General features: G+C 36.5%; 1 protein-coding gene across 2 annotated transcripts; it reads left to right on the forward strand.

The window, feature by feature from the left end:
- The first annotated feature begins 13,237 nt into the window (after window positions 1-13,237).
- Window positions 13,238-43,877, forward strand: FBXO9 (F-box protein 9). Of its 2 annotated transcripts, XR_012478579.1 has the most exons (14): window positions 13,238-13,469; window positions 19,080-19,166; window positions 20,255-20,413; window positions 21,577-21,634; window positions 28,469-28,568; window positions 33,889-34,019; window positions 34,930-35,044; window positions 36,444-36,562; window positions 36,799-36,889; window positions 37,834-37,929; window positions 38,067-38,160; window positions 41,461-41,612; window positions 42,284-42,379; window positions 43,273-43,362. XR_012478579.1 is itself a non-coding variant. In XM_074237204.1 (13 exons), the coding sequence occupies exons 1-13, from the start codon at window positions 13,467-13,469 to the stop codon at window positions 43,379-43,381; spliced, it is 1,314 nt and encodes a 437-aa protein (XP_074093305.1). In that variant the 5' UTR covers window positions 13,239-13,466; the 3' UTR covers window positions 43,382-43,877. The 2 variants fall into 2 exon arrangements, 1 of the variants encoding a protein (XP_074093305.1); XM_074237204.1 differs by lacking the exon at window positions 42,284-42,379 and having other exon boundaries at window positions 13,239-13,469; window positions 43,273-43,877.
- The last annotated feature ends 28,212 nt before the right edge of the window (window positions 43,878-72,089 follow it).

Below are 72,089 nucleotides of genomic sequence, written 5' to 3' on the forward strand. Positions count from 1 at the left end.
GAGGACTAGTACCTTGGTATGAGGACTGCTGAGTTCTTTTCAGGGCTGCTTTCCACCTTTGATGTCCACCTGAGCCAAGTAACTCTCAACTGTGGCTCCAAGAAGCTGTAGCATGCACAGCAACCACACCCTGGTAAACCCTCTCTGCAGGTGGGCTAAATCAGGGACAGAGTCTGAAACTCATTGGTGAATAGTGGGGGTGTTTACCCCAAGCATGCAAAGTCTTCTACTGGTGGAATGGGTAGAGGAAAACAATTTGCTCCAATGGCCATGGAACCAGCTGAGGCAGGTGTTGTGGATGCTTAGAGTTTTTTAAGACACCAAAGATATCAGTCATCCACTGCATCTAGAGCCATCACTTTTTGTCTTGACTGTCTTACTATCCTGGATCATGATTACTTTGGAACAGAAAGTGAGGCAGATGACATTGTTTAGCTCTAATTCACTTAAATCCAATTTATACATGCAATAAAAGGCATCACTTATAACCTTCTTCAAAGTCCCATGGGGATAAGCAAGTGATGAAGCACAGGTGTGAATATACTGGGAGCTGCAGTCACAAGCCTGCACACAGGTAGCCCAGGCCATAGGGTTGTTTCCCCACTAGAAACATCAGTGAGATTCAGCAGCTGCAGATGACTGAGCAGCTCTTTTAAGGTTCACACCAGTTATAGCCTGAAAAGATGCCCTAAAAATTGTTTGTTACTCCACCCTGGTCTGATTCCTGCAGCAGGTGGGGATCCCACCATGTGGTCAAGAGACAAAAAAAAGTCTACAAAAACTTCTTCAAAGAAGATTCCACTTACCATAGGTGCATGGAATGTGGATGTACACACTTACATACAACACAAGATCCAATAGATCTGAAAAACAAACAGCTCTTGTTGCAAGAGAACTCAGCAGGTATGATAGCCAAATAGCAGTCCTGAGTGAAGCAAGGCTGGCAAATGAAGGCCAGTTTACTGAAGTCAGAGTTGTATACATGTTTTTCTGGAGTGGTTGCAGGGAACGAAGTGAAGCTGGGATACGTTTTGCAATCAAAACTAATCTAGTCAACATTCTTGAATACCTACCAAAAATAGGCTCATGACAATGAGATTGCCACTTCCAGGAAAACGCCAAGCTACGATCATCAGTGCCTATGTTCCCACCATGACGAACACTCATGAAATTAAGGAAAAATTTAATGAATCCCTGGAGACTGTTATCATCAATGTACCAAAAGAGGACAAGTGTATAATTCTGGGTGACTTGGATGCTGGTGTAGACTCAGAATACCAGACATGGCAGGGAGTCCTTGGGAGGAATGGAGTTGGAAACAGTAATAGCAATGGTCACCTACTACTGAAGACTTGTGCATCTCATGACCTCATCACAAAAACTGTCTTCTGCTTACCTAAATGCAACACTTCCTAGATGTACCCTTATGGCAAACATTGGCATCTAATAGACTATGTGATTGTAGGGAAAAGAGACAGATAGGATGTGAGTATAACAAAGGCAATGTTTGGTGCAGAGTGCTGGAGTGATCACAGACTCATCATCTCTCTAAGCTAAATCTTCACATTTAACCAAAGTGGCATCCCCAAAGCAAAATGAATATTAGAAGAATTAATGTCACAAGATTTGAGTGTCTCTCTGAGTGGGAACAGTTTGTTGCTAACTTCAAGGGAAAACTGAGCCAACACACAGTTGGCCACAGTGGAGCAGAAAAAGAGTGGGCAGCTTTCAGAGAGCTGGTGTATAACACTGCCTTTGCTCATCTGGCAAACACCAAGAACATTCACAAACACCAAGACTGGTTTGATGAAAATGAGGAGGAAATGCAGAAACTGCTAAATGAAAAAACAAGAACTCCACAGGGTTTACCAGCAGGATAGTTCATCCATTTCTAAGAAGGCAGCATTTAATTCCATCAAAAGTAAAGTAGAAGTGAAACTTAGAGAGATGCAGGACTTTTGCTTCAGTAAGAAGACAGATGAAATTCAATTTTATGCTGACAGTAATATACCAAACTGCTTTTATGATGCCCTGAGGGCTATTTATGGGCCAAAGACATATGATGCATCTCAACTATTCAGTGCTGATGCATCCACATTGATTAATGATAGGGACATGATCCTGGAGAGATGGGTTGAACACTTCCATAGTGTTTTTAACAGACTATCACCAATAAATGTAGAAGCCATTGACCATTTACCTCAAATTAAAGTCAATCAGTCCCTAGCTGAAGTTCCAACTAAAGAAAAGGTTTTTGAATGTGATTAGTCTCTTTTCAAGTAGCAAAGCACCTGGCGCTGAGATCCATTGCTCATCCAAAAACTGACTGAAATTTTCCAGGTTATGTGGCATGAAGAGCTTATTCCCCAAGAATTCATGGTTGCCTCCATTGTCCATCTCTATAAAGGTAAAGGGAATAGATTGTCCTGTGACAATCACAGGGGTATTTCTCTTTTAGTCATTGCTGGGAAGATTCTTGCCAGAGTCAGTATATAACATTTGTAGAGCTGACCAAGGTCTTCAATAGCATCAGTTGTGAGGGTTTGTGAAAAATTATGTCAAAATTTGGTTGCCAAAGGAAGTTCATCAGTCTCATTTTGGTCTGATAAGCCACAGTTGGACACACTGTAATTTGTCTCAAACATAACAATGTCATTTTGGTCTTCTTTGATGATGAAGGACAATAACCATCAAAGTGTATGTTTTATTTATACAAGGGTACTATAATTTATTTATCTATTTATTTATTTTTTTATTAAAGATATTTGAGTTTTACAATTTCCCCCCAGTCTTACTTTCCTCCCCCACCCCACCCCCACAGAAAGCAATCTGTTAGTCTTTACTTTGTTTCCATGTTGTACATTAAAAGGATACTATAGTTTAAAATAATCTAAACTATCCATTTTACAATTCAATAATGCTCTCATTTTAAAATATGGTTTAAGGTCTGATATTACTAGATCTGACCCAAATGGACATTGGTACTAATTTTTTTTTTTAACTCAGTAAGATAACTTTTTAGTGATGGCATTTTTTGGGGGGATGGCATTACATAAAAAAATCAGGTAAAATTGTCATTTTTTTATCATATTGGCTTACCTATAAATACTACTTCAATTATTTAGATCTTGGCTTATTTGTATAAAATATGTTCATATATTTTTTAGTTATAAACATAAAATTATATTATTTAAAAATATAAACATACAAAATTATGTTTGTTTTAGCAATTCTGTCAGGTATTTATACTGATATATCTATGAAACAATAGACAGTATTGTCTAAAACAATACTGAATAGTATGGTTGACATATAGTGTAGTTTCCCTATTTTTCTCTTTTGATTAAATCTATTTTAGCTTAAGTCTTGTTCTGAGATCATGATTACTACCTCTGCTTTTACATAACAAATTCTACTCCTTAGTTTTCTATTTTTGTGTGTATCTCTCATTTTTATAGTTTTCCTGAAAGCAATATATTGTTGAATTCAAATTTTTAATCTGCTGTCAGTTTCTACCATATAAATTCTTCCCACCCACATTCCAAATAATTATCTTTCCTTACTGTCCTCACCTATTCCTATCACTCCTCTGCTTTACTTCTATGCACCACCTTATCCTCCTATCCCTTAAACTCTCCATCCTTCCTCATCTTCTCCCTCCACTTTGTCCCCTACTTTCTTTAGAAGACTTTTATATGTACATATGCATATATGTTGTTCCCTCTTTAACCCATTCCCAATGAGTAAGGTTCTTCTCTATTGGCTTCATTTGTGTGAGATAATTGCTCTGTTTTATCTCTCCCTAAACTAGAATATACCCCATTGTACTCAGCTCAGTTCAAGTCTTTCTTTCACACTACTCAAATAAAAATCAATCATAAAAAAACTGATATTCTCATGTATAAAAAAGTAAACAGTTTGACCGTTTTGTGTCCCTTCTAATTGGTCCTTAATGTTTACTTTATATTTCTCTTGAATGAATGAAAATAGTCATTTTTAAAAAATAATGATTGAAGGAAATGCCAAATTTAAGTTAGGTAGGGGATAATGAAAATATGTATTTTTTCTCATCCATTCATGGAATCATTGAAATCTATCTGAAGAGAAGGTTCTTCATGGGTTCCATGTTAAGAACCCTGGGTTATGGAAGATCAGACAAAAAAAGGGGACAAGAAGAGAAGAGATAATGGGGAAGATCATTTTGCCTTGAAGATTTGTCAGCTAACAAGACTGATTTTCTTTATATAATTCTTAGACTGCAATCTGTTTAAAAAACAAACAAGCAACTTCATTTGAAAATTGAGGGTGGGGGGGCAGCTAGGTGGCGCAGTGGATAGAGAACTGGCCCTGGAGTCAGGAGTACCTGAGTTCAAATCTGACTTCAGACACTTAATAATTACCTAGCTGTGTGGCCTTGGGCAAGCCACTTAACCCCATTTGCCTTGAAAAAAAAGAAAATTGAGGGTGGGTAAGAAAGAGGAAGGCTACTTCATGGTCAAAGAGAGAAAAAATTCACAAATAGAGCTTTTCTCCATTTTTCTTGATCCCAATTAACTTTTCCAACATAATTTATATAGTACATCCCAACATCCACTTTCTCATTGAGGTCTGAATAACAATTGGTGGCAAGTGTCTGTTGGGGAATCGTAATTGGTATTTCAGGAGAAGAGAAAACAGCAGTCCACAGAACCTTCTTCCTCGATCCACTTTTGCTTTGTTGAAGGGTTAGGCCTAACCAACCACATTTAGAAAAACAAAGCAGATGAAAAAATATTATAGTCCCCAGAGTATAGTTGTATCAAACATCTATTTGGATATACACTAGAGGAGAGGAACACAGGGCAGCATAGCTACACTGGAACAAACCAGCCCCAGCAATCCAGGATCAGAGAGTGGGGCAACTGGGGCAGTGGCGGGGGTGGCAATTTCCAGACCTCTCAGCCCAGAGACTTCTAAGGAAAACATGGAAGGTATGCAGGAAAAGTCTGCCACACCAGGGTAAGAGTAGACCACAGTTCAGTGTAGGCCTCAACAGGGAAAATCTGACCCCAGAGGATTAGAAGCAATCCTTCAGAGCCACGGAATCAGCAGAGGCAGCTGCTTCTGGAGCTCTTGGTCCGCAGACCATAAGATAGTCAGAAGGAGACATCTCTTTGTTATCACTGAGGCAGGAATGAGTTGTAGACCTGGGCATCACACAAGCAAAACAGACCTGACTTTTGCAGGGGAATAAAGGACCTTCCTCACACAGTTTTGAGGGCAGAAAGGAATGATTGTGGTCACCTACGGACCAGAGCACAGGCCAGGAGGGTAGGGGGAAAGCTCTTCCTAGATCATACCATCTTGGAAGATATAAAAATTTGCAGGTTTCTAGAGGTATATCTGAAAACATATGCACAAAACCCCAGAAGCTTGGGCCATCCTGGAAGCAGAGTCCTACCTTAACATAGAGATAAAATCAAGTCAATGACTGGGGAAATGAGCAAAGAACAGCAAAAAAAAAATCTGACCCAAGAAAGTTATTATGGTGATTAGAATGATCACAATACTTACTCAGAAGAAAACAAAATCAAATATCCAAAGCCTTTTAGAAAAATATGAATTAGTCTCAGGTCATGGAAGAGTTCGAAAAGGATTTTGAAGAAGGGAGGTAGAAGAAAAATTGGGAAGAGAAATGAAAGTGAGATGGGAAAATCCTGAATACTGAGTCAGCAGCTTAGAAAGGAGATACAGATAAAAAAAAAGGGGGACAAGAGGAGAAGAGATCTTAAAAGAGATCTTAAAAACCAGACTGGGTCAAATGGAAAAAAACAAAAAAAATGAGGAAAAGAATGCCTTAAAAAGCAGAAATGGAAAAGGAGATGTAAAAACTCACTGAAGAAAATAATCCCTTAAAATATAGAACTGAGGGGCCTCTAGGTTGTATAGTGGATAAAGCAACAGCCCTAGAGTCAGGAGTACCTGGGTTCAAATCCAGTCTCAGATACTTAATAATTACCTAGCTGTGTGGCCTTGGGCAAGCCACTTAACCCCACTTGCCTTACAAAAACCTAAAAAATAAAATAAAATAAAATAAAATATAGAACTGAGCAAAGAGAAACTGATGACATTGTGAGTAGTCAAGAAATAAGAAAACAGAACCAAAAAATAAGGAAAAACTAGAGGAAAATGTGAAATGTCTCATTGTAAAAACAACAGACCTGGAAAATAGATCCAGGAGAAGTAATTTAAAAATTCTTGTACTACCTGAAAGCCATGATAAAAAAAAAGGACCTAGATATTTCTTTCAAGAAATTATCAAGGAAAACTGTCTTGATATTCTAGAAGCAGAGGGTAAAATAGAAATTGAAAGAATCCACCTGAATGAGATCCTAAAATGAAAATTCCCAGGAATATTATAGCCAAGTTTCAGAGCTCCCAGATCAAGAAGAAAATATTGCAAACAGTCTGAAAGAAACAATTCAATTATCAAGGAGCTATAGCTAGGATAATACAAAATTTAGCAGCTTCTACATTAAGGGATTGTGGGACTTGGAATATGATATTCTAGAAGGCAAATGAACTTGGATTGTAACCAAGAATCAATTATTCCTCACATCAAAAGAAATCAGGGATTTTCCCATAGCCCTTTAAAAAGCCATATTTTTTAAAATTTGTCTGTTTTTTTAAAAAAGATTTTATTTTGAGTTTTACAATTTTCCCCCTAATCTTACTCCCCTCCCACCCCCCACAGAAGACAATTTGCCAGTCTTTACATTATTTCCATGGTATACATTGATCTAAATTGAATGTGATGAGAGAGAAATCATTTCCTTAAGGAAGAAACATAAAGCAAAAGAGATAGCACGATCAGACAATAAGATATCAGGTTTTTCCCCCTAAATTAAAGGTAATAGTCCTTGGTCTTTGTTGAAACTCCACAGTTCTTTCTCTGGATACAGATGGTATTCTCCATTGCAGACAGCCCCAAATTGTCCCTAATTGTTGTACTGATGGAATGAGCAAGTCCATCAAGGTTGATCATCACCCCCATGTTGCTGTTAGGATGTACAATGTTTTCCTTGTTCTGCTCATCTCACTCAGCATCAGTTCATGCAAATCCCTCCAGGCTTCCCTGAATTCCCATCCCTCCTGGTTTCTAATAGAACAATAGTGTTCCATGATATACATATACCACAGTTTGCTAAGCCATTCCCCAATTGAAGGACATTTACTTGACTTCTAATTCTTTGCCACCACAAACAGGGCTGCTATGAATATTTTGGTACAAGTGATGTTTTTACCCTTTTTCATCATCTCTTCAGGGGGTAGACCCAGTAGTGGTATTGCTGGATCAAAGGGTATGCACATTTTTGTTGCCCTTTGGGCATAGTTCCAGACTGCTCTCCAGAAAGGTTGGATGAGTTCACAGCTCCACCAACAATGTAATAGTGTCCCAGATTTCCCACAACCCTTCCAACAATGATCATTGTCCTTTCAGGTCGTATTGGCCAGTCTGAGAGGTGTGAGATGGCACCTCAGAGTTGCTTTAATTTGCATTTCTCTAATAAGTAATGATTTAGAGCAATTTTTCATATGACTATGGATTGCTTTGATCTCCTCATCTGTAAATTGTCTTTGCATATCCTTTGACCATGTGTCAATTGGGGAATGGAAAAAGCTATATTTTTAACATAGTTTCCTGTGGATGATATATGATTTTTTAAGCACAGAACATCAAAATTTGGAAGAAGTAAAATTATGGATAACCGAAAGGGTAAATGGAAAGATCATAATGGGCATAAGTGGACTGTGACATGTTATAAACCACGATTTCCATAATGACACTATTAACATAAATGACATAATTAAAGAAATGGGTGCAGAAAATGAAGGAAGTCAGTCACATATTAAGAAATAATAGACTACAGCTCCTAGGGCTGATATGTAGTGCTTTTTAGGAAGATACCTGGGTAACCTTGAAATTCTGAATAGCCTTTCTGGTACATCTTCTATGAAAAATTGAGAGACCATGGACAAGAATTTCACAGAGAGATAACACAAAAGGGGTTTGATCCCAATCACCATACCATCAAAACAGAGATTCACCAAATTATTATGCAGTGTCTCAAGAAGCATAGATCAGCAAGTTTTTATTAAGTGTTTGTTTATTTTGTGCCCAAACTGTTCTAGACAATGGGGATTCAGGAACAAAACTGAAACCATCTTGTCAAGCTCAGAGATCTAATAGGGGGAGAAAAGATACAGATATGATATTGGTAGATTCAAAATAAGTTTACAAGGTGATTTTGGTCAGAGGCAGGAAATTAAGGAGTAATTTCATGTAGACAGTAGTATTTGAGCTGAATTTTGAAGGAAAATAAGGATTCTAAGAGAGAGGGAAGGAAGAAGGAAGTGCATGGAGAGTGGGCAGCTCATGCAAATGTGTGGGGTGCTTATGTTGCGGTCTATTGGGGAAAATGTAGAGTACATGAAGCGAGTAATGTGTAATAAGGCCAGAAAGATAGATTATGAAGAGACTTGCATGCCAATTAGTTTAGATGAGTGATGGGAGGTGGTGGTGGTGATGGTGGTAAAAGTTGTTGTTCATACCTATCTGACTCCATGGACTTTTGTCCATGGGATTTTCTTGGCAAAGATAATAGAATAGTTTGCCACTCTTCTTTTTTCATTATTGCCTTCATTTTATAGATGAAAAAGGTGGGGCAGGTAGGGGTTAAGTGATTTTTCCCAAGATCATATAGCTAGTAAGTGTCTGAGGCTGGGTTTGAATTGGTGGTGGTGGCAAAAGGCAGTTACCAGAGAGTCAAAGGAGTTTATTAAGTAGAAGAGTTAACATGGTCAGAACTGTGTTTTAGGAAAATCATTTTAGTAGCTGTATGGAGAATAGATTGCAATAGGAGTGAAACCCAAGTAAGGGAAATCAATTAGGAGACCTCCAAATGGATACTATTCTGTTACATTTACTATGTGCCAGACACTGTGCTAAATAAAAGTTTACATCATAAGCAAATTGGAGGAGCAAGGAAGAAATTACCTTTCAGATACATGCATATGGGAAGAATTCATCACCAAACAAGGGCTAGAAAAAAATTAGAGAAGATAAAATAGATAATTTTGGTTAAATGAAATTTTAAAAATTACAAATGCAATGCAGCTAAAATTAGAAGGAAACAATTAAATGGAGGGGGAGGGAATCTGAGGCAAATTTCCAAAATATATAAAGATTTGAGTCAAATTTGTAGGGCTAAGAGTCATTTCTCTATTAATAAATGGTCAAAGGATATTAACAGGCAGTTCTAAAGGGAAGAGATCCAAAAGATCTATAGTCATATGAAAAAATACTCCCTATCACTATTAGAGAAATACAAATACAAGTACCTTAAATATTCTACCTCACAAACATCAGATAGACATAGATATCAAAAAAAAAAGAAAAATGACAAATGTTGGATGTGGGGAAAACTAATCCATTAATACTATGTAGGTGAAGTTATGAACAGTCCAGTCATTCTGGGAAGCACTTTAGAACTATGTTTCAACCACTGGAAAAAATTTAAAACAATGCTCCAAAAATTAGTAAACTGAGCATGTCCTTTGACCCAATCATCTCACTACTAAGACTATATACCCAAAAACATCAAAGAAGAAAAATATAGCAGCCTTTTAAAAAAAATAGTGGCAAAGAACTAGAAACTAAAGGGCATATCCATCAGTTGGAGAGTGGCTTGAACAAGTTGTGGCAATGTGAATACAAGGGAATATCATCATGCCGAATGAAACAAAGGGGATGCCTTTGGAGAAATCTGGGTAAATTTACATAAACCAATGCAGATGAAAGTAAGCACAAGGAAAACTTTACACTAAATAACATTGTTAAAACAACTTTGAAAGACTGAAGAATTCAGATCAACCATAATTCTAGAGGATTGATGATGAAAAAAAATTCTAACCTCTGACATTGAGGTGATGAACCAAATATGCAGAATAACCTTTTCTTTTTTGACATGGTAAATATGGGAAATCTATTTTGCCTGACTATGTATATTTATTACAAGGGTTTTATTTTCTTTTTTTCTCCTGTGGGAGAGGAAGTGGTAAAAATTAATTCAAAATAAAATAGCAACAGAAAAGGCTATACCGATATCTTGAGAGATAATAAGAGTCTGAACTGAGGTGGTGATTGATGAGTGTAGAGCAGAGATGTCAAATTTATGCCTTACAGGCTATATTTGCCAGAATCAGACTAAAGTGTAATTGAGAAATTTTAACTAGAGTTAAATAAAAATATGTTAAAAGATAAAGATATTAGTTTGTGGTATTCTAAGTCAATATACAGCCTAATATCCAGTTTTATTTGAGTGTGACACCACTGGTATAAGGAAAAGGATAAATACAAGAGATGCTGTAAAAGCAGAAATGACAAGATTTAACAATTTACTGGATATGAGAGTTAAGCAAGAGGGAGAAGTTGGGGATGATATGGATATTTTGGACTCAAAAAATTAGAAAGATAGAGGTGTCCTTGACAGAAATAAAGTTCAGAAGGGATAATTTGGGATAAAAGATGAGTTCTGTTTTAAGATATGCTGAGTTTGAAATGCTCATAGGACATCCAGTTTGAAATATCTCAAAAGTTATGTGGACTGAGTGCAGGAAAGAGATTGTGACTGAAAATTTAGAAATGGTAGTAATCATCTGCATAGAGATGATAATTAGATGAGGTGGAGCTATACCAAGTACAGAAAGAGAATAGAAGAGATCCAAAGTTAGAGGGTTGGAACACATCAACTGTTGAAGGGTATGTTTATGATCCAAGAAAGAAAAGTAAGGAGAAAATTAGAAAGGGAGATAACCAAGAGGGAACAATGTTATAAAAGCCCAAAGAGGAACCACTATCAAAAAATTGCAGAGGGGTCAAGAAGGGTAAAGACTGAAAGTAATTAGACTTGGTAATTAAGAAATCTGGTAATTTTGGAGATACTAGTTTTAGTTGAATGATGATTTGGGAAGTCAGATTGTAGAGGCTTGAGAAGAATGAAAGGAGACAAAGGAAAAGTGTAGACTTCTTTTTATAGTAAGTTAGCTTTAAAAGGAAAAGCAAAGGGAGATGATGTAGAGATCAGTGAAGATTTCTTTTAAAAAAAGATTTGAGTTTTGCAATTTTTCCCCCTTATTTCCCTCCCCCCCACCCCCCACAGAAGGCAATTTGCCAGTCTTTACATTGTTTCCATGGTATACATTGATACAAATTGAGTTTGATGAGAGAGAAATCACATCCTTAAGGAAGAAACAAAGTATAAGAGATAGCAGGATCAGACAATAAGATATCAGTTTTTCCCCCCCCTGAATTTAAGGTAATAGTCCTTGGTCTTTGTTCAAACTCCACAGTTGTTTCTCTGGATACAGATGGCATTCTCCATTGCAGGCAGCCCCAAATTTTCCCTGATCCTTGCACTGATGGAATGAGCAAGTCCATCAAGGTAGATCATTGCCCCCATGTTGCTGTTAGGGTGTATTGTGTTCTGGTTCTGCTCATCTCACTCAGCATCAGTTCATGCAAATCCCTCCAGGTTTCCCTGAAATCCCATCCCTCCTGGTTTCTAATAGAACAAGAGTGTTCCATGACATACATATACCACAGTTTGCTAAGCCATCCCCCAATTGAAGGTTAATTTCTAGTTCTTTGCCACCACAAACAGGGCTGCTATATTTTTGTACAAGTGATGTTTTTATACTTTTTCATCATTAGTGAAGATTTCTTAAGGAGAATGAAATGTTTCAGGTTCAGTTTGAAGAATAGTTTGATATTCTTGTTGAAGAGTTACTATAAAATAAAATCATGTATAGATTCAGAGGTGGGAGGGACCTTAGAAATCAAATCCAATCACTTCATTTTATGAGAAAACTGAGGCTTAGGGGGATTCATATATAGGTGGGCTGTTAGGGGTTGGGTTATTAAAATTGGAGTTGAACAAATTAGCTTCTCAAATCATTGTGATAAAAACCTTAAAATTTATATATTGAATATATTTTTATTTTTGTGTTAGAGTACTTAAGAGTTAGGAAGACCCGAGTTCAAATCTCACTTTTGACACACAGCTGTATGTTTTCAGCCAAGTTAGGGAACCTTTTCTGGGTCTTAAAGTTTATCATCTGAAAAAAAATCAGAAACTCATTTTTCAGTGTGGTGGCAAAGCTCAAACGCAATATTTTACAGACTTTAAATAATTATTCAAAACCCAGCGCAGGGACTCCATCCACCAAAACAGATAATAGATTAATAGAGAATACCTGAGGGTAAGGAGTTTGCTCAAGATCACATAGCTACTTAAGTGTAACCTAAAAGCCTTGCAAATGTCTTCTGCTCTTCACAACAAGCATATGTGGTGAGTGCTATCGTTCCCCTATTTTACAGATGAGGAAACTAAGACTCAATGAAAGGAAAGGCCCAGGGTCCGGGTAAGAAAATGTGGTCTTTTGTTACTCCAGGCCCACGATTCTATCCACTGTGCCAGGCTGTGTCCAAGGGATCGTTTAATTGTGTATTCTTCTTCTTAAATCAGTTGATATCTTCTTCAGGCTGTAGCCGACGCTGTGACCAGCTTCCCTTGCCAGCCTGCCTGTGAAATCCACCTCGGCACGGAGTCGTTCCCCGTGCCCCTGCCTCAACCTACCGAAAGCACCTTGCGCCTCCTCGGTGCCGCCCTAAACGTGCACGTGCTGCTCCTCCATCCAACTGAAGCTCCCTCAAAGTGGACGGTGCTGGTTATCTAGTGTGCCGAGCACTGTGCCCGGCCCTTTGGGGGGTCCCGGCTGCCGGCCCGACCGCGTGCCCGGGATCCAGACTTTGTGCCCGCTGCGAGGCCCGCCTGCAGGCGCCGGGCACCCGGGCTCTGGCGTCAGCCCGCCCGGGGCCCGGGAGCCCAGGCGCGCTCCGCCCGCCCCTGCCCCCGCCGCTGCCCCCGGGCGCCCGGCCGCGGCCGCCGCCTCGCGGGGGTCGAGCCGGAGGGAGGCGGGGAAGAGTCGGGCCGGCCGTTCTGGGCATGCTCAGACCGCCCGTGCAGGCAGCCCGGGAGCGGAGCCGCGACCGCGAGCTGGCCCGCCTGCCCGACGCCGCGCCTCCCCGCGTGGGCCCCGCCGAGCCTCGGCCGGTCGCGGGCGCCCCCCCGGCCGGTCCCCGCCGCCCGCCCGGCCGCCCGGCCGCCCCGGCCCCGGCCCGCCCCGGCCCGGCCGGCCGCGCTCCGGCCCCCCGCTCCGCAAAGATGGCTGCCGTCCGCCGGGCCCGCAGTCACTGCCGCTGCCTGCTGCGTTTCTCCGACCGAGAACTCTGCTAGGCCGGGCGGCCGGGGGAGAGAGGAGAGACCGAGCCGCGCCACCGCGCCCCTGGCCGGGAGAGGGGCCGGGCCCGCCCGCCGCGGGGAGCCAGCCCCCCGCCGCCGCCGCCGCCGCCGCCGCAGCCCAGCATGGTAAAGGAGCCGGGGCGGGGGGCGTGCGGGGGGCGCCGAACCTCCCTTCCCCACGCGGCCCCCGGGGGGCGGGGGGGCAGGCGCGCCAGGCGGCCCCGCACCCGGCCCCGCGCCCGCTCCCTCTGCGTCCCCCCCCCCCCGTCAGTCCACAAACACTCGTGGAGGGGAAGCGCCGGCCGCTGTCGGGCGCCTGGTCCTTGCCGTGGGCCCTATGGGACGGGGGAGGAAACTGAGGCAGGCCCCGACGCTCTCCGCGCTGCCCAGGTGACGGGTGGTCTCCCTCCTCTCCCCCTCCCCCGGCTGTCACCAGTTAGAGCCGTTGGAGAGCATCCCCCCCCCACGAATCCCCAAATAAAGGGCCAGAACTCACGGGGAAAGTTCGCCCGTGGGAGCATTTTAGAGAGAAACTTTCTAGAGATCAGGGAGAATGTTCAGTCCCTTCTCCAGCTCGCCAGGCATGCTCCGCCTTTTTTATTTTCTTCTTTTTGGAGTCAGGGATTTTAGGAAACGATCAGACTGCTATTAGCAGGGATTATTCCGAAAAGAACAATTACCTTAGGTGCGTTGCTTTAGTGGAAAATAGAGAGCCCCAAATCTCCCCACCTCCCCACATCAGATAAGGGTGTATCTTCCAGAATTCTCTTTGACAACTCTGAGTGAAATTGAGCTCTTGGGAGATTCTCCACGAGTAAATAGTGAAATGACAAAGGAATTTGCTCGGTACTGAATGTGGTCAGTCACATAGAAATTGTGGATTAAAACTGGAACAGGGCAGGAAGCCCCCCACCCGTGGGTAGGAAGATAGGGTGCCCTATTCTTGGTGATAGCCTTATTGAGTTTTGTGGGAAATTTTATGGGCAAGAAAGAGCCCAACCTGGGGGCCTGGGCTGTGACCTTCTTGAAGCTAGGTTTCAGGAGCTTGACAGCTGGGAATCCTTTGGTACTGCAGCCTGCTTGGACATGGAGTCTCCCATCTATGCAGTCAACTTTCATAGAGTCATAGGGTTCGGAGCTGAAAGGGAGCCTGGAGAGCTAGAACAGGTGTCCTTAACCTTTTTTCTAAGTCATGTTCTCTTTTAATAGTCTGGTGAAACTTAGGAATTGAATTCTCAGTATAATATTTTCATATGTAAAATACCATGCATAGAATTACAAAGGAAACCAATTATGTTGAAATAGTTACTGAAATATTTTTTTTTAAAAACAAGTTCTTGGACCCTCGATTTAAGAACTCCTGATCTAGACCAGTCCCTTTATTTTATAGATGAGTAAACTGAGGGGCCAGAAGTGTGAAAGATATCTCTTTGGTACCAAATAAATTACCATTATAAGTAGCCAAGGAATGGATCTAAATAAGTTTTTTGGACCTGCCTACTTTGCCTCTCTTTTTTCCTATTTCTCCTAATAGAGCAAGAAAAAATATTTTGACTTGCTGTATGTGAATAATGGACTCCTATACCTGTAAATTTAAATTATTTCTATGATTTTCACATATTATTTCTTATTGTTTCAATTAGTTTGGAAATAGTGGGAATAAATAGTTTGGGAATAGAATTAGATTGCAAAATTTTCAAAGTGGCCTGCCTTCCCCAAGTCTTTTCTTTTAGGGAAGGATCTTGGGAGAACAGCAGGTATATTCAAAAGAAAGACAATATGAAAGTTAAATCCAGTATTGTCAAGATACCATTAAGCCTTGGGGTTCCTTGAGTTACTCAGTTTTGTGTTGCAGCTACTGTCTATATTATTTGAGGGTTATGGAGCAGAGTATTGAAGCAGAAGTTAGAAGAATGGGAATTGAGGATAGATGGCTATTAGAACTTACCAGACTTGATTATGGTGTGAAGGAGGGATTCAGATCAGGCTTAAAGTGTTCTCTTTTTGAGTCTTTCCAGAGTAAGACCCTTCTTGACCTTAATCTAGTGTCTAAATGAAATTGAGTACCAATGTCTCATGAAAACTTTCTAACTTCTCTCTTTCTCCTCATGCCGCATTTTATTTTTTTCTTTCTTTGAAAACTAAAAAATTAAACTTGCTTCTAAACTTGGGACATGATTCCCAGGATCAAAACAAATTTGTTAACCCTGATTTGTTTTTTTAACTTCATAACAATTTAACATTGGGTGAACATTCCCTTTTTCATAATTATTTTTTCTGAAAGTTCTTGAAAGTCTTAGCTAAAGAGTTAAATGTTTGCTATGTTAGTGATAAACTAAAGTTTGGCCACTGAAGATAAGAGAGAAAGCAAGAAGTCTTCTATAAATGTTAATTTGTAACATAGTGCTACAGGTTGAGAAAACTGTACTTTACAAAAAAAGTAGTGAAAATGTATGACTATGCAAAATTATTTTCTTTGCATTTTCTAAGTTATTATAAAGAAACTCAAATCCAACTAAATGTACCAGCATCTTACTGTCTTTAGAACATTACATTAAACTTCACTTGTGTATTTGTTCTTGCTAACTATAAAAGGAAGATACAAGGTAATTTCCTTGGTTGCCACAATTTCTATGTGACTGACCACATTCAGTATTGAGAAAATTCCTTTTTCATTTCACCGCTCACTTGTGGAGAATCTCCCAAGAGCTCAATTTTACTCAGTTGTGAAAGAAAATTCTGGAAGATACATCCTTATCTGATGTGGGGGAGGGGAATTGGGGATCTCTTTTTCACTAAGGCAACACACATAAGGTAATTGTTCTTTTTAGAATAATCCCTGATAATAGCAGTCTGATTGTTTCTCACCTGAAGCAAATATGATATAGGAAAACCTGGATTGAAAAATAAAATAAGTGGTAGTTAAATTGAACAAATTGTCACTTCACAAAGTAAGTTTCTATAGCCTCATTAAGAAATTATTTGCTAAATATATTTGAAAAATAATCCAGTTGGTAGAAATTAGAATCACACATATTTTTAGCAATATGCCCTTATGGAAAATATGCAAATTATGGAATAATTGATTTATGTAATTATTTGAAGTTTTATAGGGTGTTTTAGTGCAACAATTCCTTGTGCCAGGCAATTCAAATATTTACATTTTACAGTTGTAGAATTTGAGTCTTAGGGAGATTGTGACTTGTCTATAAACAAACACCTAATAAAGTGACAGAGTCAGGATATGAACACAGGTATCCTTACTCCTTATTCCAGCAACTAAATACTTTTTTTTATTATATAAATATTTTGTTTTCCAATTACTACAATAGTAGTTTCTACTTATGATTTTTTTCAAAGTTTTTGAATTTTACAATCCCCCCCCAGAAGGCAATCTTAATAATCTTTACATTGTTTCCATGATATGCATTGGTCAAATTGAAGATGTTGAGAGAGAAAACATATTCTTGAGGAAGAAATAAAAGTATGTACTATATAATTTTGCTATCTCTAATAAGACAACTTTTTTAAAAATTGGAGGTAATAATCTTTGGTTCTTGTTTAAACTTCACTGTTCTTTCTCAGGATACAGATGGTATTCTCTGTTGTAGATATCCTAAAATTGTCCCTGATTATTGCACTGATGGAAGGAGCAAGTCCATTAAGATTGATCATCACCCCCAGCAACCAAATTCTTGCATGAAGTATTAATTTGCTGATTCTCAGACCAAAGTAACTCAAACAAAGAAATACACTACTTAATCAACTTGGTCACCCCTTTTTTTAAATATATATCTACTGAGAACAAAACTGAGACATACTATTTTCTGAGCCTAATTCTTTGGAGTAACTCATGGAGAATTTGTCTAAAGGTCAGGAACTATTTTATTTTCATGAAACACTACCAGTAATTTAAAAAAAATTTAAGGCTTTTCTGCATCCTTGACACTAATTCTGTCTTGTTTCTACTTCAGCTGGACTTAAAACCTTGTGTTCTGATCCCCTGCTATTGTAATTTGTACAATACACTATAAAGTATTCCCTGTTAGGTATACCTTAATGAACTAAATAAAACAAACCAACTAAAGACACTTCTTTTCATCCTGTTTGAAACCAAAAGGCATGCTTTCTCTCTCCCTTTCCTTCTCTTCCACATTCTCATTCATTCTCTCTCTCTCTCTCTCTCTCTCTCTCTCTCTCTCTCTCTCTCTCTCCCCCCCCCCACCTCCCTCTCTTCCTCCCCCTCTCTCCCTCCATTTTTACTTTTTGTTTCAAAGGATAGCCTTTTAATTTAGGGGCAGGAAAGGAGATTTATTTGGAAATTAAAGTTGGTTATGTAAAAATAGAAGCTTTCTCAAAATAAGAAATTGGTAGTTCACAGCAGTATTTAATGAAGGAAAAGGTTTTACATTTCTCATCAGCTTGCATTCTTTGTATGAAGATACTTTTTTTAAAAAATTTAAATCCTTTGAAAAGTAGAACAACTGAAAATAAAGTTTAAAAAATAAGATTATAATTAAAAGCAATATGTTTACCTTCAATAGCAATTTCTGTGTAGAAAGTACCTTGGCTACTAGAGAACTTCAGATGGAAGTCATGGAAGAAAGAAGAAATTCAAAGCACTACTTGCTAACAACATGGTGAAAAGTATGGTGGTAGAGGAGATAGAAACGATTGCTGAAAATGAGTTCATGGAATTAATGATGATGCATTAATCCTCAAAATCCTTGTTCCTTATGAGCATGGTCTAATAATTAACAGTGTCAGACACTGTGCTGATACTGTTGATATAAAGACACAATCAGACAATTCCTTAGTCAAGGTCTTCCAGGGTCCTTACCTTCTATTAGGGTAAGCTGATATATGTTTTTTAGTGACAGGGTTAAGGGCATGTACCTTTGATTTAATTGAAGTGGGATTTCAGATTAGGAAGCTTCATTGGCTGATGCAAGGGGACACTTTCTCCAAAATTTCTACTCATAGAAGATTGCCTAGAGCTTGAGAGATTGTGACTTGCTTAGGGTTACATGGGTGAGGTGGAACTGAAATTCAGATTTTTTTAGACCATACTGGTTTGGGGCATATATAAACATATGCAAAAGAAATGTGAGGTAATTGGGGGCCAGGGAGAAGAGGCAATAGCAGCAGCTGGTGAGATCAGGAACATCTTCATGTAGAAAGTGGTGAGTGAAGAAAATAAGGATTCAGAATATATTATATGTGGAATAACAGGAAGACCAGTTTGATTGGAAGACAATATGACAGGGGAAAAATGTATAATTTACTAAAATATAAGAATTACTATAAAACTATAAAAAACTATAATAATAATAATTATAATGGTTAACATTTATATTGCTATTTAAGCTCTCCAAAATGCTTTTACCTTTATTGCTCAATTTTTTTAGATTTTTTTTCAAGGCAATGGGGTTAAGTAGCTTACCCAAGGCCACATGGCTAAGTATCTGAGGTTGGATTTGAACTCAGGTACTCCTGACTCCAAGGCCGGTGCTCTATCCACTGCGCCACCTAGCGGCCCCTTTATTGCTCATTTTGAAGAGCTCTGAAGAGCTTTAAATACTCAGAGGAGTTTGAACAGAAAGTCACACGTTGACTATATGAAAATGAGTATGTTATTGCAGTTGAACTGGGATTGATTCTTGTGAAATTATTTTCACAAGAATGCCCCATACATGTTATGATCAGATTTTTATTTGAAACATGTTTTCCTCTCAGGCAGAAGCTGAAGAAGATGATTGTTGCTCTGATACTAAAAGAGCTGAAGATGATGAAAATTCAAGTCCTGAAGAAGCTAACCTGCAGGTAGTATGTCATTCATTCATTGGTTCCATGTAGCAAAATTAAGTACCTACTTTCATGCTAAGCACTGAACAGTTACAAAGATGACTAAGGTACGATACTTGTCAAGGAGTTTATAATTCTGTTACCATTCCTTTTTACATTGTGCACTTAGTTTTTGTTTCATTGTCTTGGGGGGAAAAAGTATCACAAAAGTATCACAAAATCTTAAATGTTGCAAGAAACTTTGAGATGATCAACTTCAGCTACTTGATTTTATAGATGATTAGTTTGAGGTCTCTATAAATAATATGAAATGACTTGATCATAATTCTGAAAACTTGGTGCTCACATTTGCAGTGAGGTTTCCTTAATTTTTTTAAAATTGCAAATTTTAAAAATTACAGCATATAGGGCAGCTAGGTGACGCAGTGGATAGAGCACCGGCCCTGGAGTCAGGAGTACCTGAGTTCAAATTCAGCCTCAGACACTTAATAATTACCTAGCTGTGTGGCCTTGGGCAAGCCACTTAACCCCATTGCCTTGCAAAAAAAAAATACACAGCATAGCTTGTATTTTGGATCCCCTCCTCCCCGTGTTAATAAGAGTCACTATGATATAGCTTTATATCTACACACTCTAAAAAACTTTTAACGAGGGAAAAATTCTGATCATCCCAAAGAATTTTTACCACTACTTCTGTTGTCAGAGAGATGTTGACTGATGTTTATGAATATCAGAAGACTTCCATTAAGTGGTAGTATTTTGTAAGTTATTTTTTACAAATCTAATTACAATTTTGGCTTACCTATAACTCAATTTCTTTGGCAGATTGAACTTTGTTTTGACCCTGACCCATGTACTGATTTACATAGTTTAATTCATGTTGGTTGAAACTGAAAATTTTAAAATAGAGTTGGAATAAGTTTTGTAACTTGACAGACAATAATTATTGCCTTCTGCTCATTTATGTTAGGCTTAAAAATAGACATATTTTTATGTCTAAAATAGGTATATAAATGCTAGACCTTTTAAAAATATTATAGTGGTACTGCTCACTTTTTTAAAAATCTAAAATTATAATAATGATGAATTTAGATACTTTTTCTTAGGCACAACTCCAGATGTTCCGAGCTCAGTGGATGTTTGAACTTGCTCCTGGTGTAGGTTCCAGTGGTTTAGAAACTCGATCATCCAGGGGATCAACAAGAGGGTCTTTAGTAAAGACCACAGATACCAAAGGAAAGCAAGACCAGGCAAAAGAAGAAAAGGTAGGGACCAAGGGCTGTCTTTGTTTCAAGATCTTGACTGTTCACATGGGTAATCACTTATGTTTTCTCTGAATTTCAGGGATGTTCAACTAGACAAGCCTAGCCTTGGAGTAAATCAATTTCTTCAGTAAATGTGAATTTGGAAAGATCTTACTGATGGAAGTAAAGTCAGTTTATCAGTTTATAACTTCTTCCATGTCAGAGTAACTTGATAGCTTACATCTATCAGATTTGTAGATCTTGCTAGGCTAAATATTTAGTATCAACATTGTATATATCCTTTGTTGGATTTCTTTTCATGACTGTGGATGGCACTACTTTTTTTATATGCTTTTCAACTTCAGGTCTCATTTTTTGGTATCAAATAGTAGATCCCTAAGATATCTCTTGGTCTTGACAGTATAGGATTTCTCAGAAATTTTAAGAGCTTTAATAACTTAAAGAATACACTTACTTGGACTTTTGAAATACTTTGTATCAAGGTCCAGTGAACTAATGATCTTGAGTACATCAGTGTCTATTTGAAAAGAAATTCATTTGTTCAAGTAATAGCTTGTTTTCCAAAAGTATATATTATGTATCTTTCTTGGGAGAAAACCAAAAGATAAAGTAGAGCAAGTTTAGGGTAATTTCTTTTCTTCTTTTTCTCTGTCATTATATCCCTAGAGGGATCATTTTGAAAACCTTCAGGTAGAAATTGGATCAAGTCTTTTAAATGAAGCAGCTGGGTATGATGCAGTGGATAGAGCACACAGAATCAGGAAACCTTGAATTTCAAGCAAACTCAGACATTTATTATATGACCCTGGTCAAGTCCCTTAACACCTGCCTCAGTTTCTTCATCTGATGAATGGGGATAGCATCTACTTCACAAATTTTGTTGTAGAGCTTAGATATCTAAAGCATAAATAAAATGCTTTGAAAGCCACAGAGCAATAAAAGTTAAGAATCTTAGCTCTATTATTATTAATATTTAAAAGAAGCAGACATGTCATTAAATGTAATAGTTTTCCCCATTTCTGTGAATTCTGATCTGTATATCCAAATACATTTCCCTTAATATTTAGCTAGACTTTAAATAATTTCTCAGTTTCAGTTGAGTGAAAATTTGTATCTTTGGCTTTGTAGTTTTTTTTTTCTGATGTCCTTGCATGTTTTTACAGGCCAGAGAACTGTTCCTGAAAGCAGTGGAAGAAGAGCAAAATGGAGCACTCTATGAAGGTAAAATGCTCTATCGAGAGTAATACTATTTAAACACACAATTACATAATTTCTCACTCCTAATTTTTTGTTATTGGATGACTTTTGTCATATGAATAAATTTTATAAGCTACAAGGGGGCAGGGTTTTAAGTCAGGAATTGGATTCAAGGCATATTTCTGACATATGGTCACAGGTTTTGTGACCACAGGCAAAGCAATTAATTACTCAGAGCCTTATACAGCTCTCTAGGACTCTTTAAGTTAAAAATAAATTTCTGGTTTGTATTGGAGGAAGGAGTATCCTCATATGAAGTCTCCTTTACCACTGAAGTCTCAAGTCTAGGACTTCCCTCTCATTTACTGTATATATACATATATATATATATATATGTATATATATATATATATGTATATATTGCAAGGCAATGGGGTATGTACTATGTTTCTAAATCTTTACCACCATAAAAAGTACTACTATACATATTTTGGTGTATGTATAGCCATTTTTGTTTTTTGTCTGTGATCTCCTTGGGGGTATATACCTAGAGTATGGGGCAGCTAGGTGGTACAGTGGATAGAGCACTGGCTTTGGAGGTCATCAGGAGGATGGAAGTTCAAATCCTGCCTCAGACATTACTAACTGTCTGACCTTAACGCCAGATTGCCTCACATCTGGGGCCATCTCCAATCATCCTAATTTATATCTGGCCTCTGTATCTAGATGACTGGGAGGAGAAAGTGTGAGGCTGGTGTCTTAGCATAGCACCTCCTCACTTCAACTCCTGTGCTTGTCATGGCATCACCTTCCTGATGCCATGGTCTTCTTTGAGAATAAATGATACAAATCATCATCATCATCATCATTTAGAAGAGAATCTCTTGAGTTAAAAGGCATTGCTGAGTTTAGTTTCTTTTGATAATTTCATGTCCATCACAGTGTGTTTGCTGGGCCAGTCTTTCCACACATCTTCCAACATTGACTGTTCTTGTCTTCTGTCATCCTTTCCAATTTGCTGGTGATGTGAAATCTCAGGGTTCTTTTGATTTGTATTTGTGACTTGGAGCACTCATTTATATATAATAGCAGTTCTTCTATCATTTGATATAAAGAAATGGAAAATCCTAGTTTCTTAATGTGACTTTTAAAAACTAAATTTATTTTAAATATATTTTAAAACCAAGAAGATAATATTAAAATTAATAAACTTCTTTGGGTTGGAATGATATGTTTTTGTGAGAGGTGGTGTAGTGAAAAGAGCAGTAGTAGAACTGTGTTTGAATCCTGACTCTCACACTTAATAGATTTATAGATTTTAAAGTAGGAAAGAACTTTAGAGAACATCTAGTCCAGGGGGTTCATAATTTGTGTGTGTGTGTGTGTGTGTGTGTGTGTGAGAGAGAGAGAGAGAGAGAGAGAGAGAGATTCATTCATTGGAAGCAGTTTGGTAAAGTCTATGGATCCCTTCTCAAAATAATCTTTTAGATGCATTTAAAAAAAGGATTATAAAAGAATGTTGTCATTAAAGTACTAAGTAAACAAGTTCATGAACTCTAGGTTCAGAGGTCTTGAGAGGTTAAATGACACAAATATTAAGGAGATGGACTGAGATTTAGATTGAGATCCTTTAATTCCATATTTAGTGAGTACTCTGTTTACAATATCATATTATTACATGTAATATAGCCATGTGACCATGCCAAGTCACATCACCTCTTAGTTACCTTATCTATATGAAATAGGAATAATAATAATAATAATAATAATATTGTCACCACTTAAACTTATAGATTGTGAGCAAAGTGCTTTGTAAAATGTAAGGCATAGAAATTTTCATTGTCATTTCTTCACACAGGCTTTTTGCTATGCCTATAAGGCACACCCCTCCTCATTTCTGCTTCTCAACATCCTTATTTTACTTTAAGGATCATCTCAGGTGTGCCATCTTCTTTGCAAAACTTTTTTTGATTTTTGCTTTCTAGGCCCCCTATGCCTTGCACCTGCATAGTTACTTAGGTGCTTCATAAATAATTGTTGGATTTTAATATAATCCTCATTAAGAATTTAAGAGGCATCATGATACATAAGATAGAGAGCTGGCTTCTAAGTCATGAAGATCTGGCTTCAAATTTCATCTCCAGCATTTACTGACCATGTGATCCTGGCTAAGTTCTTTATCTTCTCAGGAACCCAAGCAGCTCTCTGAGACTGTTCGTTGCAGAAAATATATATATTGCTTCAGTAAAGGAGTTTCTGAACTGGGAACTTTTCATACCAAAAATGGCTTTGTTTCAAAAAAAAGGTCAATAAATACCATTTGAATTTAGATTCTAAAACTTAATTATTTGTCAGGTGTTTGATGCTATGCCATGGGTGAACTTACTGAATGAGAAAAAGTGCAGCGAGTCTTTCATTCCTCGAAGAAGTAAATACTTTTTGACTAAATGACATGAACTGAAATTGTGACACACATCAAACTCCAGTGTTCACTTTCATTTTGTATTGATCAAAAATGCCTAAATAAAGGCTTTAAAAAATAACCACATCTAAGGAAGAAATACAATTGTTTAAAACCAGGAACCACTCCCAAATAAATAGATAAGTGATGAAAAGATAAAAGTTTTTAAAAGAAATGCAAACTGTCAGTGACTATATAAAAGCTGTCTCAAAATCCCTGATAATAAGAGAAAATTTTTAAAACATATCTATATTATGAAAGGATTTTTTTAAATTAAAAAAAGAACAAAAACTTAGCTAAGCAGTCAATGTTAGAGGGTCTGTATGAAGACACCAGTTCGATGTTGGTGGAATTGTGAATTGGTTTGCCGGTTCTGGAAATCAGGTTGGAATTATGTGATAAATATCACTAAACTGTACTTTTAGATAGTGATCCTGTGATTGGGCATTTACCTCTACAAGGTCAGAGACAAAGAAAATTTCAATATTTACCAGAAAATTCACAGTAGTCTTTTTGCTTGTTTTTATATAAGCCATTTCCCCACCTTCAAAATGGACCTTTTCATATTTTAATGCTTTTAACAAGCATTTATTAAGGACTTTGTGTCAGGTGTTGTGCTATGAGCCAAGAATAAGCAAAAAGAAAGCAAAGTACATGCTCTCCAGGAGCTCAGACATTGGCAGTGGGGGAATCTAGGAAGGACCCTGTGGGCAGTGAAAAGGCACAAAGTTAGGAGTGCTGAAGGGAATAGCACCAGAGTCACTTGATGGTAGTGTTGATGGAGGGTTGTAAAAGTGTAAGAAAACTGGAAAAGTAGAAAGAGTCAAAGAGATCTAAAAGCCAATGTTCCATTACATTTTTATGCCATGGTTTTTTCATTTGTTGCCCATTTGATTGGCATATTATCTTCAATTCTTTGCTATCACAAGATGCTAGTATAACTATTTTTATATTAATATGAGCTTTCTTTATGTCTCTTACTTCACTTGGGGGAGCACTGGGACTCACTGAGAAAAAGGGGATGAAGAGTTGGTTCATTTCTCATGTACAATTCAGAACTTAAAATTCAGAAGCATTGAGTTGATGAACACTTCCACCAATAGTGCATTGGTTCACCTGTTTAACTGTTCCCATTTTTATCATCTTTGTCAATTTGCAGCCCATAAGGTACAACCTGCAAGTTGTTTTAAGTTGTATTTCTCTCACCATTCGTAAACTTAGACTGTGTTTTCATATGACCATTCATGGTTTGCAGTTCTTAATTTGAAAACTAATCTTACACTTTTACAGGACTGGAAACAGAATAAGTAAGACTGGTTATGAAATGGCAGAACATACTAGTTTATATATGTGTTGTCACATTGTGGGCAGTAAGAATTGATGACTTTCAGGAATTTAGAGAAATATGAAAAGATTTGCAGAAATATAAATAACTATAAAAAACAATATACAAAATGATTACAATAATTAAAAAAAACAAAAAGGAAGCCAGATTCTGCATTATTCTGATAATCTTGGATCTCAAGAAGGGACAGCAAGAAATAAACCATAATGGTAGGTGGAATACTGGATTTTGAAGTTTATCAGACTTCAGTTTGAGTCCTGCCACAGCACTTTGATAACTAATGGGACCCTGGGCAGTTTACTTAACATGTTTGAGCCTCAGTTTCCTCAGCTATAGAATGATGGAGTTGGACTTGATGGCCTCTAAATTCTCTTCCAGTTCTAAATGTGTGATCCCTTAGTAGCTGTGTGACCCTAGGTAAGTGTCAATGTAACATCTCTGAGTCTCGGTTTCCTAATCTGTAAAATAAAGGATTGGATTTGACATCTTCAGGGTGTCTTTGAACCCTAAATCTATGATTCTGTGATTTCTCTGCTTATAACAGAGAGGTGGGAGTTTAAAGGGACTGAATGTTGCATTAATCGGTAGTATTGTCATTGTGTCAGTTATAGAAGAAAATCAGCACTCTACATTTCAATTTTCTAAAATAAAGTTTTATTGATACTCTTGTTTTTATATATCATAAGAATTTCTCCCATTGTCCCTTCTCTCCCACCAAGAGAGCTATCCTGTATTAAATATTTTTAGAATAAAAAAAGGAGAAAGAAATCATTAAAACTAATTTGTTTTAGGGGCGGCTAGGTGGTGTAGTAGATAAAGCGCCAGCCCAAGTCCAAAAACATATGCCATGTGCCAGACTTAATGTATTTCTGCACATCTACAAAGGAATGGCCTGTGGGCTAGGGTATTGCAAGAATTAAATGAGATAACTACTGTGGAGTACTTTGCTGACCTCACAGAGTCCTTGAGCTTTCTAATACAGGGCTTCAACGGATATCTTTTCTTGGACTGTTGTTTTGTTACAAAGGAGAGTTCAGTTCTGATATTGAATACAATTACATGTTTAACAATCTGACTGGGGGGTGGAATTTTTTGTACATGAACTTTAAAATTGACATTAACATTTTCTTAAATCTAGACAATCAACACAGTTAATCAAATCTTACTTTTGTAAATTTCTGATTCCTATGGTGTGAATGATCACCTTGAAGATTTAATAATGTTCCAGCACCACCCGCTGGTCAGCAATGTCTTTCTATATCTCTTCTTTGGAGTCATGCTTAAGCTTTGCAATTTTTCATCTGTATTCTGGCATTATATTCTCTTTTCCTCTGGAAAAGAACTGAAGTCAGATCTATCTGGAGTTAGATAGACCTGAGTTCAAATCCATCCTCAGATACTTGATACTTTAGTTATGTGACTTTCGGCTGGTGACTTAATCCCATATTCATGCAAAAAAAAAGAAGAAAGTAATAATATGTAATATAAAAACAAAAGGAATCAGTAAAATTTAAGCTAAATTCTGAAGGAAATTTTTAAAAGAAAAATGCACTTATGCAAATAGAAAAAATATGTGTGTGTGTGTGTGTGTGTGTGTGTGTGTAGAGGAGAGATGTGCTTTTGTCGGGGATAGCTATAAAAATCTGCATTTTGTCATGCAAGGTAGACAATGCTTTTTTTGATCTCATACCATATTATTGTTTTTGAAAAGATTTAGAGAAAAATCATTCCAAGCAGGAGAGACATCTACTGAAAATACTAGGAATCAGGAGTATTTAAGGAGCAAGGAGGCCAATATCACTGGATCCCAAGGGTACAAGTATAAGATTTGAAAGGGATGGGGGGGAGTAGGTTAAGAAGAATTTTGAAGGTCAAGTAGATTTTCAATTTCATCTTGGAGGTAATATGGGGCCATTGAAGTTTATTGAGTAGGAATGAGATTTGTCAGACTTATGCTTTAGGAAAATCACTTTTGGCAGCTGAATAGAAGATGGGATTGGAGAGAGAGAGAGAGAGAGACAGACAGACAGACAGACAGACAGACTAGACACAGGCTAGCCCAGCAGCAGGCTATCTCAGTAGTGGATGTGTGAGGTGAAGTGGTGGCTGACTCAAGTGGTGGCACATATCAGGGGGAATGAGAGAAAGGATATAGTAGAGGTAAAATGAGCAAGCCTTGGACACCAGTTGAATTTAGAGGGTGACAGGGAAGAGTTTAAAGGTATAAATTTTTTAAATGTGCTGAATAATTAGGAATAAAAGACTAATTTTTAAAAGCCATTCAGGCTTTTACTAATCCCATCAGCAATAAGCTGGTAGTTCCTTTAATTTAACTCTTTGCTTGTGATGCTAAGAAAAAATACATTGTCCTTAGATAATTCTAGTAGTGCTGATCCTCTGTTGATTATTTCCTGTTTATCCTGTATATGACTTGTTTGTGCATCTTTCTTCCTCATTAGATTCTTGAGGTTCTCTGGGCTAGGACTGTTCTTTGTCTTTTTTTTTATTCCTAGGATTAGCTTAGTTCTGGCACAGGGTAGGCTCTTAAATGTTTATTGACTAGAAACAATTGCTGTTTCAAAGCTCCCCAAAAATGTGGAATGGGGAAATATACAGTGGAAAGTAGTAAAAAGATGGATTACAAATTCAACATATGTTTACTAGGTATTTCCTCTGCCTATGTACATTGTGCTAAATGTATATAGGGACTACCTATTAAATAGGTCTGGTCCCTGCTCCCAGAGAATTTGTAAACTAAAAAGGAAAAATAGTATAAGAATTTTAACAAGTATTTCTATAAGTAAATACTTTATATTAAATGTTCTTATGATTTACCAACTTTAGTAAAAAAGAGGACATATTTATTCACAGTTAGCTTTATAGTATTGTTGATTACTGCGAACTGCCAGTAAAATAAAAGTAAATCATTCAAGATTACTACATTCAGAAAAAGGGATTTTTGTTGTACTTAAAGAAAATCATCAAATTAAATACCATTAAGATGGAATAAATGTGTTGTGTTTAACTAATTTCTTTTTATTTCTTATTTTAGCCATCAAGTTTTATCGTAGGGCTATGCAACTTGTACCTGATATAGAGTTCAAGATTACTTACACCCGGTCTCCAGATGGTGATGGCGTTGGAAATAGTTAGTGAGTATATAATCAGGTCTACTCTATTAAAACAGATAAACTAATATTTTTGCCCAATGACAAAATAATAATAGAATTGTGGTAATTATGTAGTTTCAACCAAATTATGTTTAGATAAATGTTTTATTAATATTTGAACAATAAAGATTTGGTAGTATAACACTGATATAAAATTCTAAAGAGATTAATTGACTTTGCCCAAAATTAATGATTGAGAAATTTGTTATTAAGAGTAAGTTATCAAAAATGATTAAACTAAATGATTTTTAAAACCTTTTTATTTTAAATAGTACTTAGTTTAACTAAGAAAAGACTAAAATATAATCAAGCAGCCTTTTTAAATAATAGTTTAAATTAATACCTCCAATTCACATTCTTTCTTTCACTTGAAATGCCCTTATTCTTGGCTATGTTCAAATCTGTCCATCCTTCCAAGACCCTACTCAGGTGTCATTTTTTCCCTAATGTTTTTTTGATCCCATTGCTCCAAAGTGAACTTGTACATAGCATAATCTTATCTTTTTTTTGAAATTTTTTTTATTTTATACTATTGCAGTAATTTTGTTGTGAGAGTAAGCATAAACCCCGCTTCCCCCCAGAAAGATGAGAAATCTCAACAATAGTGAGAGACAAAGAAAAATGTGTACTTCAGTCTGTGTTCAGATTCCAACAACTCTGTCTCTGAGATGACTTGCCTTCTTTATCATAAGTCCACCAGAGAATTTGCTTCAATATTTTTCCCACCATTGCTATTACTAGCTGTATTTCTCTCCACTCTATTCCTCCCCAGTCTCATTTATACTATTTTCTCTCTCCTTTCATCCTGTCCCTGTTCAGAAGTGTGTTGTATCTGAATACCCTCTCCCATGATCTTCCCTCTCTTCTATCTCCTACTTCCCCCATTCTCCCTTCTCCCATCTCTTTCCTCTCTGAGTCATTTCTGATGAGAAAGAAGCTTCACTCGTTTCCTCTCACCTTTCCCATTCTACTCCATCATAAAAGCTTTTTCTTGACTCTTATATGAAATATCTTAGCTTGTTCTTCCTCTCCTTTCTCTTCCTCCCAGTACTTTCCTTTATCACCCACTGACTCCATCTTTTTACTATATTATACCATTATATTCGGCTCCTTCCTATGCCTTGTCTACATATGCTCCTTCTAACTGCTCTTATAAATGAGAAAGTTCATATGAGTTATCAGTATCTTTTTTCCCATTAGGAATACAAAGAGTTCAACATCCATTAAGTTCCTCATAGTTAATCCTTCTCGTCCATCCCCTCTATGATTCATCTGAGTTCTGTACTTAGAGATCAAACTTTCTGTTCAGCTCTGGTTGTTTCAGTAGGAATGTCCCGTTTCATTGAAAGTCCATCTTTTTGGGGCAGCTAGGTGGCACAGCAGATAGAGCATCAGCCCTGGAGTCAGGAGTACCCGAGTTCAAATGTGACCTCAGACACTTAATAATTACCTAGCTGTGTGGTCTTGGGCAAGCCACTTAACCCCATTGCCTTGCAAAAACTGGAAAAAAAAGTTCATTTTTTTCTCCTAAAAGAGGATATTCAGGTTTGCTGGGTAGTTGATTCTCTTGTAAACCAAGATCTTTTGCCTTCCAGAATATACTATTCCAAGCCCTGTGAGCCTTGTAATGTAGATGCTGCCAGATCCTGTATAATCCTGACCAAGGAGCCTTGGTAGTTGAATTGTTTCTCTGGCACTTTTTATAATTTTCTCTTTGATTTGGGAGTTTTGGAATTTGGCTATAGTACTCCTGGAAGTTTTTCTTTTGGGATCTCTTTCAGGAGGTGACCTGTGAATTCCCTCAAGTTCTATTTTACTGTCTGCTTCTAGGATCTCAGGGCAATTTTGCTGTATTATTTCTTGAAAAATGAAATCTAAGCTCTTTTCCTGGTTGTGACTTTCAGGTAGCCCAATAATTTTTAAATTATCTCTTCTCATTCTGTTTTTGAGTTCAGTTGTTTTTTCCAGTGAAATATTTCACATTTTCTTCTAATTTTTTTTGGATATAGTTTTATTTCTTCCTGATATCTTGCAAAGTCATCAGCTTCCTTTAGTTCCATTCTGCATTTGAAGGAGTTATTTTCTTTTTTTTAGGTTTTTTTTGTAAGGCAAATGGGGTTAAGTGGTTTGCCCAAGGCCACATAGCTAGGTAATTATTAAATGTCTGAGACCAGATTTGAACCCGGGTACTCCCGACTCCAAGGCTGGTGCTTTATCCACTATGCCACCTAGCCACCCCTGAAGGAGTTATTTTCTTCAGAGAGCTTTGTTATTTCCTTTTCCAGCTGGCCAATTCTGCTTTTTAAGGTGTTCTTCTCCTCATTTGCCTTTTATGTTGCTTTTTCCATTTGACCTAACTGGTTTTTAAGATTATTTTCTTCAGTATTTTTTGTATTTCTTTCACCAAGCTGTTGACCTTCTTTTCATGATTTATCTGCATCACTCTTATTTCTCCTCCAAATTTTCCCTCTACCTACCTCAAATGCTTTTCAAAGTCTTTTTTGAGCTCATTCATAGCCTGAGTCCATTTTCTCTTTCTCTTGGAGATCTTGGATATAGAAGCTTCAACTTTGTCATCTTCTGAGTATGTATTTTGGTCCTAATAAATATGTATGTAGACCATTACCGCTATCCTAAATGATATAGGTTCAAGTTTCAATGAATTATCTCACTTCAGGATTTCATCAAATCTCAAAGCATCACTAAGTTGATTGATTGTACTAGTGGATACTACAGGCTGAAAGACTTTTTAAGCTAGTTATAAGATTGAAATAGTGTATATGGAGAGTTAATAGTTGCAACTTAAATATAAAAACCTCTTTTACTAGAATTAAAACGAGGGTAAAGAAATTCAAATATGTAAAAAATATTAAATTACCAAGTTTTAAATGAGAAATTAATTTTAAACCCTAGATTTTGAACAATAGAATAATTTTCTATTTGGGCAGTGTTATTATTATTACTACTGAGTCAAAAATGAACTTTATTAGAAGATACCTTCATCTGGCATCTTGGTCAATCTAGAAAGCAAAACTGAAAATGAAAGAATCAAACAGATGTGTTTTAAGGTATCTTTTAGCTCTGGAGTTTGATCCTGTGTTCTGCCCTACACCCCACCTCAGTTTGTAGAAAAGGAAAGATACTTCTACTAAAGTTTTTATCTTTGCAGTTGCCACATACTATTAGAAAATATACTATATTTTCCAATATAAATACTAAGTTTCCAGAATCCATATTAAATACCAAGTTTTATTTTTTAATTAAATAAATATTTTATTTATTTTTCCAGTTATTTACAATGGTAATTTCTACCAATAATTTTTTTTGCAAGGCTTTGAAGTTTACAATTTTCCTCCCCTTCCTCCCTTCTCTCCCCTCTCCCCTCCAACAGATGACAATCTGATATAGGCTTTACATTTGTTTCTATGATGTGCACAGATCAAAATTGAATGTGTTGAGATAAAAAACAGATCCATAAGGAAAAAAGAAATTAGTAGAGTTGGCAAAATTATGTAATATATAAGATTGAAGATGATAATCTTTGGTCTTCATTTAAACTTCACAATTCATTCTCTGGATACCGATGATAATCTCCATCACAGATCCCCTAAAATTGTTCTTCATTAATTGCACTGATGGAGTGAGTACATCCATCATCCCATGTTATTATTAAGGTTCTTCTGGTTCTAGTCATCTTATTGAGAATCAATTCATATAGGTCTTTCCAGGCTATTCTGAAATCCTATCCCTTGTGATTTTTTGTTTTTTTTTTGTTTTGGGGGGTTTTTTTTAGGTTTTTTTCAAGGCAAATGGGGTTAAGTGGCTTGCCCAAGGCCACACAGCTAGGTAACCCTCGTGGTTTTTAATAAAACAATAGTGTTTTATCACATGCGTATGCCAAAATTTGTTTAGCCATTCCCCAATTGGTGGACTTCCCCTCAATTTCCATTTCTTTGCCACTATAAACTGAGTTGCTATGAATATTAAATACCAAGTTTTAGAAAAACTATTAAAACGAATTACAGTTGATGTTTTTATTTTACTTAGATTCCTTTATAAACAATTCATATGTTCACCAACTTGTCTTTTTAAAAGTACTATATTGTGGTTTCAGACTGGAAACCTTTGAAGCCACATAGTGATTTGAAAAGGAAAAAGCACAACTGAACATTATCTGCTTTGAATTTTTATTTTGTTAAATATTTTACAATTATATTTTAACTTGGTACCCTAAAGAGTTTGGCACTTCTAGAGGTCAAATACACTTTTCTCAGATGTGAGTGGACTCAGCTCTCCAAACAGTAGTTTTTTAGTTGCCTTTTTTAAAAAATCTAAATAAAAGAGATCTGCATCAGATAACTTGTTGAAGAGAATTATATTGAATACAGTGTAGAAATACTCTTCTTCCATTTCCCTTTAAAATAAACTTTTAATGCTATGAATAGTATTTAAGAATTGATCTTTTAAAGAGTTGATAAGTTGTCTGCTTTTTCTTATAAAATTAAGAACATAGCACTTAAGTTTGCATAATTACATTTCATATTTATATAGCACTTAAAGTTTATAAAGTGCTTTCCTTACAAACAATCATTTAAATTTGGTAATACAGTTGTTATTTATCTTTATTTTATTTTCCATTAGGAAATTGGTTCCTAAACTTCCACTTCATTATTAAAATTCTTTCTAGGTTCTTTCTAATTCTTAGCTTGCTTCTTCTGAACTTTTTGTTGTTGTTGTTGTTTTCTTAGCTAACTTCATTAGGGAAAAAAGGACACAAAGCTTTCCCAAAGCGTTGAACTGCCAGGTTGTTTGTACTGGGAGATGACTTAAAAGCCCTGCTAAAAATTTGATTCTCTTGATTTCTCTTCTTTTACTAAAGGTGGACGGAATTAGGACACATCTGTTAGGAAACTTAGAAGGTGAACTGCCATCTGTGTGTCACATTTGCTCTACTAGAATTCATATTTTCTTTAAAGAAGGCCTTGATACATAAACCACATGTTATCACATTATTTTAGTACTTTTGTACTGCTTAAAAATAAAATTAAACTCTTCATTAAATCCTGAACATCTGTTTGCAAAATATTCCAAACCTCTTGGAATCAGAATGGGTATTAGGTTTCTTTTGTCTAAAAGTCAAATATGAAACTATTAAGTTATTTCTTTACAAATCAGGAGAGAACTATCACACCATTGCCTTATACTGGAAGATACAGAAAGGACACTTTTAAATGCATAGCTTTACAGTTTGAAGTGTTTACTTCATTTGTTTCTCACCTTTTCTCTTTTCCCCCTCCTCCAGCATTGAGGATAATGACGATGATAGTAAAATGGCTGACTTATTGTCCTACTTCCAGCAGCAGCTCACTTTTCAGGAATCCATGCTCAAACTTTGTCAGCCTGAGCTTGACACCAGTCAGACTCACATTTCAGGTACAGAATCTTGGATGCCATAACTTAATAAGTATTTCTTTTTACTTAAGATGAATTATAAGTATATTAAACATCAAATTTTCAGATAGTTTACTGACAATATAGCAGTTATTCTGGCCTTCAATGTAGGAAGAAATCAAATTCCTTTGTATTTTTTTGACAGTTAAAATTTAAACATTCTGAGGCAATGTTCGTATTGGTGATATTTCTAGTTTTAGGGGAGGAGGAGAATGTAAATGTTGCTAAGTTAGGTGTTTATGTCAGGATTGTATAATGTAATAGAACTAGGAAACTTGGAAAAAATTCCAAGACCTTATAAACCAAAAAATATATTAAGGAATTTGGGGGTAGAGTAATGAGTAAAAATGCTATATACTTTATTTACTTGAAGCAAATGTGTTAACTTTGCCTTAGGAGTTTACAGACTCAAAAGACAATTAGAAATTTTTAAGCAAATGCTAAAGATTTAATAGGATAATATTTTGTTGTTATGAAAAACATTGTAGATTAGATATGGAGGCAGGTTTGTAATACTTATTATTGTATTTAGGTAATTATTGTGTTATCAGACATTATAAGAGATTTAGGAGGGGCAGGAGACAGGGCTTTGGTTAATATATGAAAATATCTGCTTTCTTTAGTAGAGCCTTATTTTAGTTCCAAATTTTAAACAAAATGTTTAAAGTAGATTGGAATGACAAGAAGCATCTTGCTCAGAAATTTGAATTAGGTAAAGTCAAATATAACCAATTTGCTATACAAAGAGAATAATAATTTATCTATTTTTGGTTAAATAGAAATTGCTGATTCAGTTGATTTTATATGAAAATAAGAGTAAGATAGTCATAATGGTATATCGAAAAAAACCCATTTTTTTGACATGATGGTCATTCTTATTTTTTGTTTGCAGTTTTGCCAATGGAAGTCCTAATGTATATTTTCCGATGGGTGGTTTCTAGTGATTTGGATCTTCGCTCATTAGAACAGTTGTCTCTGGTGTGCAGAGGATTCTATATTTGTGCCAGGTATTAACTTTTTGAAACAATTTAACTTAGTAATGAAATGACATGGTTATGGTAAGGTTATATCCATTATTAGTTGTATAATTTGATAAAGTGGTATACTCAAAATCCTGCTTGTGATATAATTGAAAGAGCACTGGAGTTTTGATTTTGGAAAATCTGGTTTTGATTATTGAATCTATGTAAATCTCAAGTCTGGACCTTAGTTTTATCATCTATAAAATGAAATTGGATTACATAATATCAAAGACCTCTTCTGGTTCTAAATCTTATGAACTCCATGTAACAGTGTTCTGATTAAAGCTATAGTACAGTTTTCTCTGGAATTTGTATAACTTAATTATTCAGTAAGTTAAATGTAACTTTATATCTGTTTTCATAAAGAATAGTGTACTACTTTCGGTGAGTAGTTTGCATGCCAACCAAACTTAATTTAGGAAACGTTTTTGAGAAATCCTATTTGTACCACCTGAGACAAAGAAAGAAGTCTGGTGATACGTCTCAATTAATTTAGTAAAACTTTGATCGGTAGTGGTTTACATTTAGAGAAGAACACTCTTTGTGTGTGTGTATGTGTGTGTATGTATGTTGAGGTATGAGGATGAAAGTTTATTAATTATTATGGTTTTAATATTTTACTGCCTACTTGTGTCAAGCAAACATTTGGATATCTTGACATCTGAATTTGGAAGAAATTTTAGGGGTAAATTTTGTTTTCTTTTAATCTATTTTAAAATTAAATTTAATCTAATTTAAAATCAAAATTAATTTTATCAATGAATCTTAAGTAATTCTCTGTTTCAATGAATTTCTATGATGTAAATTAATTGCGTATGTTGCCATTTTATTTTTGCTTTGTTTTTTTTGTTTTATTTTTGCAAGGCAATGGGGTTAAGTGACTTGCTCAAGTCACACAGCTAAGTAAATATTAAGCATCTGAGGGCAGATTTGAACTCAAGTTCTCTTCACTCCAGGACCACCTAGCTGTCCACCCCTGTTGCCACTTTATTTTTAAAGAACCTAGCACTCTTATATTCCTTTAATTTTTTCTTATGATTATAGAGTAATATCATAGGGATGAAATTTAAAAGGAGAAATTTTCATTAGAAGAGTTTTAAAAATATATTATCACACCATGTAAAGACAGTTAAAAAGCATAGTCCTTAGAGGAATATAATGGCTAAAAAATACTAAAAAAGAATTTCAAAAATTACCATTGTTAGTTGTTGACCCCCCATAGCTGCAAGCTGTCATTTCAGTGAAAAAGCAGTGAATATAAAGTTAGATAAAGACTTACTTAATCCCTTTGCACTACTATAACTGATATATTTCTCTATGTCTCCAAGTAGTGGGACTTATTCATTCAGTATAATGAAGTTGGACATTTGCTCTAATTACCTAGGGACCCTGAAATCTGGCGTTTAGCCTGCTTGAAAGTTTGGGGCAGAAGTTGTATTAAACTTGTTCCTTACACCTCCTGGAGAGAGATGTTTTTAGAACGGCCCCGTGTTCGGTTTGATGGTAAGTTAAGCTTTTAGAAGTCAGGAAGTATGGAAAAGTGGCATGAACCTTTTTTAAATGTATTTTAACTTGCTGATAAGGAATTGTAACAATCGGCATATTCAGTAGCAAATGTTTAAAGGACAAAAATGGGGCTAGAGGGACACACAGATTTCTCATCTTACACACAATTGTAATTTTTAAAGTATTTTTTTCTTTTTTATGACTGCTTTTAAGAATCTATTCCTTTTCCATAGGAGTTTATATCAGCAAAACAACATATATACGTCAAGGTGAACAATCACTTGATGGTTTCTATCGGGCCTGGCACCAAGTGGAATATTACAGGTACAAGTGTAGTAAACTGAGTGAGTGAAAAATCATATCCAAGTATGATTCACATGGAAAAATTATACTTGTCCAATGCAAATTGGTTTGGATCTTTATTTTTCTCTTCAGTTATATGCTCAGATACCATGTGGCATTCATACGCAAAATATCCCTGCTGCCTTTATTTTATTATTATTATTATTATTATTTTTATATGTAGGAGCTGTACTCTAAACACTTTAGTTAGAATTATGTTAATTTCTGTAGTTACACCAAAAAAGACATTTTGAACACTTAGAGTTCTGCTTGCTCACCCATTCACTATATAGATATTAAACTTACAGAATCTCTGTTACTTATATCATACTTATTTACCTGTTCAAACATCTACTTCCTCTTCAATGTCTTATTCTTGAAATGTGACTTTTTCAGTGAGTCAGCATTAAAATTTTTTTTAGTTTGGAAAGATCTATTCTTAAGATGACTAACAGTGCTACTTGACTTGGATTAACAGTCTACCTATGAAATAATATGACAGTTTTTTTCATGATTTATTCTTTCATTGAGTGAAGTTCAAAATTTAAGTTTCTTCTAAAAATGAGAAAAACAACTTAAGTATTTTATTGTCAACTCCTAGGGCTGTTGGTCATCCTTTTTATGTTATTCAATCAGTATATAACTGATTTAAAAATTTAATAATACACATTTTATAGACAGAATATGATGTATGACATCAATATAGATATCCTACAGATTAGTATGTTTAAATGTTTGACTTTAGATAGAAAAATGCATCTTATCATGAAAGACACATTACTTAGCACCTACCTCAGCACTTTCCCCTTCCCTTTGTACCTGAAGATCTTAACATGTGAAAACATAGTTTGTTTAGCTTTTCTAGGTTTTAGATATTATATACTTATGCCAGTGATGTTTGGGGTTTCTCTTTTTCTCAAACACAGATATATGAGATTTTTTCCTGATGGCCATGTCATGGTGCTGACCACCCCTGAGGAGCCACAGTCCATTGTTCCTCGTTTACGAACTAAGAACAGCAGGTTTTTATTTGTTGAGTTCTTTCATCCCAACTACATGTTAAAGTTACTTGTTATAGAGTCCACAACTCATTGGTTTTCTTTCTCTTATGGCTTACATACATCTTAAAGCTAACTAATGGGATTTTTTCTAATTTTAGAACTGATGCAATCCTACTTGGTCATTATCGCTTGTCCCAGGATACAGACAATCAAACCAAAGTATTTGCTGTGATAACTAAGAAAAAAGAAGAAGTAAGTGTCCAAGTCTCTTTCTTCTGCATTACAGCCACCAAAGTGACTCCATGAGCTCCTACACAACCCTCTCTAGTATTGCCTTGAACCTGAAGTCTCTGTTTTACACCAGTTCTTCCTCTTTTTTATCACCTCCCCTCCCCTCCATGCTATGTATTTACTTTGCTTATATTGTGTGTTAAACGTATGTATGCTTCCTCCTGTTGGAGCAGCCTCCTGAGGGCAAGAATTGTTTTACTTTTTCTTTCCATCTCAGGGTCTAGTCAGTGCATAACAAATACTTGCTAAATGATCAGTCACATAAGGAAGAATCAATTATTTTCTTTCTTCAATTCATTATACATTAGTTCTGTTTTTCAAACACAAGAAATGACTACTGCGTTAGTGGCAGGAACCATACCATTAAAAAAAAATTTGTATCTGAAGAGAAGTGGAATGTTTTTTAAACTGGTAACTTTTAGGGTTTACTTAGAGTTTAGTAGTTTTAAGCACTAAAGCCAGTTGAGTGTCTGCAGTTTGTCCAGTGCTAATGTGATGGACTCTTGGGAATAGAGGGCCACCTGGCTGCCTAATGAGGAACAAGCTGCCCCCATAAAAAAAACAGTAGGTTAAAAATTCTGTATCTATTAACATTGGAATTGGATCTATGAGCAGTTAGTGCATTTCTGGCCTAAGGGAGAGAAGAAGAGCCAATCTCAAAAAAATAAATAGTTTGACTTAATCATCCTCCTAATTTATTCCTTTAACTTCATCCCTTTCACAATCAAATTCCTAGGAAAAAATTATGTATGCATGTTGTTTCACTTTCTTCTCTCTCTTACCCAGTTCTCAATCCCTTTGTTCTTCTCTTCATTCATTTGCAACTTTCCTTTGTAAATTTGCCAAAAATTTCTTAAAGGGATAAATCTCTTTGTCTCCTGTCTGTCAGCTATTCCTCAGTCTTCCTTGTTGATGATCCTTCTATATTGTGTCCCATAATTATGGAAATGTTATAAAACTCTCTTATGTGCCATTTTCTCTCCTTTTGATGATCTTTATCAGCTCCCTTGGGTTCAGTTGTCTTTATGCAGATGACTTCTAGGTATACATATACAACCCCTCTGGAGTTCCATTTCTGAATCACCAATTGCATATTGAACATTACGAGCAGGATGGTTCCACAGGCTTCTCAGATTCAACATGGATAAAACATAACTGATGATCTTTACTCCCAAATGACTCCTTTTTCTTACTTCCCTTTTTTTTTATTGAGGGTGATACTATCCTTCTAGTTCCACAGTTCTATAATCGTAGATGTCCTTGATGTCTCATTTTTGCTTATCCCATTTATGCAATAAATTATCAAATCTTATTGATTCTACCTCCACAAAAATTCTTGCCTCAGTCCTGTTCTTTCCATTCATGTAGTCATCAGTCTTAGTACAGGACCTCCTCAATTGATTTTTGAGATATACATAATTGGTCTCCCTATTTAACAAACCATTTTCCACACATTTAGTATTCTAAAATATAAGTATGACCTTTCATTTTTCTTCTCAATAAATTCCCTTTGGCTTTCCTAAAACCTCTAGGCCCAATTACAAACTTTTATAATTTAAAGTCTTTCGTAACCTGACCTCCAGCCTTATGGTGCAATACTCCCCTCCACTGATGATGTTTCAGTACAAGTTGACCTTGCTGTTCCTCATACCCCAAATTCTCTATTTTGTCTCTGTAGCTTTATATAAGCTGTCCCTTATATTGTCTTGAATGTACTCCTTCTGCATCTCTGTCTCTGAATTTCAGATATTCTTCAAAGCTCAATTCACATGCCATCTTTGTAAGGTCATGTATGTTTGTGTGTGTGTGTGTAAAACTTTTCCTTTTAAAATGTATGTACTTTCAGGGACAGCTAGGTGGTGTAGTGGATAGAGCACCAACCCCTAGAGTCAGGAGCACCTGAGTTCAAATCAAGCCTCAGACACTTAATAATTACCCAGGGTATGACCTTGGGCAAGTCACTTAACCCCATTGCCTTGCCAAAAAAAAAATGCATGTACTTTTGAGGCAGGAACTATTGGATTTTTTTTCTTAATATTCCCAGCACTTAAAATGCCAAGCATATAGTTGAGTGCTTGGTTGATTTGTCAGAGATACGGCTAGAAAATCATTTCTATTCCTATTGAAAATGGGCTAGAAAAAGACTTTTTTCATTTCTCTTCTCTTGGATAAAAGAAGAGAATACTTCAAACAGATATATTTTTGGCATCATGATGTTCTTGGATTTTTACTATCTTGATACCCTTGAGTCCACTCTTGTGTCCTTCTCTGTCCCAATAGTTTTTGTAAGCTGGTAGAAATAATTAACTATTTACTGTCTTTAAGAGAATTAAGAGGTGACTAGATGAAATTGAGTATGTATGATTGAATCCTATAATCTAATGTATCATGCAGTGAAATGCATAGGACAAGATTTGGACTGTGGCAACTTCTCAGTTTATGACCATCCACTACTGCCCTCCCTTCCCCAGCTCCAGATGAAAACTGGCGCTTGGGAAGATGGCCACAAAGGTAGCAGAGATCAGACTGACTATAGTTTTAACAGTATTACTCCTAGGGTAGTGTCATAGGAAAAGTCTGGACATATCCTAAACATTCTCTAATTAACAGTTTGAGTCCCCATGTTAGGGGACTTAAAAACCATCTCATTTTATCCCTAAAATTTATTAGGGCTCACATCTTAATGTGTTTTTTTAAACCTACTTGATGCAGCTTAAATTTTTAGTGGGTCCTACTGTGAAAATAAATGAATCTGCACACACATTTTATTGCAAAAAAAGATGAATTGCTCTTATTTTTGTTTTTCTTTACAAATATTTACCTTGAAAGATAACCCAAGTATGTCTAAGTCCAGCAGTAGACTGAGAGTCAGAAAATTTGAGTATTAGAAGCTGTGGGGTCTAGTAAAAAAAATAAATGCTGTCTTGTATCAGGGGCCTGGGATTTGTCCTTGGTCTTCTACCCACTAGCTCTGGGTCATTCCCTTCCCTGAGCCTCAGTTTTCTGAGCTAAAAAAAGACCAGATAATTATATCCATTTTATACATATATATGTATAAAATGGGTATAATTCTGTGTATTTCATAGAATTTTTATGATAAACTAAATGAGATGTTAACTAAGAAAGTGCTTTGAAAAGATAGAAAGTAAAAAAAAGCATAAGATATTAATAATGTTACCTTTGTCACTTTGACTTAAACTTTTCAAAAACATCACTGGAAAAGAAAAAGGTTTTAGGTTTCATTTACCTTTTCTTTTATAGAAACCAATTGACTACAAATATAGATATTTTCGTCGAGTTCCTGTGCAAGAAACAGATCAAAGTTTTCATGTTGGTCTCCAACTTTGTTCCAGTGGCCATCAAAGATTCAACAAACTTGTCTGGATACATCATTCCTGCCACATTACTTACAAGTAAGCAAATATCTTGAGAGTGATAAGGAAAAAATATATAATAAGGACTTTATTTCTTCCCCAGGCTATCAGGTTTTGGATTCTTCTTGTTAGATGAGATTCCTTGCAGGGCTGAATGATGACACTGATCATGTAGTGATTATTTAAATTATACAAGAAAAAATTTTACTCTATAATATTTCTTCCTTTTCTCCTTTGCACCATTTTAATTTTAGTTCCTTTTCTCCTACTGCTATTTAGTTTGCTGTTAAGGAATAGAAACTTGTTTTATTGTTACATTAAGTAAAGCTTAGTTTGGAGCATCATTCTTCTTAGACTATTAAGTGGTACATTCTCAGACTAGATTTAAGTGACTTGGTTTATCCACTCTTCTGAACTATGCATGCCTTAATTTCCTTTCATTAGTAGACAATTGGAAAATATTTATTAATATTTATTTATGTAATCATCCCTCCTCTCAAACATTGTGTCTTCGTCTGGAAGTGATGTGGGCTTTCAGATGTTAATGAAGTAAAATTTTGTTACCTCCTCCTAAGCTGGAAGGGCTTTGAGTACCAGACCATTGACAGGCTATGTCTGTCATCTGAGAATCAGCCAAGCTTAAGTGAAAAGAAACTCATCACCAGAAGGTTGGCCACCAGGTGATAATTTATTATCTTTTTTGGCCACAGCATTTCATGAAGACCATCTACTAAGGCATACGAGGGGTGGTGATCTTCAACCAGGGAAGGAGTACCCCACACCAGTGAAACTACGGATCTTTTGAAGTATGTACCCATTATTGTGCTACATACTAGCTAGCAAGAGATATGAGAAAAATATGAGACATTAGATAGTCTCTGCTCCCCCAAGAGGCTTATTTGGGAAGATAAGATCTACCTGTATAAAACATTTGATTAAAAAATAGTCTTAAAATTTAAATGCTATTATTACTATTTGTGTGGCACAAAAGACAGTTTTTCTTTTTAAGTTAGGGAAAGAGATTAGTTTGCAAAGATAATAAAGTTATTTTATTTGAGAAAACAGGCATTTGACTTTCAGTAAGACATTCTTTTCTTCTTAAATTCTGCATTTTGAAAGGTAGAAGGTCTGGGTACTATTTATTCACAGTTCTACCAGCATGGTTTGGGGGCTTAAATTTTTTTTAAAGATCTTATCACTTTCAGATATGTAAATAATGTATGTACCCCACCCATTAGGAAGTTCCTAAATTCTTGAGAGACTATTTTTATTCTTCTTTAACCCTGATTTTGGATGAAGGCACACATAGTTCAAAGCAGTAGATAATCCAGGAGGCACTTGTACACCCTGTAATCTACTCAAGCAGTAGAGAAGAACCAAGCTCAGAAGTTTTACAAAACAGGTGGCAGTGGCTCTAATTTGGTTTTGACTAATATAAAAGGTGATTGGTCCCAGAAATAAGACATGTAGCCTTGGCTGCTTCCTTTTTTTGGTGCTGGTCAATTACTTAACTTTTATTTTTTTAGTTTCCTTATCTGTTTTTTCCTCCTTAATTGTTTTAAAAGAAAAGAAACTAGACTTGTTGCTTTCCTCCCTCTTCCCTTGATACACTGAATGACTTTGTGCCCTAAGAAATATAAAAGGATTTAAGGAGATTTTAAATTAGTTCGAAATTAATATTTTGACTTTTTCTTTCTAGGTCAACTGGTGAAACTGCAGTCACAGCTTTTGAAATTGACAAGATGTATACTCCCTTATTCTTTGCCAGAGTGAAGAGTTTTACTGCATTTTCAGAAAAACCTCTTTAAGAATTTTACATCTTTCCTCTTATAAACTCTTGCATGGGTCTAAAGTGTAGAGCAAAAGAGCACTTAAGTTATGAATATGTATATATTTGGAACTTATTTTAAATTGTTGAGTTCTTTTGAGAAAAGTATAAATTGATATTTTTATTTTGGGGTAGTTGATTTGGGAAAGTGTTTTGTTTTGAAATTAAGATTATGAGTTGTCTTAAGCATTTATGTTGTCAGAAACAATTTGAACTGTTTTAATCATGTCATTTCAAGCAGGTCTATAAGCAGTTATCTTTAAAGCAAATCTTCATATGCCTGATGACTATAATATTTACATGAGTACAGGGATGGCCTCTACTGAAAAAAGAATTTTGCTGTACTTGCCATATATAGTATATGTGCTCTGAAGGCTTAAAATGCAAAAAAAAAAAAAGCAAAACAAAGCAAAGCATTGTTCTACATTTGTTTGAAACTGAAGAGACTCTAAATAAATGTTTCTTTCAAAAAAAAATGTAGCTGGTTTGCCTTTCTAAAAAGTCATTCTATTTACTCCAAAGCACAGAAGTTTAGGTGAGCCAAAGGAGACTTGGAGCCATTTTTTTCCATAAGGTAATATAAAAAGCTAAAAGATCTGACCTTGGCTTATAGTCTCATACCAACAGGAAGATTCCAAGAACTTGATGAAAGTAACTCAAAGAGCAAAACCTCCTGGCTGAGTCAGGAAACCTCATCCTTACTATAACCCAGGGAGTTTGGACTTCAGAAGAGAAAGCCCATATAAGTCTCATCTCAACCCCTTTCCCTTTATAGATGAGGGTGGGACCAGAGAAGTCAAGTAATATTGTTTCCAGTGAACTACCAAAATAAAACTGAAGTGGGGGGGGGGAGTTGGGGCAGAGAAGGGAATGAACTTTGTTTTAGATGGTGGGTGTGCTAAGCTTTTGGCAGATATTCATTTTCATTAATAAGCCCTTCTCCAAGAACTTATATTCTTTCTATTGCATCCTGTTGCCTCATATTTACAGGAACCCTTCTTCATTCTGAGGTTTGGGGAGATTTCTTTTTCTCAAAGTTTGATTCGTGTTAGAGTGGTGTGATGGAAAGAGCACTGGAATGGGAATCAGAAGAGCCAGTTCCACTCAGTCTGCCACCCAGGTTGCCCAGAGCTAGGCACTTTACCTCTGCCTCAGTTTCCTCATCTCTAAAAGGCTATTGATCCAGATGACATTAAAGGTCCCTTGCAACTCTAAATCTATATTATATTCAATGCAGTAATGCCTTTTACTCAAATCTCTTTTGGAGGAAACATAATGCCAATGTTATTGTATCTGGGGAAAAAAAAAGAAAAATCCTTAAGTGGAATTGTCCCATTTGCAGCCCTGTCAATATAATAAACATGACATAAAACCTCCTTCTAGTTGTGAATTATTTAGAGCTGGAAGGAAAATTCTTATGAAATGTATGAAAACCTTTTTTTTGTGAATAAGATGAACATATTTTGTTTATTCATAGGTCTACATAGAGATATATCTTTTAAATATATATTGGATAGGGACCATGGTACTAGAACCGGGATCTGTGTTTTAATTAGTATGGGGAACTTCCAGGTGAGAATTCCCTGATTTTCTTTTTGATTGAGCCTCTTATTTCACCAAGACTGGGAATTTCACTAGTGAAGGTCAACATCTTCCTTCTCTGACTTCATCTTAAGCTGGAGCATTAAGATAGTAAGCTGTTGCTTAATCAGGATGTGCCTGAAAGGAGACTTGAACCCAGGTCTCTGAGGTTTTAAGAGATGCAGCTTCAGGTTCTGTGCCATGCTGCCTCTCATAGGAGCACAGGAACCTACAATGGTGCAGGTTTGGAGAGAGTTTGCAACTTTGCTTTTGTTGAGTGTTTTGCATCAATTTTAATGTCATGATTCAAAGAGGAGTGAGAAGCCAGTAAGAATTTTGAAGATGATAACAGTGTAGATTAAATGGACTAGAAGATATTTACAATATAGCTTTATTAGTTTTAATCTGAAAGGTCAGTTACTCAAAACATCTGACATAATGCCTATAAATTCACAAATACAAAGTCAAATATATTATCTATCCTGCCCTTCTTTCCTCCATCAACCTGGATAATTGAAAACTGACAATAAATAACCTAATAAACATTGCCAGTGGATACCAAGTTCATAAATAAAAAGTCAACCATCGTGACAACTAAGCAAAATCTCTTTTGCTCATTTTTGGCTGCCATGAGGTAAAAAACAGTAGTTTTATTATTTTTTTCCTAAATTTAATTTTTCCCTACATCACTGAGAAAGCAAGAAAAACAAAATTCATATATTACAAAAATGTATAGCCAAGCAAAATATTTTCATATAAGGAGTGGTTAAGTGGCACAGTGGATAGAGCACCAGCCCTGGAGTCAGGAGTACATGAGTTCAAATCCAACCTCAGACACTAATTACCTAGCTGTGTGGCTTTGGGCAAGCCATTTAACCCCATTGCCTTGCCAAAAAAAAAATATTTTCATATTAGCCACCTCAATTTACCCTCTGAGTCTATCCCTTTTTTAAGTGGATAACATTTTTCATCATGAATACTCTGGAATTGCCCTTGGTTGGTCAATGGGTTCCTAAGTCTCCAAGTCATTTGTATAATTTTAGTATTATAGAAATTATTCTGATTCTGCTTCCTTCACTTTTATCAGTTCATGGAAGTCTTCCCAGGTTTCTCTGAAACAATCCCCTTCATTTTTTAAAAGCAGTAAAGGTAGTTTTGATATTTTTAGGATCTGTCTTATAGAAATTTTTTGACATTTGAAGTTTATTTCCAAATGGCACTGAGAAATCAAGAAAGCACACACTTTTTGAAGCTATACCTTTGTTCCTCAATCTCTTCCTATTCACATTTTACCAATCTTTCCAGGTAAAGTGAAGCTGAAAAATCCACCTTTATTAATGAGTGGATCCCCACTCCCCCCACAAAGAATGGTCTCTCATCATCTCTCATTTCAGTCCTTCTAGTTCATATTTTTAATGATCTGCATGTTGTTTCTATTAATAAATAGTATCTTAATTTCTTTTTCAATTAGCAAGCCTTTGTTTTCTCCCCCCCCCACTTTCCTTCCCACAATGAAAAAATAAAACCCTTGCAATAAATGATCATGGTAAAAATAAATTCCTACACGTCTAAAAAATTGTTCATCTCATTTTGCATCTTGAGTCTCAACACTTCTCTTGTCAAGAGATGGGTAGCATGTTTCATCATTGGTCCTATGGAATTATGGCTGGTCATAGCATCCACTGAATTCTTGTTTTCAGAGTAGGTGGTGTTTACAAGGTTGTTACATACCTTATTTTCCTGAAATTTACTTTATGCTTTTTTTTGATTGAATCTCTTATTTCACCAAGACTGGGAATACATCAATCATGCTTGAGCTCAATCCCAATATTGTTTGACTTGGAGATCTTTAACCTGCTCCATTTTTCTAACTGAACTAGTTTGTGTGTCATTAGGCCTTCTGCTTCCAGGACCTCACTATATTGGTGCCAGACCTAGTGTAGATAGCTATTCAGCTTTAACCTTATTTCCCCTTCAAACTCTCAAACTCAGAACTCTGCAGATGCATCAACTTCAGCTTCCCCAACAGTAAGGACAATAGACAGCATCAGATTATTCCCTTATGTTCACATTACATAGTTTGTTCAGCCATTCACCAATTGATAGACTCTCCTTTAGCTTCCAGTTTTTTTTTCCACTACAAAAAGTGGTGCTATAAATAGTTGGGGTTTTTTTAGGTTTTTGTAAGGCAGTGGAATTAAATGGCTTGACCAAGGCCATACAGCTAGGTAATTACTAAGTGTCTGAGGTCAGATTTGAACTCACTCCTGACTCCAGGGCCGGTGCTCTATCCACTGCGCCACCTAAATGCCCCTATAAATAATTTTTTTTTTACAAGATCCAAAAGCTTTTGTCTCCCATGTAGTGGAGTTAAGTATTCGGAACATAGCAAGTGGCCCCCCAAACTGATGGATCTTGGAATATATAATGTCAAGGATACCAAATGGGATGTGGCTGCCCCAAGTGGAGAATTAGTGCATGTGAATCAACACGGCTTATTTCTTAAAGGTCTTGAAGTATAAAAGTGTTCCCCAAGTCTTAATAAAGTATTTTGAAAATCCCCCAAATATTAATTTTGTTATTTTTTGAATTTTACAATTTTCCCCCAATCTCACTTCCCTCCCCCCATACCCCACAAAAGGCAGTCTGGTAGTCTTTACATTGTTTCCATGCTATACATTAATCAAAATTGAATGTGTTGAGAGAGAAATCATATCCTTAAGGAAAAAATAAAATAGAGGAGATAGCAAAATTACACAATAAGATACCTTTTTAAAAAAAAAATTACAGGTAATAGTCTTTGATCTTTGTTTAAACTCCACAATTCTTTCTTTGGACATAGATGGTATTCTTCATCACAGACACCCTAAAATTGACCCTGATTGTTGCACTGATGAACTGAGCAAGTCCATTATGACTGATTGTCAGCCCAATGTTGCTGTTATGGTGTACAATGTTCTTCTGGTTCAGCTCATCTCACTCAGCATCAGTTCATGCAAGTCTTTCTAGGCTTCTCTGAATTCCCATCCCTCCTGGTTTCTAATAGAACAATAGTGTTCTATAACATACATATACCACAATTTGTTCAGCCATTCCCCAACTGATGGACATTCACTCAATTTTTAATTCTTTGCCACCACAAACAGGGCTGCTATGAATATTTTTGTACAAGTGATGCTTTTACCCTTTTTCATAATCTCTTCAGGGAATAGACCCAATAATGATATTGCTGGATCAAAGGGTATGCACATTTTTATTGCCCTTTGGGCATAATTCCAAATTGCTCTCCAGAAAGGGTGGATGAGTCCACAGCTCCACAACAATATATTAATGCCCCAGATTTCCCACATCCATTCCAACATTGATCATTGTCCTTTCTGGTCATATTGGCCAGTCTGAGGGGTGTGAGGTAGTACCTCAGAGATACTTTAATTTGCATTTCTCTAACCATTAATGATTTAGAGCAATTTTTCATATGACTATGGATCACTTTGATTTCTTCATCTGTAAATTGCCTCTAAATATCCTTCGACCATTTGTCAATTGGGGAATGGGAAAGCCCCCAAAATATTAAGACTTCATAAGCTTTGATACCTTTAAATTACAATGTAAAATGACTAAAAGGATAAAACAGGAAGAGAGTCCATTTGAAAGAAGCAAGCAGAGAAGATGTATACTGATACTGGAGGAGGTAATGACAGTATTTAACCTAAGTCAGGTCTTGATTATGTTATCTGTAAGATGAAATTCAAGTTCCTTGCTTAACACCTTAAACTTCCATGCTTTGGTTTTTAAAAGACACTTGCTCAGAATTTTCCTAGAAAGCAATTCCTGAGGACCTACACCTTTTGAGGGCAGTTTGGTTGTAGTGTTATTCTCATAACTCCAACTCTTCAAGGATTTTCTAGTTTCTTATTGGAGTCAATGAAGAATAAGAGGTCAAGACAATATCTGCCTTGGAAGATCTGCCTCCTCACATCCTCAGACTGCCAGTCAATCATTTTTATAGCAAAGTGTTTTGGAAATTTCTGGGTTTGGAATGAGAGATTTTGGGTATTTCTCACTACCTGTAAGATCTTATTCATGTGATTCTCTGGGCCCCAGTTTTCTCAAGTATCAAATTAGATAATTGGACTTGCTGACCTCCAAATTCCTTCCTGTAAATATGATAACATAACTTGGGGAATTGCTTGTTGTTGAGTAGTTTCAGTGACTCCATTTGGGGTTTTCTTGGCAAGATACCCTAGTGGTTTGTCATTTCCTTCTCCAGCTCATTTTATGGATGGAGAAACTGAGGCAAAGTTAAGTGAATTGCCCAGGATCACACAGCAAGTAAGTGTCTAAGGCCAGATTTGAACTTAAAAGTCTTTTTGACTCCCAGTCTGGCACTCTCCATTTTGCCATTTAGCTATCTGGCTTGGGGATAGGAGGCTAATAAAAATTAACTTAGTGACTTAACATCATAAAATATAAGCCCTAGACAGAATCTGAGCACCAAATTACAACCTTTTCATACTGAAAATGAGGGAACAAGCCTAGAGAAGGCACAATGTTTGTGCAAAGTAACACAGTTGAACATTAATGATAGGTAAGATGACAACTCAGGTCTCCTGACTTCCAGTTTTGTAAGATTGAAATACTGAATTTTTAGTGGTCAGATATCAATGTCTATTGGTTGTAGCTTATATCCCAAGAAAAGATGAGCCACTTGGAGCTCTTGTTTTCTTGTATAGTATAATGTACAGATAGGTAGTTAAGAGGCCTTAAAAAGCAAGGCCATTTAAGGAGACCATCAGAACTTGGACTACTGGGTAGTTGCCAGTAGGTGGCTCTATAAACACAGAAATATTTTCTTTATTGATGAACTATGGCAATGTGTTGATCATTAAATGTTTCCCCCCTGTATTCTGTTGCTTTTTTTTTTTTTAGGATTTTGCAAGGCAAATGGGGTTAAGTGGATTGCCCAAGGCCACACAGCTAGGTAATTATTAAGTGTCTGAGCCAGAATTTGAACCCAGGTACTCCTGACTCCAGGGCTGGGGCTTTATCTACTGTGCCACCTAGCCGCCCCTATTCTGTTTTAGATATGACAAACAACCTCAAGCATAAACATTTCCATTCACAAAGAAAAAAAAAGAGTTTTATATTCATGCTTTTTTTTTAGGTTTTTTTGCAAGGCAAATGGGGTTAAGTGGCTTGCCCAAGGCCACACAGCTAGGTAATTATTAAGTGTCTGAGGCTGGATTTGAACCCAGGTACTCCTGACTCCAGGGCTGGTGCTCTATCCACTGCGCCATCTAGCTGCCACCTAGCTGCCCTCTCCCCTACCTATTGACAAGGCAAAAAACCAAAAACAAACCTAAAGATCATTACAAACATGTATGATCATGCAAAACAAATTCTCACATTAGCCTAATCAAAAGAAAGATGGAAAAGGAAATATGCTTTAATCAATACCCCAAGTCCATTAGTTCTTGTCTGAAGATGCAGAATGTTTCATCATGAATCCTTTGGAATTGTGGTTGGTCATTGTATTAATCAGTTTCTAAGTCTTTTAGATTGATTTTAGACTTTATTTAGTAGGCAAGGAAAAACACTGAAGATTTTTTGTGTGTAGGTTTTTTTTTCTTGAAAGAAGTAATATAGTCAGAATTGTGTGATAGAGTTTTATCTGATAGAATATTAGATGAATTAGAGGAGTGAGAAATTGGAAGCAGTAGATGCTTGATAAATTCTTGTTGATTGATGGTAGTATGATCAGTAAGGATGATTAAGGAATAGGTGGGCATCTGAGAATCTCTAGGACTTTCTAGAGACTTGCTAGAAGGCTATATAGTGGAAAGAACATTGGAATGAGTCAGAAAACTTGACTTCAAGTCCAAGGTCTGATATTTAAAGGATATGTAACCTTGGTCAGTTAATAACTCCTAAATCTCAACTTCCTCATCTCTGACTTGCTGATGATTAATATGTGGCCTTCCTACCTTACTTAATTGTGATAAATAAAGTGTTTTAAGAAGAATGAAAATGACAGTGGCAGCTAGCACTTAGATAAGTTTCAAGGTTTATAAATCTTGAACTAATTTCTAGACTTTCAGTCCCTTTGCATGTCAGGACATCACCCTTGTGATGTCATTAAGTCTCTTCAAGAACAAAGTATGAACAACAATAGTCTAGAAGTAACAACATGCTGACGTTGCTTCTTAGGGGTAGGGACAGCTTCATTTTTGTAGTCCTATCCCTGTTCTTGCAAAATGCTTGCGGATAAAGGTTTAATTAATTGATGGTAGTGTGGATAATTGGCCACTAGGTGGGGCAGTGGATATAGTACTGGGTCTTACATCAAGGATATCATCTTCCTCACTTCAAATCTGGTCTTATTATGAGCCTTGTGACCCGGGGCAAGTGTTTGCCTCAGTTTCTCAACTGCAAAATGAGCTGTAGAAGGAAATGGCAAACCCATCCAGTATCTTTGTCAAGAAAATCCCAAATGGTTTCATGAAAAATCAGACACAAATTGAAATAACTGAACAACAGCATCAATAAATAATGTGGCCAATAAGAAGAGCCCTTTTAGATATGACTATGTAGGATTCTTATTGATATCTTTTCTAGAAGTCTAAATTGGTATATATAATCACTGTATAGACTGGAGTCACTGGAGACTGTTTAGCAATAAGGATCATCACAGAGTTCACACTTAGATATCTCTAGGACTTCTCAGTTACTTTACAAAATTAATATTCCTTGCTTTGAAATGAAGTAATAGGGAAGGGAACACAGAATGAGGAACATCACATGATTTTTGTAATTTTTATCTTTAGGTGCCTCCAGTTGCCTGGTTCATTTAGTCATGACTAATGAAGAAATGGCAACCTACTATTTGTTAAATTCATTCAGGACTTCCAAATCACAGCTTCCTTTTTTGGGCATGTGACAAACACTTGGGGAAGACTTTCAAAAGCAGAGACCCTCTAGGCCAAGCCTGACCTGTAAAGAAATCCCCTTTAAAACATACTCAACAAATGATCATCCAGGCTTTGCTCAAAAAAAGCTAGTGTGGGTAGAAAGTGGGAGAGGGGGGAATTCTTCCCACTACTTACTTCCCCAAGCAACCTATTGTCCTTTAAGATAGTTTTTATATTTAGGAGAAGAAGAATGGTTTGATCGATAATAGAGTCAGCCTTGGAATCAAGGAGACCTGAATTTAAATCTGACTTCAAACACTTGGTATGACTGTGGGTTAATCTCTTTACTATGGTCTGCCTCTTCCTCCTCTGTAAAATTGGAATAATAATCACCTACCACCTAGAGTTGTCTTAAGGATCAAATGAGATGATATTTGTATTTTGCCAACTTTGAATCATGCTGTAAATACTAACTGTTGTTATGTGAAACTTTAGGCAAATTACTTAACCTCTTAGTGACTCAGACAACTCTCTAAGACCATAAATCATAGAGAAAGTCAGATCTGAATTGGTAGAGGGAGTTTCTTTCTGGGGAATTCTCTATATCAGTGAAATCATGGAACAAATCTTTAGAAGTGTTTCTTTATGTCTGTGATTTCTCCCTATTACTCTGGATCCAAGCAAAATGTATTTTCCCCTTGTCAGTAATGATCAATAAAGAATGTTGATCCAGAAGGCAAAAGAAACCAGAAAATGATACTACTGAAATGTGCTCTGACATTGTAGTTGGAATGCTAGATAGAAGTCTGGGCTTTTCCTTTGATGAGCTAGCTTTTCTGTATAGATTAACTTCTGAGTGATGGAAACTTTAGCCAGTCATAGTTTGTTCAGGCTCAAGGGAGCAAGGAAGTTGAAAGTTACCACATTAGATACTTCACAATGCCCCAGAAACAAATTTTATACATATTAACTTACAATGAAGGTTAAGTACTGTTTTTTTCTAGCTATTTTCCTTTGGTCCTAATCATTGGGAAGGAAATGATTAAAGGGTACAGAAATACATGGAATGAAGTTTGAAATGCTTGTTGTTGAACAGTAGGTGATTTCTAAGAGAATCCAAGAAGTTTTTTCCTTAACACATCCTGTAGAGATTGTTGTTTGTCCTTTGTTCTCAATGAGGATCATGACATCAGGGAGGCATGACATTCAAGTGAATTGACTTGTAGGGATGGAAGGAAAAGGAAGACATGATGTCCAAGTAGAGGGGTCAGAGGACGGTGGTTTAAATCCTTGCTTTACTGATTATTACTTGTGTACTCTTGTATAATTTGATTAATCTCCTTGACCTCAGTTAACTCAATTGTAAAACAAATGGGTTGCATTAGCTAACTACAATATTACTGAGATCTCTTTTGGCTCCTAGCTATATGAGCCTTTTATTTCTCTTTCCAACTCAAATTCCTCTGATCCTATAAATGTTCTCTTTTTAACTTTTTCCTTCTTTTTTTCTTTTTTTGGTTTTTTGCAAGGCATTAGGGTTAAGTGACTTGCCCAGGATCACACAGCTAGGTAATTATTAAGTGTCTGAGGTCTAATTTGTACTCAGGTCCTCCTGACTCCAGGGCCAGTGCTCTATCCACTGTGCCACCTAGCTGTCCCTCCTTCCTTTTTTTTTTTTAACAATTAAGTAATTTATTTTCTCTACCCACTCCCCCAACCAAAAAATGGAAATAAAAAAGAAAATCTTATACATGATGAAAAAATTCTATCAATTCACATTATATTTTGCCAGTCCATCAACCTCTTCCACACTTATCTAGGTCATAGCAATAACACTGATGAGACAGTAAATCCCAAAAGAGAGTCTCAGTGGTGGTGCTGTGAGTCTATTTCTCTTCAAAATGAGTTCAGCTTGATTGATTTCTTTATGACCTGGTCAGGTTCATCAAGGCCTTAGTGGGTAAGGTCTGACTATTTTGAACAGCTGCTGTTTCTTGCCCTTTTTGCTCCTTTCTCTCCCTCCCACTCCATATCCCTGAGGGCGGAAAAGATTTCCCTCCTGATAACAACCTGCAGAGCAGTAGCATGCTGGATGTGTCAGGAAGACTTAGGTTCACATTCTGACAATGGACAAATCACCTGTCCTTTCTGAACCTCAGGTTTCTACTCTGTAAAGTGGTGATTATATCATTTGTTTAAATGAGTTAATATATGTAAGGGGAGCATTAAATAAATGTCAAATTTTTTAAAGTTTATATTTGAAAGCAATGATTTTATTTGGAGTTTGTGGTTCCATATTGGCATAGCTCCTTTAGATTGGGGTGATCACTTGAAGAGGAACATCTGTCTTGGAACAAAAGAAAACAGGGGAGAAGAGGGAAGGAAGGAAAGGCAAGGGAAAGCAAAGGAAAGCAAAAGAAGGAAAAGAAATGAAGGAGGAAAAACACTAGAGAGGTGTAGGAATAAATGTACTGTTCCTTAAAATAATTAGCAGTATCTATCTGAAACTATCAACAAGCATTATATTCAATGGGGAGAGGCTAGAGGCATTCCCAATAAGATCAGGGGTGAAACAAGGGTGCCTATTATCACCACTACTATTCAGTATTGTATTAGAAATGTTAGCATCAGCAATTAGAGAAGAAAAAGAAAATAAAGGAATTAGAATTGGGAAGGAAGAGACAAAACTCTCACTCTTTGCAGATGCCATGATGGTCTACCTAGAGAATCCCAAGATATCATCCAAAAAACTACTGGAAATAATTAGCAATTGTAGCAAAGTTGCAGGTTATAAAATAAGCCCTCATAAATCCTCAACTTTTCTATATATGTCTAGCAAGAAAAAGCAGGAAGAGCTAGAAAGAGAAATCCCATTCAAAATAACCTCAGACAATATAAAATATTTGGGAGTCTATTTGCCAAGACAGACTCAGAATCTTTTTGAAAACAATTATAAAACAACTTCTCACACAAATTAAATTAGATTTAAATAACTGGGCAAATATCAACTGCTCATGGATAGGTAGAGCTAATATAATAAAAATGACAACTCTACCCAAACTAAACTATCTGTTTAGTGCCCTACCAATCAAAATTCCAAAAAATTACTTTAATGAGTTAGAAAAAATTATAAGTAAATTCATATGGAGAAATAAAAAGTCAAGAATTGCCAGGAGCTTAATGAAAAAAAGTGCAAAAGAAGGTGGCTTAGCCCTACCTGATCTAAAATTATATTATAAAGCATCAATCATCAAAACTGTTTGGTATTGGCTAAGAAATAGAGTGGTGGACCAGTGGAATAGACTAGGTGTAAAAGCAGGGGATGATTATAGTAATCTGCTGTTTGATAAACCCAAAGAGTCTGGCCATTGGGATAAAAACTCCCTCTTTGATAAAAATTGCTGGGATAATTGGAAGTTAGTACGGAAGAAACTTTTAGACCAACATCTCACACCCTTTACCAAGATAAGATCCAAATGGTTACAGGACATAGACATAAAAAACAATACTATAAGCAAATTAGAAGATCAAAGACTAGTCTACCTGTCAGATCTATGGAAAGGGGAACAGTTTATGACTAAGAAAGAGTTGGAGAACATCACCAAAAACCAATTAGATGATTTTGATTACATTAAATTAAAAAGCTTTTGCACAGATAAAACCAATGTAACCAAGATCAAAAGAAATGTAGTAAATTGGGAAACAATCTTTACAACTAATGATACTGACAAAGGACTCATTTCTAAAATATATAGAGAACTGAGTCATATTTTTAAAACAAAAAGCCATTCCCCAATTGACAAATGGTCAAAGGATATGCAAAGGCAATTTCCAGATGAGGAGATCAAAGCAATCCATAGCCATATGAAAAAAATATTCTAAATCATTAATCATTAGAGAAATGCAAATTAAAGCTTCTCTGAGGTACCACCTCACACCTCTCAGATTGGCCAATATGACCAGGAAGGATAATGATCATTGTTGGAAGGGATGTGGGAAATCTGGGACACTATTACACTGTTGGTGGAGCTGTGAACTCATCCAACCCTTCTGGAGAGCTATTTGGAACTATGCCCAAAGGGCAACAAAAATGTGCATACCCTTTGACCCAGCAATACCACTACTGGGTCTATACCCTGAAGAGATGAGGAAAAAAGGGTAAAAACATTACTTGTACAAAAATATTTATAGCAGCCCTGTTTGTGGTGGCAAAGAATTGGAAATCCAGTAAATGTCCTTCAATTGGGGAATGGCTTAGCAAACTGTGGTATATGTATGTCATGGAACACTATTGTTTTATTAGAAACCAGGAGGGACGGGATTTCAGGGAAACCTGGAGGGATTTGCATGAACTGATGCTGAGTGAGATGAGCAGAACCAGAAAAACACTGTACACCCTAACAGCAACATGGGAGTGATGTTCAACCTTGAAGGACTTGCTCATTCCATCAGTGCAACAATCGGGAACAATTTTTGGGCTGTCTGCAAAGGAGAGTACCATCTGTATCCAGATAAGGAGCTGTGGAGTTTGAACAAAGTGCAAGGACTATTCCCTTTAATTTAGAAAAAAAAAACAGATAGCTTATTGTCTGATCTTGTTACCTCTTAGACTTCTCTTTAAGGATATGATTTCTCTCTAATCACACCCAATTTGGATCAAGGTACAACATGGAAACAAAGTAAAGACTGACAGAGTGCTTTCTGTGGGGGGGAGGGGGGAGGGAAGCAAGATTGGGGGAAATTGTAAAACTCAAATAATATCTTTAATAAAAATAAATTAAAAAAAAGAAATGAAGGGGAAAGGAAGAAAAGAGAAGGGAAGGGAAGGCAAAGCAAGGAAAAAGAAGACAAGGGAAGAGCTTATTCTTTTAGAACAGAGGAGTCAAATGTACTGCTACCAGCTCAACACACTTTTAGGTGCAACTTGAACCAGATTAAATGTATTTGGGAAATATTTAACAAAATATTGAAAATACAGTAGAGCATAGATAATTTCATATGTGATTTTATAAGTCAATTTGCAGACTATAGGGATCCTTAGGTACAGTTTAGTGGTCCTCATTTCTATTTGAGTTCAACATCACTGCTCTAAAGATTCAAACAAGTCAACATAAACAGCCAACTAGGTACAGTACAGTCAGGGGAAAGTGGAGTGGATTATTCCAAAGAATTCAATTGACAATACACATAGAGAGGAAGGGAGAACATGGAAAACCAATAGTCTCCTGCTGATTACCTGGGTAGGGCAATGCCACAGAAATTCTATTTTGGAGGAATACAACAAGGGCCTAGAGATGCTGTAAGAGTAATAAAACTCTTAGTATTGAATGAGAAGAGAAGAAAGAGGCTTATATTAAAAAGCTTGAAGAACTTAAAGCCTGAGAGTTTAAATAAGTTATCTCAAAATAACTCCCCACAGTTACATAGCATTCCAAAAGTTTATAGAATGATTTCCCCTCAAAAAACTTCATGAGATTAACCTGACTAATATGGAAATATGTTTTGCGTGATTTCACATGTATCGCACTGCTTACCATTTCAGGAAGGAGAGTGGTAAGGAAGGGAGGAAGAAAATTAGAACTAAACATTCTTTTTAAATAAATACTGAAAATTGTCTTTATATTTATTTGGGAAAAAATTAAGATTATTTAGAAAATATCTTAGTGAGGTGGGTCATAAAGTATTATTTTTCCATTTAATAGGTGATGGCCATAGAGATGAAAGTGATTTGTCCATAGAGATATAACCAGAGTCAAATTTTAGCTTCCAAAACCAGATACCTTTCTAATATACCATCTAGCTTCTCACTGTGATTTCAGAATGGTCAGTTTAAATGGAGTTACTTCTCCTGAGCAATGGCACTGTTAATATAGCTAAATAGAAGCAGTATATGCTACTGAATATAGTATTGGAGATAGAGTAATGGTCAGTCAATCAAAAAGAATTTATTATGTATTTAAAAAGTGACACTGTTTTTGCCCTCATATTTTATATCCTGAGTTCAAATTCAACTTTTGGCAATTATTAGCTATGTGACATTGGGCTTTTTTCTGGGTCTAGTTCTTTAGCTATACAGGCAGCAGCTACCTAGGGCAATTAGTGGTGCAGTAGATAGAGTGTCAGACTTGGAATCCGGAAGAACTGAATTCAAACTTGGCTTCAAATTAGCTATGTGACCCTCAACAAGTTGTTTAACCCTGTTTACCTTAGTTTTCTCTCCTGTAAAATGATCTGTGGCAAAACCACTTAAGTATCTTTGCCAAGAAAACCCCAAATGAAAGTCAGACATAAGCTTAACAACTCAGTAGCAACAGCACCTATCTACCTATCTATGCTCCCCAATACAATATATATACATAAAGTACTTTGCAAACCTTAAAACACTATACAGATACATTTATTATTAAAGTACTGTTTGAATATCCCTAAATGTGCATACTCATATGTGTATATTTTATATTAGAGTCAAGAATGCTAAGTATTCCTAGATCTAATAAGACAAATTCCTCTTGTGAATCTCAAATGACTTTAACCTTGATGATATGCCTGAAAAGGTTGCAGATTCTGGGGAATTTGGTCTAGAGGCAAAGTACAGGAAGAGTATCTTGATTCTTCTTTAATGATAGAGGACAAAAGGTAACATTTCTAGAAGGTCATGGAGGTTATAAATAGTATATCCCTTACCTTTCACCTCTCACCACACCTGCTACCCCTTTTTCCAGTTGTCTCACTCCCATTCCTCATCCCCAATATTAACCTTACAAGAATCAGTGGCATCTTTATCAGCCCAAGATTGAACTATTCTACCTTCTGTTAGGAAAAAAAAACAAACAAATCCCGAAGAACCCGAAGAACAAGTGGAAATATGAAGAGCAGAAGATTTGGTGTTGGGAAGAAACATATTCAGGAACAGGTTTTTCTTCTTCCTTTTTTCAGAACTGTCATTAAGACAGGCTGTTAGCAGGCTTCTGGGTCAACCATTAGAGAGCATTTTACTTACACTTTGGGGTGCAGGAAGACGGCCTTCTCTGCCAAACAGGGATAGCAATACTTGTGCTTGCTTAATTCATAGAGTTGCCCTTTGTGGACCTTAAAGCCTTTCCCAAAATGGATGTTGCTAGAGTTTTTGTTCTTTTCTTGCCTTCATTGACAGTATATTTCCTTAATTTTTCTCTGACCCAGTTCTGAATGAATCCTCTCTGGATTCCTCTTTGGGTCCTGTATTTATGAATAGCTTTTCTTTCTTCAATTGCCCTGAATTGTCCTTACACAATTAAAATCATTGTTGAGGAGTAATGTGGACTTGGGCTAGAGAGACTGGTCCAGAGGTCCTAGATCATAGGATGATAAGCCTTCTTAGAGCAGGAAAGGGCATTAGAGATTGGCTCACCCAGTACCCTCATTTTGCAGATAAGGAAATGAGACCAGAGAGATGAAATGAGATTTTTTTGTTCAGGGTCACATAGGTAGTAAGTGGCAATGTTCAGATTCACCTTGCTGTCTGACTCCAAATCCAATACACTCTTCTCACTATGTCCCACTGTTGGCTCTTTCTGGTCCCTTTTTTTGCTATCTAAGGTCATTGTTTCCCAGGAAGATGCCCTTAATATGTCTCAGGATCCTGGTGAGTATATGGAATTTCACTAGATGTGTCATTAACCAGGATGTAGAGGCAAAGAGAAGGTGTGTTGGTAATGTGCTGTACAGAATGGACAGAAGGTTGGACTGGCCAGACAGTCATCAGTAAACATTTATTAAGCTCCTACTATGAGTCAGTTACTTTGCTAGGGGTTGAGGACACAAAGAAAGCTAAAAGATTCTCTCTAAACCAGTTAATGAGAGAGTACAATAACATGAGGGACAGTTAAGTGACTCAGTGGATCCAGTGTCAGTCCTGGAGTCAAGAAGACTCTTCTTTCTGAGTTCAAATCTGACTTCAGACACTTTTTTTTTTGCAAGACAATGGGGTTAAGGGATTTGCCCAAGATCACACAGCTAGGTAATTATTAAGTGTCTGAGGCTAGATTTGAACCCAGGTACTCCTGACTCCAGGCCTGGTGCTCTATCCACTTTGCCACCCAGCTGCCCCTCTTACAATTTTTAACTGTGTGACCCTGGACAAGTCACTTCACCCTAACCAGAGGCAGTGCCCAGAGTCAGGAGATTGGAGAGTCTTGTTCATGGAGCAGCAAGGAAGCCACTGTCAATAGATCCTAGTAAATGTTTGGACAGAGAGCATCAATCCTAGTGAGTCCTGACAAGTTTATAGATGTCAAAAAAAAATAGAACTAAACAAAAATTATTCTGCATAATATGATCTTTATTACTTCCATTTCCCTGGTTGTGGGACAGGGGCTCAAATTCCACCTCTGACATTTACAACTTGTGTGACTCTAGGAAAGTTTCTTCAACTCTTCATTCTTCAATTTCTTTATCTGTAAAATGAGAAAACTGGAGTAGATGACTTCTTCCAGCTCTATTTCTAGCATTTGATGGTCCTGTGGGAATTCCACCTCCACAGACCTAATTTCCATCACAAGTCCCTTCATTTGTATAAGGGGCAACTAGGTGGCACAGTTGATAGAACACCAGCCTTGGGATCAGGAGGATCTGAGTTCAATGTGACCTCAGGTAATGTGTGATCCTAGGCAAGTCACTTAACCCCATTTGCCTCAGTTCCTAATCAGAAAAATGAGCTAGAAAAAGAAATAGCATTACATTATCTTTGCCAAAAAAAACCAAACAAACAAAAACAAAAACAAATGTAGTCGGGCAAAACTGCAGTTGTTTGTCCTTCAATATTGAAGAGGACCATGATGTCAGGAAGATGATACCATGACTTGCAAATAAATTGGATTTAAATGAGAGATGACTGTGCAAAGTCTCCACCCAGGCACAACTGAAAAACAACTCAACAACAATAATTTTTATAAAGTTCCTCAAAAGCAACAGAAAAGGGAAACAAATTACTTCAACTAAGGTGTCATGTTCAGAGCTTGTAGAGAATGTCTTTATACCTTTAACCTTTTGACTAGTACTATCTGACTATACGGCTTTGGATAAACTACTTAATCTCTTCAGGTCTCAGCATCCTTGTGATGGCTAGACTGTCCTGTCCAACTTTTATTTTCTATATTATTCTGGCTGTGATCTCATGGGATGCAGGTTCAAATGGACATTAGGGTTCAGCATTTGACATATGAGGAAATGAGTTTAAATCCGTAGTTTGTCTCTTCCTATGTGATCTTGGACAAATTACTTATTCTCTCTAAGCCTCTCTAAGTCTCAGCTTCCTCATCTGTCAAAAGGGGATGTTAAACTAGGGAACCCCTAAGATTTCTTCCTGAGCTGTTCTCATCTATTAATGATGGGGGTTGGACTAGATGACCTCTGTCACTTCCAAAATTTTTTGTTATAATCCCATATTTTCAGTTCTAAGTATCATCCAGGGTATCCTGAAACCATCTCTAACAAGCTCAAGATATCTGATTGTTAAAATTTCAGTGTGACCATTAATACCCTGCAAATAGGCAAATGGCATGAAAAGGTGAACATAAATTATAATTTTTGTAACGATATATGACTAAACAAGGATAAACTGTCTTTATTCAACTATAGGGAGATGATGCATTGATGCATGTGTCCCTTCCAGATCCCTTTCAGCAACAGGGGTCATGTAGTTCATTTGTTTTTCAATCATTTCTCATACTTTTTTTGGCCCCATTTGGGATTTTCTTTTATATATATATATTTTATACACACACACACACACACACACACACATATAAAATTTGTTTTTCCAATTATAATCAATGGTTAATTTTTAACCAATCTTTTTTTTGCAAGGTTTTGAGTTTTATATTTTTCCTCCCTCCCTCCCTCCCTTCCGACAGAAAGCAATCTTATATCTGATCTACATTTATAACCACGGTAAACATAGAACAAAATTGAACATGTGAGAGAAGAATCAGATCCAAAAAGGAAGAAATATAACATTAGAGATAACAAAATTACATAATACACATGACAACTTAAAAAAATTGAAGATAATAAGCTTTGGTCTTCATTTTAACTCTATACTTCCTTCTCTGGATATGGATGGTATTTCCCATCACAAGTCCCTTAAAATTGTCTTTGATTACTGTACTGCTAAAATGAACAAATCCATCATGGTTGATCATCACTCCATGTTATTGTTAATGCATATAATGTTCTTCTGGTTCTGCTCATTTCACTCAGCATCAATTCTTGCAGGTCTTTCCAAGGGTTTTCTGAAATCTTGACCCTCATGATTTCTTATAGATCAATAGTGTTCCATCACATTCAATTACCACAATTTGTTAAGCCATTCTCCAAATTGATGGGCATCCCCTCAATTTCCAATTCTTTACCACTGCAAAAAGAGCTGATATGAATATTTTTGTACATGTGGGATTTTTACCCTTTTCTCATGATCTCTTCAGGATACAGACCCAGTGGTGGTGTTGCTGAATTGAAGGGTATGCACAGTTTTATTAGCTTTTGGGCATAGTTCCAAATTGCTCTCCAGAAAGATTGGATCAGTTCACAATTCCACCGACAACAACCACCCAGTTTTGTTACATCCCCTCCAACATTGATCATTATCCTTTCTAGTCATATTGACTAATCTGAGAGGAGTGAGGTAATATCTCAGATATGATTTAATTTGCATTTCTTTAATCAATAATGATTTAGAGCAATTTTTCATATCACTATAGTTAGTTTTAATTTCTTTGTCTGAGAATTGACTTTCCATTTTCTTTGACCATTTATCAGTTGGGGAGTACATGAGTTTTCTTGCCAAAGGTACTGGAGTAGTTAGCATTTTCCTTTTCCAGCTCATTTTGCAGTTGAGGATTTGAGGCAAACAAGATTAAGTAACATTCCCAAAGTTAAGTGACTTTCCCAGCTAGTAAGTGTTTGAGGTCAGACTTGAACTTAGGAAAATGAGTTTTCCTGATTTCAAGTCCAATGCTTTGTCCACTCTGCCACCAGGAATCTCAGAAGAGTCCAATTAGACTCTGTCTAGGAGGGGTTCTGCTATATCTTGATGATGTTAAAAGAATGGAAAGAGAAGGGAAGAAAAATTTGGGAAAAGTTTAGGGAAAATGATTTTATATAGTCATAGTGTTGAAATAGTGTTGAAATAAGGAGAAGGGGGAAATGAGAATAGGTGTGACAGTGAAGAAGACATAAACCTCACTTTACCTGAACTGGTTAAAAGAAGGCAAAAATATTCTTACACATACACATACAAACATATTCTCCTAACTCACAGGATTAAGTGTAGAATTATATTTTACTCAACAGAGAAATAGGAGGAAAAGGGGGAAAGAGGGAAATGGAGAAAGAATAGATTAAAGGAGAGAATAGTCCTAATGAAAACAAACTGCAAGGATGTACAAAAAATAGAATTCTTTTTGAGATGGCAAAGGAATGGAGAATCTGAGATGATACTTATCAATTGGGCAAAGAGTGAACAAGTCTTATTATATAATTGTGATAATAAATAGAGAAGTAATGGATTTCCTCTTAATTACGGTCTTCAAGCCAAGTCAGAATAGATTGGATAGGGGGAGGGCAAGGCAGGAGTTTTTGTTTGTTTTTGCTTCAGATTGAGAACCTTTATTGAATCAATGGAAACCTACTAATTTCTACAGTTCTAAAAACTGCCCTATAGGTGGATTCTCATCTTCATACAATGGAAAAGCAAACTCTATTTATCTATCATGTTGGTATAAAAAATAGAATGTTGGCCCCCAGTTTAAATCTTGTCTCCAAAAGTGTGACCACTTAATCTCATTTTCTTCATCTGTAAAACGGGATTAATGATGGCATCTATTTTATAGGGCTATTAGGAGGATCATGTATGTGATACATTTTATAAACCTTAATGCATTATATAAACTTATTATCATTATTTCTACCAAGGCACATTGCTAATTGTGTTATATGCAGTGGAGGAATGACTTGGTACTTCATGGAAATGTGGAATTAATTGCTTTAGGGCTTCCAGCTAATTGAAAACTTAGAATTCAGTGAAATGTAATTGTGATCCTTAAAGGTATTTTGGAAAGAAACATTTTTTACTTGATCACTTCCTTGTGAAAAACTAGTCAAGGCAGACATGAAACATCCTATGTGTAGGCAATTAAGCAAGATCTAATTTTGAATTAACTGAAATGGCTTATTTTCTGGGCCACTGTCTTTAGAGTTGTAGAAAGTCTATTGCATTAACATTTTAACCTCCTGGACATTTAAAGACATAAATTAAATCATCCATTGTATTCAATTTTATATTTTTTGATTCTGATCTAAACACCAAAGAAAATGAATGTTTCTACACTGTAACCAAGATAAAAAGAAATGTAGTAAATTGGGGAAACAATTTTCATAACTAGTATTTCTGTCAAAGGACTCATTTCTAAAATATACAGAGAACTGAGTCAAATTATAAAAAAAAGTCATTCCCCAATTGACAATGGTCAAAAGATATGCAAAGGCAATTTACAGATGAGGAAATCAAAGAGATCCATAATCATATTAAAAATTACTCTAAATCACTACTTATTAGAGAAATGCAAATTTAAGCATCTCTGAGGTACCACTTCACACCCCTCAGGCTGGCCAATATGACCAGAAAGGGCAGTGATCATCGTTGGAAGGGTTGTGGGAAATCTGGGACACTATTACATTGTTGGTAGAGCTGTGAGCTCATCCAATCTTTCTGGAAAGAAATTTGGAACTATGCCCAAAGGGCAACAAAAATGTGCATACCCTTTGATCCAGGAATACCACTACTGGGTCTATACCCTGAAGAGAATATGAAAAAGGGTAAAAACATACCTTGTACAAAAATATTCATAGCAACCCTGTTTGTGGTGGACAAGAATTGGAAACTGAGTGAATGTCCATCAATTGGGGAATGGCTTAATAAACTCTGGTATATGTATGTGATGAGACACTATTGTTCTATTAGAAGCCAGGAGGAATGGGAATTCAGGGAAACCTGGAGGGATTTGCATGAACTGATGCTGAGTGAGATGAGCAGAACCAGAAGAACATTATACACCTTAACAGCAACATGGAGGTGATGATCAACCTTAATGGATTTGCTCATTCCATCAGTTTAACAATCAGGCACAATTTGGGGGTATCTGTGATGGAGAATACCATGCATATCCAGAGAAAGAATTGTGGAGTTTGAACAAAGACTAAAGACTATTATCTTCAATTTTAAAAAACCAAACAAACATCTTATTATATAATTTTGCTATCTCTTAAACTTTATTTTTCTTCCTTAAGGATGATTTCTCTCTCATCACATTCAACTTAGATCAATGTATATCATGGAAACAATGTAAAGATTAACAGACTGACCTTTGTGGGAGAAGGGGGGAGGAAAGAGAGATTAGGGAAAAATTGTATAATTCAAAATAAATAAATTAATTAAAAAAAAGAAAACAAATACTTCCATTTGCAAATTAGAATGAGGGAAAAACCCCAATTATATATGAAACTTAATATGTACAGCTTGCTTTTTTAATTTAATTTTATTTTTTTGCAAGGCAAATGGGGTTAAGTGGCTTGCCCAAGGCCACACAGCTAGGTAATTATTAAGTGTCTGAGGCTGGATTTGAACTCAGGTACTCCTGACTCCAGGGCTGGTGCTCTATCCACTGCGCCGCCTAGCTGCCCCCATCATGTAACTTTTAAAGTTGTCCTGATTGTCTGGGACTAGTCTAGTATATAAACAAGAATATAGGTTTAATTAAATGCCAGGGTCCTTAACAATATCTTTTTATTTTCCTTTTTAATGTTAAATTGATGTTTTGCAATGAGATTTTTGGTTTGTTTGTTTGCTTTTTTGTATTAACTACTATCATTTTCCAATACCTTCCTCCTTTGAAGAAATCTCTTAATCAAAATATCTGCTAATGTATTCAACTTTCTGCACATATGTTCCACTGCCTTTCTTGTGAGAGAAGCCACTTTGTTTTTTTCCAAAGAATTTGTAACAGATTACTTAAACTTTTCAATTATTTTTTCTATTCCTAAAAAGTGTTCTAAATCCTAAAAACTGTAAAAAGCAGTTTTGTCCTGTTGTAAAATACTTTTGCCACATTGGACTTAAAACTTTTGCACATTTCAATAACTCATTTGCTTCAAAGAATGACCCTAGAGGTAAGCACTCTAGCTATTATCTTCATTTTAGAGATGAAGAAACTGAGGTATTGAAAGGTTATTTGACATGTGAGCATATAGCTAGTAGGTATAAGAAGTGGTATTAGTATTCATGTCTTTCTAGACATTAGAGCTAGGTCATTTAGTCCTAACTCCTAATTTTGCAATGAAGTAAGCTGGGGCCCAGATTTGTCCAAAGTTATACCACTAGTTAGAGACTGAATCTGAACTCAAACTCTGGTCTTTCTATTAACAGTCCTCTGATCTTTCTTTTTTTTTTCTCTCTCTGATCTTTCTACTATGCCACAGGATGACCATTATCATTTGAAATGTTCCAATAAGAACATCAAGGACAGGTAAAATATAGCAAAGCTACATGTTTCAAATGCTTCATTGTGTTGCTAAGGTAAAATGGAACTTATTATTTCTGTCTTTGGTGATGCAACTTTTGTCATGAAACTGTTGCTGCTGAGCAATTTCCTACTGAAAAGCTTTTTAGTTTGGAGAATGAAAACTAGTTATGCACACACACATGCATATGTGTGTGTATGTGTATGTATATATATATAAGTACATATATATGTATTTATATATGTGTGTGTGTGTGTGTGTGTGTGTGTGTGTATGGGTGTGGTGGTATATTGATCCACTTGTTTTAATTCAAAAATTATTGAATGAGAGAGAAGTAGCCAGGCATAGTTAATAGAGAGCTAGGCTTGGAGACAAGAAGAAAGACTTGGATTCAGATACTTGTGACTCACCTTATTGTTACCATTTTTAATGACCCTTTTTGGGGTTTTCTTGACAAAGATAGTGGAGTGGTTTGCTATTTCCTTGTCTAGCTCATTTTACAGATGAGACAATTGAGAGATATAGCATGAATTGATTTGCCCAGGGTCTCACAGCTAGTTCTGTCTGAAGATGAATTTGAATTCAGATCTTCCTGATTTCAGGCTAGACCATCTAGCAATCTTGTCCCTGACACGCACTAACTATATGATCATAACATATGGTCACATACTTCAGTGTCTTAATTAATATAGTTTGAAGTTTGGGATTCCAAGTTCAGTAAAAGGAAGGACACCACAAGACAGAACGTAGCTCAAAATAGGAATTCGCAGGGAAAGAAGTAAGACAAGTCACTTATTAGGAAATATTCACCGTAAGATGGGAGGTCTAGTGGGTCAGGATTTTACACTGAATAACTTGGAAGTTGAAGACTTTCAATTACAGTTTACTGATGAGCATAGATAAAGGCAGTTTCCATGCAGGGAGTTCTCTCCATAATGAAATCATAAGACCAGACCAAAGATAATCAAGCAATTGAAAAATGACTGACTGACTGACTGAATAAACAAACGAATCAATGAAAAACTAAGTGAACGAATGAATAAAACCCAAGACTCATTAATGTATTAACAGACAGGATAAATAATTAGTCCTAGTTTAGGATATGTAATGAATGTCTGAAGTAGGTACTCAGAAAATTTGTAAGAGATTGAGTTTGGGGTGATTGATTTTTCTTTAGGTTTTTGCAAGGCAAATGGGGTTCAGTGGTTTTCCCCAAGGCCACACAGCTAGGTAATTATTAAGTGTCTGAGACCAGATTTGAACCCAGGTAGTCCTGACTCCAGGGCCGGTGCTTTATCCACTACACCACCTAGCCACCCCTGACTTGATTTTTCTAAGAGATATCCTTTGGTATGATTATTAATCACTCAACAAGATTTTATTAAACTTTTACTATATACTCATGGAGCAACTAAAGTGGCACAGTGAATAGGGTGCTGAGTCTGGAGCCAGGAAGGTTCATCTTTCTGAGTCAAATCTGACCTCAGGGACCCTTGGATAAGTCCCTTCACTGTTTGCCTCAGTTTCCTTATCTCTATCTCTGTCAAGGAAAACCTCAAATGGAATCATAATGAGTCAGACACAACTGAATAACAACAACATTTTTATTATTTGTTAACTAATTAATAATAATAATTCTGTTCATAGTATATAGGCTTGTGGAGGCAAGAAAGAAGAGCCCTATATCCTTCCTCTCTTGTTATGAGAGACTCTGTCTTAAAACTCTCCTTCATTTCAATAAATAAGGAGCAGTGATATCTACCTTTCCAAGGTTTTGTGAGCTACTTTCCCCCTGTTCCTATGCCAATCAAAGAATAAAACAGAGTGATCTTGCTTTCCTCTTTCAGAATACTACTACTACTACTACTACTACTAATAATAATAATAATAATAATAACAACAACAACATTTATATGGCATTTTCTTTGTGACAGATCTTTGCTAAGCACTTTCCAATTATTATCTCATTTAGTCCTCATAAAACCTTGAGAGGTAAATGTTTTTGTTATCCCCATTTTACAGATGAGGAAATAGAGACAATTAGAGGTGAAGTGACTTGTCCAGGGTTCATATAGCTCATAAGTGTCTGAAGCTGGATTTTAACTTAGGGCTTCCTAGCTTCAGGCCCCCTGCCCTACCTCCAAACTGGCAGTCTTACATTCTTTGCTTAATATATTTCACCTATCATTAAAACATCATCTTTGATGTTCTCTTTGAGGCTAGAAGAAAGCTATGAATTAATGGCTCTCTCCCTATCATGGTTTGTAATAGCAATAAAGCCTCTTTATCTGATCTGTACCCCAAATTTGTGGACCATGACAGGTTTAAAGTTGTTCTCTCATTTGACCTTCACAGTCACCCCCTGAGGGAAGCATTATGATCATATATTCACAGACTGTCAGACCTGGAAGGGGCCTTTAGTGATCACCTAGGCCAACCTTCCTCATTTTACAGGTGGACTCAATGAGGCTCAGAAGGGTCAGGTGATTCTATTAGTGAGTATACTCACTCGGGGTAGGAGTGTCCTTCCACCCTCTAGCCTGGGATCTTTCTACTCTGTGGCTTTGCCAACCTGCTGACATTATCCTCCACCAGGCTACTGATCACCAACACCAATTACTCAATCCTCAACCCTTGCTCAATTCTCAACTTTGCTTCTAGCAAGGCCTGACCTTGCCTCTCAAGACATTGCTTATTGTGAGATTGGGGTCAGAGATATTGTTTCATTAATAGCCTTTAGCCAAATTATGTGGCCACTCTGTGAATTTTTCTCTTCCAAAAAAACCCCCCAAACTTTAGTTACATATCTCATCTTTGCCTGTGATCAGACAGACCAGGGAAATGCAAGGTGAGGGTGAGCAGTAGGTTCAAAGGGTTATTTTGCTTACAATACATTACCCAGTGATGCAAGTCATGCCAGGCTTTGATGTGGGGGGTAACTAGTTTTTGAGAAATGTGAAGAATTTGTAAGGAAGCTATCATTTACAGGTGCCCCTTTGACCTTTCAATGATACAAACCTGCCTCCTCAGCCAAGTTTTAATAGGGTGGAAGCCAGGAAAAGAATGCTCTGGAACTAGAGTCAAGGGACATGGATTCAGTTCTCTTCTCAGCCTCTACACTGTGACCTGGGGCAAGTTACAACCTTTCTAGACTTCAGTTACCTTATCTATAAAATCAAGGGATTGGGTTAGATTGGGCACTGCCTCAAAAATCTATGATCTAAGAGTTCTTTGTTGTTCTTGTTCACTAACTCTTCATGACTCCATGGACCATATGATGTTAACACTAAAGTGATTTGCCCTTTCCTTCTCTAGTGGATTAAGGCAGAGATTAACTGACTTGCTCAGGGTCACTCAGTAAGTGTCTGAGAATGGATTTGAACTCAGATCTTTCTGACTCCAGGCCCAGTGCTCTATCCACTAAGCAACCTAGTTGAAATAAATTTTTACTTCACTCTAATTTGTTACCTGCTTTGTTATATGGTAGAGAAAGTATGAATCTATAAAGAGCCCTAGATTCAGAATTCGAATCCCAAGGTTTTCATATTTACTGTGTTATAAACTACCTAAATTATGTGAAGCTCACTTAACTCATTTATAGAATGGGGCTAATAGTATTGGGGCATTGCTGGGGAATTATGTAGACTTCTAAGGAGGTTCCAGGCATACCTGGGAGCCCTCATTCAGATAACTGTGGGTCAAAGATAGGAGATCAGACTGAAGGAAAAGCATGCTAAGTAAATCTGCTCCTGGCAAATTCATGTTCCTATGGTATGAATTTGGTTTTAATAATCTGCTTAGAGTACACAGCCAATCAGTAGCATTCTGTGACAATTTAGGATAGATAGGTTAAAGCATTTCACAGGAGAAGGAAGGGGAGAGAGAGACAGACAGAGATGCACTAAAGACAAAGAGAAAGTTACAGAGACAGAGGTAGACAAAGAGAGAGGTAAAGTGAGGGGAAGACACAGACAGAAAGATAGAAAGAGAGAAAATAGAAAGAGGGAGAAGCAGAGACAGAGAGATTGAGAGAGGGAAAGATAGAGAGACAGAAGCAGAGATTAGAAAGGGGGGAGGGAGAGAGAGGGAGAGAGAGAGAGAGAGAGAGAGAGAGAGAGAGAGAGAGAGAGAGAGAGAGAGAGAGAGATTAGCCAGGGAGAAAATGGGAATGCTTATAATGCAAGTGGCAGAATTTATTATCAGAATAAGAAAACATTCCCTCTTCAAGGGCAGGGAGGAGAAGAGATTTTTACAATTGTAGAAGCTGGATCCTTTTTGTTTTTTAGGTTTTTTGCAAGGCAAATGGGGTTAAGTGGTTTGCCCAAGGCCACACAGCTAGGTAATTATTAAGTGTCTGAGACCAGATTTGAACCCAGGTACTCCTGACTCCAAGGCCGGTGCCTTATCCACTACACCACCTAGCCGCCCCCCAAAGCTGGATCCTTTTTGACACAACTTCAGGGTTCTTTTTTTGATTCAAGTTTATACAAGAGTGAATGAAACCATCTACTTTACCATTTCTTGAATAAGGGTTGGGAACCCAGTGTGTGTATATGTGGGGGGTGGCTCATGGTGTGGATTTCTATATTGTCAGTGCATCAAGATGTAGTGCAAGCTTTTGAGCTCCACATTTTTTGTGCCTTTCCCTCCCCTCCCCCCATGTCAGAGAGTATCTGATATAAGTTGTATATGTATTTAACATATTTCCATCTTAGTCATGTTGCAAAAGAAGAATTAGAGTTGGGGGGGGAGGGAAACCACTTCATGGTTGTTTATTGTGAGATGGTGAGCAAGTTCTTCTGCCTTAATTTTCCTATAAAGAGACTGTGGGCAATATTTACCCCTGGAGTCTGTTTTCCTTAATGGAGTTATTTCCAAAAAATTGAGAGAATTGAAATATAGATCACTTAATCTGATGACATAATCACTTAAGTGGATTTAATATGCTTTGTTCTTGCCATTATATTTTTTTTTAGTTTTCAACATTTTTTTTTGTAAGATTTTGAGTTCCTACGCCCAAAGGACAACAAAAATGTGCATACCCTTTGACCCAGCAATACCACTACTGGGTCTGTACCCTGAAGAGATGATGGAAAAGGGTAAAAACATCACTTGTACAAAAATATTCATAGCAGCCCTGTTTGTGGTGACAAAGAATTGGAAAGTAAGTAAATGTCCTTCAATTGGGGAATGGCTTAGCAAACTGTGGTATAAGTATGTCATGGAACACTATTGTTTTATTAGAAACCAGGAGGGACAGGATTTCAGGGAAACCTGGAGGGATTTGCATGATCTGATGCTGAGTGAGATGAGCAGAACCAGAAAAACACTGTACACCCTAACAGCAACATGGGGGTGATGATCAACCTTGATGGACTTGCTCATTCCATCAGTGCAACAATCAGGGACAATTTGGAGCTCTCTGCAATGAAGAATACCATCTGTATCCAGAGAAACAACTGTGGAATTTGAACAAAGACCAAGGACTATGACCTTTAATTTAGAAAAAAAAACACCTTGATATCTTATTGTCTGATCTTGTTATCTCTTATACTTTATGTTTCTTCCTTAAGGATATGATTTCTCTCTCATCACACTCAATTTGGAACAATGTATACCATGGAAACAATGTAAAGACTAACA

Source organism: Macrotis lagotis, chromosome 5 (assembly GCF_037893015.1).
Source record: "Macrotis lagotis isolate mMagLag1 chromosome 5, bilby.v1.9.chrom.fasta, whole genome shotgun sequence".
NCBI lineage: Eukaryota > Metazoa > Chordata > Mammalia > Peramelemorphia > Peramelidae > Macrotis > Macrotis lagotis.

What these genes read in the sequence shown, in the direction of transcription:
- FBXO9 (XM_074237204.1), top strand. An exon ending in AAATGGAGCACTCTATGAAG is followed by an intron (nt 21,635 to 28,468) that starts GTAAAATGCTCT and finishes TTCTTATTTTAG; the next exon opens with CCATCAAGTTTTATCGTAGG. An exon ending in GGATTCTATATTTGTGCCAG is followed by an intron (nt 35,045 to 36,443) that starts GTATTAACTTTT and finishes CTAATTACCTAG; the next exon opens with GGACCCTGAAATCTGGCGTT.